General features: G+C 35.2%; 4 protein-coding genes and 1 pseudogene across 5 annotated transcripts; 3 read left to right on the top strand and 2 right to left on the bottom strand.

Annotated features, from left to right (window-relative positions):
* The first annotated feature begins 6,196 nt into the window (after positions 1-6,196).
* On the top strand, positions 6,197-9,371 carry VAR3 (zinc finger (Ran-binding) family protein). Its single transcript, XM_078325493.1, has 5 exons — positions 6,197-6,706; positions 6,820-6,934; positions 7,058-7,326; positions 7,412-7,510; positions 7,899-9,371. Exons 1-5 carry the CDS (start codon positions 6,270-6,272, stop codon positions 9,229-9,231), a joined length of 2,253 nt encoding a protein of 750 aa, XP_078181619.1. The 5' UTR covers positions 6,197-6,269; the 3' UTR covers positions 9,232-9,371.
* A 12,762-nt stretch (positions 9,372-22,133) lies between these two features.
* Positions 22,134-29,684, top strand: LOC144575320 (xylan O-acetyltransferase 1-like). Its single transcript, XM_078325416.1, has 5 exons — positions 22,134-22,933; positions 23,696-23,870; positions 24,296-24,495; positions 25,024-25,179; positions 29,092-29,684. The coding sequence occupies exons 1-5, from the start codon at positions 22,374-22,376 to the stop codon at positions 29,450-29,452; spliced, it is 1,452 nt and encodes a 483-aa protein (XP_078181542.1). The 5' UTR covers positions 22,134-22,373; the 3' UTR covers positions 29,453-29,684.
* A 1,577-nt stretch (positions 29,685-31,261) lies between these two features.
* Positions 31,262-31,979, bottom strand: GEA6 (Stress induced protein). The gene is made up of 2 exons (XM_078298528.1): positions 31,760-31,979; positions 31,262-31,616 (listed from the first exon to the last, which is right to left on the bottom strand). Exons 1-2 carry the CDS (start codon positions 31,872-31,874, stop codon positions 31,471-31,473), a joined length of 261 nt encoding a protein of 86 aa, XP_078154654.1. The 5' UTR covers positions 31,875-31,979; the 3' UTR covers positions 31,262-31,470.
* Positions 31,980-52,033: 20,054 nt separating this feature from the next.
* LOC144575369 (clathrin heavy chain 1) lies at positions 52,034-62,935 on the top strand. Of its 2 annotated transcripts, XM_078325486.1 has the most exons (28): positions 52,034-52,294; positions 52,665-52,869; positions 53,499-53,666; positions 53,774-53,901; positions 54,038-54,136; positions 54,882-54,990; positions 55,109-55,188; positions 55,291-55,518; positions 55,689-55,754; positions 56,129-56,245; positions 56,393-56,590; positions 56,711-56,827; positions 56,919-56,978; positions 57,134-57,220; positions 57,313-57,396; positions 57,483-57,617; positions 57,723-57,785; positions 57,862-57,966; positions 58,054-58,166; positions 58,247-58,499; positions 58,593-59,008; positions 59,125-60,127; positions 60,474-60,959; positions 61,054-61,224; positions 61,309-61,494; positions 61,586-61,708; positions 61,871-61,981; positions 62,308-62,935. In XM_078325486.1, exons 1-28 carry the CDS (start codon positions 52,250-52,252, stop codon positions 62,488-62,490), a joined length of 5,139 nt encoding a protein of 1,712 aa, XP_078181612.1. In that variant the 5' UTR covers positions 52,034-52,249; the 3' UTR covers positions 62,491-62,935. The 2 variants fall into 2 exon arrangements, with proteins under 2 accessions (XP_078181612.1, XP_078181604.1); XM_078325478.1 differs by having other exon boundaries at positions 52,035-52,294; positions 57,483-57,785.
* Positions 62,936-66,265: 3,330 nt separating this feature from the next.
* On the bottom strand, positions 66,266-66,763 carry LOC144548011 (RING-H2 finger protein ATL66 pseudogene; annotated as a pseudogene).
* Between the last annotated feature and the right edge of the window lie 3 nt (positions 66,764-66,766).

The raw sequence follows: 66,766 nt of genomic DNA, 5'->3' as shown, positions 1-66,766 counted from the left end.
ATATCTATTTGCAAGCGTCACCGTTGCAAATGTTTAACCATTTTTACTTTTGATGGTTTGATGTCTTGCAGTCATTTTGAAACTTATGGAGAGATCACAGATCTTTACATGCCAAAAGTAAGAAGATACCAACGGATTTGTTCTTTTATTAGGCCATATTTCTAATGTTTATCTCACTTCAAATGATAATTTTTTAATGTACTTTTTTTTCCTTGTGCAAATTACATGATCGCTTCAAAGGATCTATTTTTTTACTTCTCGATAATTGTTTATCATTATGCCTACAGAAAACTCATAACAAGACCAAGTCAATGTTGCATATGATGATTAATGCTAATTACAAGTTTTAGAATTATGCAACTAATTTGTTGACTGTAAATTATTGTAATTTTTTGTTAATGGGTGGTGGTTATATTTTTTGTACTGTTGTTGTAATGCTTTTTGGTATTTTAGTAAAATGTATGATACACTTTGTTGATTAATGCTTATTACATGTTATATCTATATTTCAATTTGTTCATGTAAATCTGGTTCAATGGAAATGTAATAAATTTTGGGTTGGTACTGTGTTGGTATCGGGTTGGTACCAGATTGGTACAACGAGAAAGGATTATAGAATTGGAGCATGCAAAAAGTATCAAAGATATCCTTGCCAATAGTCAGGTGGGACCACATTCATTACCCTTGCAAATAGTTAGGTGGGGTCCACATTTGTTTGTCTTGCAAATAGTCAGGTGGGGCCTACGTTTGTTACCCTTGCAACTAATCAAGTGGGACCCATGCAGGGCATCCTTGCAAATAATATGTGGGACCCACAAATGATATCCTTGCTTATACTCTGTGGGGGCCTACGCTACATATCCTTGCTTATACTCAGTGGGACCCACAAAACATAACCTTGCTAATACTCAGTTGGGCTCCAAAAATCAATGTATTAGCAAGCGTGTTATTTGCAAGCGCCCCGCTTGCGGATACCCTGGACAAGAATATTAGCAAGCATAGCCCTTGCAACAAATCAGAATTCGAGTATTAGCAAGGGGGCTTTAACCAACGGTAGTTATTGCAAGCGCAGCGCTTGCTAATGGCCTTTTTCGGGCTTGTAGCAAGGGCACGCCATTGCTACAATCAAAATCCTGCCGTTGCTAATATTGGAGATTCTAGTAGTGTCTAACTTATTTTGAATGTATGATTTGATCCTGTACCGCCAACTATCAACTTGTCCGTTGGTACAATGTAATCAGTACAGTATATTTTCTTACACAAAAATTGAAGATACTAGAGTTGGATTCTACGTATAGTAAATTATTTTGAAAAGAAATGTATGAAATGATCTAGAAAAAAATGTTTCTATTTAACGTAATAATGTTATTTTTACTACTATAGGACTGAGTGGCATTCCGGCAGCAGACTGAAACAAATTTATTATTTACATCCTTAAGCTTTTAATCGTTTTACAAATTAAAAATAAACAGGAGGAGCAAAGCAAAAAATACATAAACAAATTTTCTTTCCTTGATGCGATCTAGGTGTAGTTGGATACTTTTTTTTTTTTTTTTTGGTTTCTGTTGTTGGATACTAAGAATTGTCCTGACCGTCATAAATGGACCAAGGATAGCAGGGAGTGCGTATCCTCTGAGATATCTCAACTTTTGCGTGACCGACGTGTCCGGTGCCTATTCGGGGTGATGTAGGGGTCAGTATTATGTGTACTTTGAGATTCGTGTAGAACGTATTTAAACGGTTGGAATATTCCATAAAGTCACGCAAAGTTTGAGATATCTCAGAGGATACGAATTCGGATAGCAGGACCAGAGAACTATCCTTCAACTTGGAGCAAACCCGATGTATAAAAGGTACAAACCAACGGTGTGGTAACCACGTGTCGCAAAAATGCATCTGCGACTCTACGGTTCCGAGTGCATATCCTCTGAGATATCTCAACTTTTGCGTGACCTACGTGTCCGATGCCTATTCGGGAGTGATGTACGGGTCAGTATTAAATGGTTGAGATTCGTGTATATCGTATTTAAATGGTTGAGATTTTCCATAAAGTCACGCAAAGTTTGAGATATCTCGGATACGAATTCTGGTTGCCAGTTGCCACCATGTTCTAGACAAGTTTTCATCGTGGATCTAATCCGCAAATATCTGTGCATGTTTTGTGTTACAGACTATTTTTGCAGAAATACTCCTCATTTAAACCTGGTTCACTGGAAGTTACAAAGATCAAGCTATAGTTATTTTCCTTGACAAAAGTGTGATATAAGTGTCGTTGGATTAGAAAATTTAATGGATCGTGTAAAGATGTGCGGTTCATAAAAGAACGGTCCGGATTTAGTTTCAGTCGGGCCTAAAGAAAAATGGTGCCTATTGTAAGTTGTAACTGTAAATAACGGTCATAACTTAATAATTCTACCTCAGATAACACAAGGGGAATTCAGTGTTGCAAAATGCGGTTCTATGCGGTGCATATGCGTATGCGGTTGGAAACCGCATAGGAAAAAACATATGCGGTCTAATATGCGGTTCCACATATGCGGCTGTATATCCGGCCGCATATAACTTAATCGGCTGCATAAAATCCTTAATCTGCATAAAATCCGCAATCCACATATTACCCGATAAACATTTCTGTCTCTCTCCAGTCCAGTGCAATTCATTTCTGCCTCTCTCCAACGCAAAACCTAAGCTGTTCTCTCCAGCGCAAACCTAACCCAACGGCGCCTCTCCTCCACAGGCCACTGATTGCCTCTCTCCTCCGCCTCTCCTCCGCATCTCCTCTGCCGGCCACTGACCAGCGCGTCCTCCACTCCGTCGTTCGTCTCTCCTTCCGTCCTCCACCTCTTCACCCATCAACACTGCTGATCAGTGATAGGAAGCCGAAGGTAAGCCACTTCTTTCTTTTTCCATCAATTAGTTACTGCCAATCCATCTAGGTTGCTGAATTTTGTTGATAAATTGTTAGTGCATTGCTTGCTTTTTTTTTTTTTTTGATATACTAGCACATGGATGTAGCCTATTTTTCTGTTAACAGCCACTGTGTAATATAATTGGTAAGAAATAAGGAGATATGGAGGATCAATGGATCATTGATTCAAATTAGTTAATATGGATTTAGTTACTGCCTATGTTTCCATCAATTAGCTATTGCCTATGTTTGTATTTATGTTTATTTTATGTTCTTTGATATGTTTGTATTATGTTGTTTGTATGCTATGAAATTTATGTTTATATTATGCTGTGATATGTTTGCTACAAATAAGGAGTTTGCTGGATTGCTCATTGGTGGTCTAATTTGGTACTTTTGGCTTTGAGATTCTGAAGATAGTAAGTCATTTATGTTTGTATTTTTATTTCTGTTGTGAGATTATGCATATAATGATACAAATTATATATGAATTCTTATTTTAAAATCTGCATATATTAGTCTGCATAAAAATCCGCATATGTGGCCGCATACCGTATATGCGGTATGTGGTGCTCTTCCGCATACTTTCCGCATACCGCATTTTGCAACACTGCGATGCAGATTCTCGCTCCTCTTAATGTTCATCACTTTTAGGAGTTTAATTGGTAATGCTAATATATATCTTTTTAGTGAAACTGTCGAAATTTTTATTAATACTACTATAATAAATAAAAAAAGAAAAATCATAAATTATGAGAAATTCAAAAAATATCAGGGCCTCGAATTCAATCTGCGGCTCTATTATTAAGGCGCAGATTAAATTGGAGGCCTCCAAAAAATTCAAAAATACACTATAATATACTGATAATTAGGTTTTTGGAGACCTTCAATTCAATCTGCGGCCTCTCAAGAATGAGACCGAAGATTGAATTGGAGATCATGGTATTTTTTGAATTTTCCAATTTCAATGGTGTTATGGTTTATTATTTTTATTTTTTTGAAATGGTATTAATAAAACTTTCGGCTGAAACTGTATTAGCCAGACTCTGTGGGGTGACAGAGAACCGTTATCTTCTTTTATTTTGGACTATATGTTTTTCATTTTGCAATTATTAAACATAAAGAGAAAAGAAGGGAAATTACTAAACTTTGTTTGGTCGTTTTTCTTTTCTACTGGCAGCTGCTTACCTGCACATTAGAAATTTTGATATATATATTTTTAAAGATCACATGTTCGAAATACAGTGACTGTAATATTAAGGGAAAATTGGTTATTTGTCACTCTAAAACCTTTAAATTTGAAAAATGTCATCCTGAAATTTGAAATTGTAATAATACCACTCTAAACTTCATTAATTTTTAATTTTGCCACTCTAAATAATTAATGACTAAAATACCCTTCATTCTTCTTCTGCCTCCTCTTCTTCTTTATATTTTTCTCCTATAACCATGACCATATCGAAAATGGAAAAAATAAGCTCTCAAATTATAAAGCATTCTATTTGTTTCAAATTATAAAGCTTTATAAAATTGGTTTTGAAAGCTTCCTTTGAAACAAATTTGAACAATTTGACTGTCCCTTAAAATTTAATAGTTATAAATCTGAATGTATGTTGAGATAAAGATGTACAAAAAAAACAATAGAATGCGTATAAGAATTCCTCATTTTATTTTGATCTTACAAATTTACGATAGTGGTACCATAATATGGACCCCAATTTCAGTAGTGGAACAACTATATAGACTTTGTTTTTGTCATTGAGACAGAACTTCAATGGTTACAAAGCAGCCTTTTTAAATGGAGAGCTGACCTGCCACACCGATGGCTACGGACAGCAATCCATCGTGCAAGTTAACAGGTGGGCCTGAACTGCCTTGACCTCTAATGGCAGCAAGGAAATTCAAGTGCTCTAAATAAGCTTGACCCATGGTGAAGCCCATTATACCTTGTATTACATAGATGCTCAATTTGATTGTCCCTTAAAATTGGTTTTGAAAGCTTCTTTTTTCCATTTATATAGAATGCGTATAGATGCTCAATTTTCGAAAGCTTTATAAAGAAGCAAATTTGACTGGATAAATTTGAAGCAAATAGAATGCTTTATAATTTGAGAGCTTCTTTTTTCTATTTTCGACATGACCATAGTCATGGGAAAATAATATAAAGAAGAAGAAGGAAAAATAATAGGGAGAATATTTTAGTCATTAATTATTTGGAGTGACAAAATTAAAAATTAATGAAGTTTAGAATGACATTATTGTAATTTCAAATTTCGGGATGACATTTTTCAAATTTGAAGGTTTTGAAGTGGCAAATAATCAATTTTCCCTAATATTAATGAGGCAAGCTGAAACTCAAATCTTCATATCATGTTAAAAAGAAGTTTGACAAATTTTCAAAAGATAAGTCCATCGGTAATATCTTACCTTATCTCAGACAAAAAGACGCTCAAATTTTCCAAAAGCCACCAGAGCAAAGTATCCTCTTAAACTCTTCTCATATTTTGGATTGACTTCTAAATTTTGACACGACCACTAGTTCTCTTTCTAAACAGCATTTTTCCACACGCACTACGTACAATCAAATGGAAGCTTAGTCACTCGCAAAATCTAGTTATATAAACCCGGTATGTAATTCGTTTTGCTCTTGTTCAAAAGTTTTCGCAATTGAACTTTCATAAATCACTCGTTCTTTTTGTTTATGGAAAGTTATTTCTATATGCGTGCACTTGTTATCGTTTGAAATTCAACCTTTATGCATTTTTTCCAGCCTCTTTTTACCGTTAAAAGTGGCAGGGCGAGTGAGTGACGTTCTAAACACGCACTTGTGTCTTCTTGCTGCCGAAGAAAGTGCTTTCTAGCTATAATCAATTACTTCATTAGATATTTACATGCAGTGTTCTTCAATGGCGCTATGATTTACAAATCAATGGTCCAGAATGTAAATAATCCGCAAAGACTAGAATGTAAAAGAACAACATAGATAATAGGCTTATCAAGAAATTGATCTTCAATTTGTGTAAAATAATCGGTCCCGTTTGATCTACAAAGAGATAATTTAGTCATAATTGAATAAACACCATGCTCTCATAAAAGTCTATATCTGCTGCAACTGCAAGTACGCAAAATAACAGGCCGTAGCCTCAGTTATGATCGGATATAAAACCATTTAAAGTATACGGCCCAGTTATAGTACAATACAGGCCGTATTATCTGATATAATAACGGGCCCATTGTTAGCCCATCCGATTTTTCGAACTTGCACCAATAGAGATATTTTTTTCTCCCTCGGTGGTAAGCATCATGTACTGATGCTGAGCACGGTGATATTGTTTAAACCTACAGCCGAAGTCTCTCTCTCATGGGTGGCGCGGCCAAGGTGCTCTCGCTCCTCTCAGCACCATTGCCTCTCCTACCGGGCCGTGCCTCAGCCTTTTTCCGCCTCTCTACTGCTGCCGCCTTATCCTCCTACCGCTGTTTCAGCCTCCTATCCGACCCCCCTCGCCGCTCAAGCTCCACCGTCAGCTCCTTTCGCCGGCTACAAAACCAGACACTCTCCAATGAGACTCCCTTCCATGATTCGTTGAATTCACAGCCTGAAGCTGTGGCTCCTGCGTGGCCTGAGTGGGCACGGCTTGTTCAGTGGCTCACTGACGAAGGGTATGTAAATCGAGCACTCGCCGCTTCGGATGGATTTTGCGGAGATGATTTTTTTAGGAGAGGGGATTTGCCAGAGGAGTTTCTCAAAGCAGGCCAGGCCTTCATTTTGTTTGCCAGAGAAAATCCTGACTTGCTGAGGTGAGTTTTGTAGAGTACATGATTCATAGTTGACTTGTTGGTCCTATTAAGTAAATATTATTATACCATTTTGCATATTTGATATCTTAATTTTTTTTTCATTGCTCAATTAGGTCCATGTCAAAGAAGGAAATCGGGATTGTTGTGGATAGTGGATCACCTTTTTTGTTCAAAGATGGAGAAAGTTCAACGAGACGATTGACAAACTTCTTGAATAGCGACAACAATGTAAGTATTTGAAAGAATGACTGTTTTGTGATATAATAATGGTATGTTTTGAACTGTTATGCATACAAAATCTTAATTAATTACTTGTCAATTAACAACTATCATTATTTTAATCAACATCAGGTGCTCCAACAAGAAAAGGCAGAGACAATTGATCTTGTGCGTTTCTTACTGAGCTATGCATCTAAATTTGAAAATAATAGCACTAATGTAGTTAGCAATGCATCTGTAAACAATCTACTGGTTGAGTTGGTTACTCTGAGCGGCACCACTGATGTACCCAATTTTATGGATCCAAATCAAAGGCAACCTCTTTTGCAACAACAGGACCAGTTGTCTAGGCCTCGAAGTCAAATTATTTCCAGGAAACCTGGTGATTGGTTTTGTTCAAAGTAAGTGTGTTGCATTCTTACTCCCATACCCATCTTTCTATCATTTTTATTGAATATTAAGTGGTTTATTCTTTTCCATAAGCAGGTGTAATTTCATGAATTTTGCAAGAAATACTAAGTGCCTTGAATGTAGTAAGCCAAAGCCAAAAAGGATATTGACCGGAGAGGAGTGGGAATGTCCCCAGTAAGCAATTTTTTTTATTATTTTTGTAGGTTTCTTCATTCATTCCAATAGTAAGTGTGCTGACAACATTTGCAGTATGGTTGTGTCCAGATAGTTTAGGCTACCTCTACACGAGATCTTAATACCAATTAATTTGTGTTGATGGGTGTTGGTGTCAAGCCTTATTGGTATCCTGATGATATTTTACATTTTTTTTTGAAATGATGTGATCACATTGATTTCTTTAATCCATCCATGAGGAAAGTACTGTCATGAAGCTAAAGTGAATTTTGCCAAAAAAATTTCGAGCAAATGACCAGAATTTTCCAAAGTGGCTAAGACTAGAGTAGGCAAAAGAATCGTGAGCATGTAATATGAAAGGTTCAGCTCTCAAACTTGTACATTGCAGGTGCGATTTCTTCAATAATGGAAGAAACACGTCTTGCCTTAGGTGTGACTGTAAAAGGCCAGGAGAGGTTCCCCTACCTTCTACCAACCCCAGCAAAACCTCGACTCTTGAAGACATACTCAACAAAAGCACAATTGAAGTTTCATCAAATGCACCACATAACATTAATAAATCAGGTAGCAAGTACGCACCCATCAAGGATTCTGCTGTTAGCCAGACAGTAGACAGAATAGTCGGCCGTGAACCAAGCAAGACTTCTTGGGAGAACTTAGTAAACCAAAGACAGGAGTTAGGTCATGTCCCGTTTAATCCACTACCACCTGATATGTTTGCCAAAACCAAGACCAGAGAAATGGAGGTTAAGTCTAATCCCTTGGAAGACGAGGGACTTCCTCAGAAGATGCCAGTGCGAAAAGGAGAAAATCGATTTGTTGTGAGTAGAAAGAAGGACCGTTCGCTGACCTCACCACAGTACAAGAGAAGAATGTCAATGGAACAAGCAAATAATAGCAATTCTAATTTTGTACCATTTGTGCCATTACCTCCGGACTATTTTGCAAAGAAGAGAGAGAATAAAGTACCGGAAATGGGATGCGTGAGTGAAAAGACAGAAGAGATCAATACTAAAGGCATTGACATAAATTCCTCCCGTGAGGCCAATGACTCAACAAAACAAAGAAACAGGTCAGAGTATGGCACTATACAAGTAACTAATAGCAATCCCGATTTTGGACATTTTGTACCGTTCCCTCCAGAGTATTTGACTAAGAACAGAGAGAATAAACTATCAGAAATGGGACACATGAATGAAAAGACAGAAAAGATTAACACTAGGGGCATTAATGTAAATTACTCCCATGAGGCTCCTCTGTCAGCAGAACAGAAAAACAATTCAGAATATAGCAATAGTGGCCGTACTAATTTGTTTCCCATATCCCATGAAAATCCGAATAGCCAGTCAAGCAGTGGAGACTTGAATAGCAGTTACTCAGCTCAAACAAGCAACCTTTCTGGCTACAATGGGGGTTGGAATAAGAGCCTTGAAGGTTCATCCGTCAAGGAACTCAACCCAGTTGACATGTCTGAGGAGGCAAAGGCTGAGAGGTGGTTCAAGCGTGCTGCTCAGATTAAGGATATCTCTGAACTGGAGAACATACCTGACGAAGATTTCCCGGAAATAATGCCAATGAGAAAAGGAGTCAATAGGTTTGTTGTTAGCAAGAGAAAAACTCCTCTGGAGAGACGGTTGGCTTCGCCTCAGTACAGAAAAAATCTATCTACTCTAAAATCAGATCCAGAGAAGGATAAAGGTGTAAATTTGGATCGATCTTAATTTCTTTGTTGTTTTAGCATTGATCTGAAATTCTGAATGGGCTGTTAGTTTCTTCTAGTATGGGAGTATTATCTATATAACCATTATTTATAATTTGTCAAAAGAGGAAACTTGGTTATATACAAGAGAAGTGTACACAACAGTTCCAGTTTGTCTCTCATTTTTTTTTTGTACGATGCAAATACACTCGGCAAGATATACAAATGTATCTATCTGATTTTAGCTGCTTAGTAAAATTTTGACATAACAGCAGAATACTGAATTCTAATCAATAAAGCTCTGACCATTTGATCCGAATAAAAATAAATTAAACCGTTCTGTCCAGAATTCCAAATAAAAGTCAGCATTGAACAGGGCAGCCCGTGAACAAACGGGCCGAATAAATGAATTGTTATTGAACGAAACTATAAACGAGTTGGGCTAAAAGCCTCTGATCCAGATTGTATCGTTCAACTTGAATACGAGCCGAATTTCGAAAGGTCTAGCAGCTCGATTTGAAACTCTCTTTTGCAAAATCGCAATAAATTAATTAACTCATGTTTTGATCATATTTTCAATTTCAAATTAATTAATCAACCCATGTTTGGCACTTCGTTGAACATTCAGGCAATGAAAAATAAATGATGAATAAATAAGAGATTGATTAAAAAAAACCACGTAGAAGTGTATTAACCCATCTCTAATCGACCCAAATGACGGAACACGCCTTGAATACAAACGAAAATGTTAAGGCTGTCCGTCTTCCTAAGGTAATATAAGTTTTTTTTTTTTTTTTTGAAAAATAGTGATATATACCACCGATTTCATTGAAATCAGAAACTATAGCATATTCGATCTAGTATCTAAAATTGATACCGAAATCAAATATGACAAGTCTTTTTACTGATGTTCAAAACAAAAGCAACAATAAGAGGAAATACCAAAAACATCATAACATGTACAAAACAAAAGGTAGCAACATAAGAAAGTAAGTACTAAAACATCATAACATGTCCAAAACTAAGAACTACAAATCTAATAAGTCTTCATCTTCCTCCTCTCCTCCATACATTGGAGATGGGGGGTTGCCATTGCCAGAACCCTGCATATCTACCACTGGTGTGTGGCAAGGGACAACAGAAGGTCCATCGCTTGGGTCATATCGGGACTTCTTGCCTCTTCCAACAGAATGAGATCTGAAAAATCCTTAATATCAAAAGGCATTATAAGATTTAATTTGAAAAAATAGTTATCCCCTCTAGATTCACACCAAAATTGAGTCAAAGAAATAATCTTAGTACCAATAGCCTTAATGGAACATGGGAAACTAACATTAAAGCATAATATATTTCTTTCTAACCAAATAATCCATAGAACAGTCACTCTTAATAATTCAACTAATAATCTATCTTTTAAAGGAATAGAAGCATCAATCATCCATAATTCATCCAAAGTATAACAATTATAAATAAAATTATTATGATTTGCAATCCAAATCCATATTAATCTAATAAAAGAGCATTGAGTGAACAAATGATTAGTGCTCTCTGGCTGATCACAAAAAACACACGTAGTATCCCCTTGCCACCCTTTAGCTACTAAATTGAGTTTGGTAAGTATTTTGTCCCTTCTAACCAACCATAAGAAAATCTTTATTTTCAAAGGAATATGAGATTTCCAAATGGTTAAATACTCTTTATTTGGTATACCCCCATATTTCAACCACTTATAAAAAGAATGAACAGTAAAATTATCGTCCTTAGACCAACGCCATATAAGCTTATCCTCTAACTGATCAAATAAAGTAAAATATTGAAATTTAAATTGCAAAGCATTCCATTCTACTAAGTAAATGCCCGTAAGTTCTCTTGAAAGACAATTGTAAGGAGTTAGCAAAAGCATCTGCCACAGAAATAAACCTATTATAAACAATTGAAAATAAATTTGGGTAAAGATGTTGCAAGGCATGTTCAGTAAACCATCTATCTAGCCAAAAAGCAGTTGTTCCACCATTACCTATTTCTTTATTAAGGCCTAAATTAATTACAGCATGATATTTTAGAATAGATTTCCAAAAGGGAGAACATGCAGAAGGGGTAGTTCTGAAACCGTATTTACAGTGAAGAATATATTTTCATATACCAGTAACATAATTGTCATGAAATCTTATCCACCACTTGACTAGAAAAGCTTTATTCATAGTTTTCAGATCCAAGATACCGAGACCACCTTGGTCCTTACCCTTACATACTATATTCCATGCAACCAAAGAATATTTTTCCTAGTAGAATTACCTCTATGCCATAAAAAATTCCTTCTAATCTTATCTATTTTATGCCTAATTTTTGTAGGTAATCTATAAATAGACATCCAATATAGAGGAATAGCTGACAAAACTGAATTTAAAAGAGTAACTCGACCCCCTAAAGATAATAAAGACCCTTTCCAACTTTGAAGTATCTTTTTAATTTTATCAATTAAAATTTGCCAATCTATATCCGTAAGAGACTTATTATTGATTGGAACACCTAAATAAGTAAGTGGAAGATTAACTACTTTACATTCTAACACAAAAGATAATTCATCACATTCCGATACAGATAAATTGAGAGGGTACATCTCACTTTTCTCAAAATTTATCTTAAGACCTGAAACATTCTCAAAAGTCAAAATAAGCTATTTAATATAATTCAAGATGTTCTTATCGGCTTTAAGGAACAACAAAGTATCATCCGCAAAATGTAAATTCAAAATATTACCAAAATTCAAAAAAAGTTTCCTAAGCCCTCAATATATCCCCCTACTTTTGCCCTTTGTTCTACTGCCTTCTAAAGTTAATATAATCCATGTAATAAATCTATGACCAAAGCCCCTAACATGCATTACTTCAAAAAGAAAATCTCAATTAATATGATCAAAAGCCTTCTCAAAATCTAGTTTGAACAAAACTCCCTTCTGTTTTTTAATCTTTACTTGATGCAATACTTCATGTGCAACAACAACATTATCAAGAATAAACTTACCCTTAATATAAGCTGTCTGAGATGGATCAATAATAGTATCCATGACCAAAGCAATTCTATTAGCTAATAATTTGGTAATAATCTTATAACTACAATTAATTGAACTAATGGGCCGAAATTTTTTAACTGTAATGGCATCACATTTTTTAGGAATTAAACAAATTGCAGCTAAATTAAATTTAGATACATCCAACTCATGGTTGAAGAAAGCATTAAAATTCTAACTAAATCATCCTTAATAACATCCCAAAAATTTTGATAGACTAGAAAAGACATTCCATCTGGGCCAGGTGCTTTAGATGGGTTACATTCAAAAACTACCTATTTAATCTCCTCTAAAGTAAAGGAAATTTCTAAAGAACTACTTTGTGCGAAAGATAAACTTTCAGAATCTGACCATAAATTAGACTGTAAGGTAATTAATCTAGTGGAAGAGGAACTCATAAGACTTATATAATAATCAGTAATGTGTTTTAAAATAATGCACTGATAAAAAATCATCACACCATCAATTTCTAAACATCTAATAGTATTTTTCTTCTTTCCAGAAGAATTTGTGACATGAAAAAACTTAGTATTAAGATCTCCCTCTAGAAACTATTTCAATCTAGAATGTTGTTGCCAATATTTTTCCTCCTCCAAATAGATTTTATGTAATTCAAATTGACAAAATCGCCAATCCTCAATTTCAACATAAGATAGGTTATGGCCATCCAAATGTTGTTCGTAAACATCAATTTTATGAAGTAAACTAGACTTAATTCTTTTTTTTCTCCTCTAACATTTGAACTCCATCCTCTTAATTTCCTTCTCAAGAATTGCATTTTTAGTTTCCAACTTAAACCTAAATCAATAGTCAAAGGGAAAGATATCCACCAAGAAGAAAGTAATTCATGAAAACTTCATATTCTAGTCAAGATTTATCAAATCTAATTAACTTGGAATGATGAATAACAATTGCTTGTGTATAAAGGATAATAAGATTATGATCTGAATAAGTTCTAGGGAGGGAAAAGAGTCTAGATAAATTAAAATGAGCATTCCAAGTGGTAGAACAGAAAACTCTATCCAATAAAGCTTGGGAAGGGGAGTTAAAGGACCTTGCCCAAGTGAACTTATGATCAGGTAAAGACAGCTCCATTAATTGATTATTTCTAATAAAATAATTGAATCTACTACTAATTATATGACTAAAAGTTAAACCAGTCTTTTCAGACCGCATTCTAATCATATTTAAATCTCTCATAATAAGTCAGGCACTAATACCCATATTACCAATATCTTGCAATTCTAATAAAAAATCTCTTCTATCGGCAGAAGTCAAAGGGCCCTAAACAGTAGTAAAACACCATTCAAAATTATCTATTTTATTCTTAATATGCAAAGTAATGGAGTGTTGTCTAACATAGGAAGCAATTAGAAAGAATAAAGAGTCATTATATCCAACAAGCAAACCCCCTAAAGCACCATTAGAGCGTTTAAATTCCCATTGATTAATAGATGTACTTAAAGCTCTTAAAGTCCTATCATGAAAATTTTCTTTCTTAGTTTCTTGAACACACGCCATATCAATATGATTATCTCGAAACAAATCACTCAAGTGTCTACGTTTAACAGACATCCCTAACCCTCTTGCATTCTAATTCAAGAACTTAACCATGTAAACTAATATTGCCCTCATGCATTATACCATCTAAATCATTAGGCTCAAGCACTATACCACTTATGTCAGAACTAGAAATATAACCATTACCTACAGTATTATTAATCACAGACACTAGTTTAGGTTTAGAAAGAGATCTAATAGATTGCACTATCTTAATGTTGTCCTCTAAAGTATCTCCTAATTTAATCACTGACACTAGTTTTCCTGGTGAATGGCTAGTTCCCATGGATTATGAACATCCACAGCAGCATGGGGAGAAGAAGGCACAGAGGGAGCTGCCCAAGGATCATGATCAAGTGTATAACTAGAGACAGCAGCAGTTGACGAAACACCACAATCATTCAAATTTTCCAAAGGAGAGTATTTATTGCTTAACTAGCCTTGAAACAACACCATCTTAGTAGAAATTGGAGAAGGGGGCAGAGAAGGTACCGGCTTTGGAGAAGGGGGAATTTGGAGTGGTTGAGTAGGTGGAGGAGAAGATGGAAGAGGTGGTTGAGAAGTTGGTTGATTCAGCTGAAAGGAGTGAGAAGAATGATAAAGGTGTGAAGGTGGAGAAGAGGGCTGAGTCGGTAAAGATGCCGGCTGAGAAGGCAGTTGAGACGATTTTGGGCTAAGTGGTGACTGGGACAGCTGATGTAGCCTGTCAGAAGGCAATTGGGGGTGGATTGGCTGAAGAGTTGTCAAAGATGGGTAAAGGTTAAGCTGAGACAGTGGCTGACAGGGATGATGGTTTGGCTGAAGAGTTGGCTGATATTTTTTGAGGAGGTGGCTGATAAAGCTGTTGAGACGGTGGAGGTTGTGGCTGAGACAGTGGAGGAGGTGGTGGATGAAGCTGCTGAGCCAGTTGAGAAAAAGGTGGTGGATAAGGCGGTAGAGGTGGAAGATTAGGGAAAGGAATATGAAATTGAGGTTGAGGAATGAAGGATGGTAGTGGAGCAGGTAACGGAAGATGAACAAAAAGTGTCGGATGAACAGGTTTTGGCGGTTTTGGTGGCTGAGCAGAATGAAACTTAGTAGAGGAAGTCACCCCATGGTGGCACACTGGTGGAGGTCTTCCTTCTCCCTTAACTACAAATTGGATCCAATGATAATGAGAAATTCCCCCCCCCCCAGGTCTGTAAACAACATCTTACGACAAGGAGGAATGTCGGAGCGCTCAGAAACTCCAATCTTTAATCACAATTACTTCAAATTTTCTCTAGTAGAAGAAAGGGGATCTACCTGAAGAACAAGACCTCCTATTTCACTGGTTAACCGATCGATTTATGTCCCTTGCTGTAATGGATATGGCAATCCATAAATCTTAATCCAAAATGGAAAAGGTTCCCATCTCCCATCGAACTTACACGGATCAAAAGCCTTTAATGGGAAAACCACATCCCCCAGCAGAACATCCTTCTCTTGAAGTGCTATGCGGCGCCAATCTTGATAAGGAGGATGAATCAAGAAACAGTCATCCGTCAAAGGGACTACCTTCCAAATAAAATCGTTGATAGGGAAATGATTTGCCAAACAAGAAGAGATAAAGGCAGCCCCTTTGTGATAAGAATCAGTAATCACTACACCTTGATGCAAGATAGCATCAAAATCCCGAATAGCTTGCGTGCCAGCAAATCGCATGACTGGCAAAGAACACCCGGTAGCTTTCATCGCATCTGTCAACAGAGGCCTTGATTGAGAAGATTTCATAATGAGAGACGGACAGTGCTTCGAGCGATGACTGACTTTAGTACAAGCGAAGCAAACCAAAGCGTTGTAACAAGAACGAGCCAAATGACCCGAATCACCACAACGGAAGCATACCAAAGTGCCTTTCGTAGAGAGGGCCTGAATAGATTGTAATTTCAAACGGAGGCGAGATGAAGAAGAAACCGCGGGATTAAAGGAAGCTGCTGGATGCAGAAGGGGCTTGTCAAACAGTGTTGCCGCAAAAAACCTAGCCCCCGTGCGATTCGCTACTGGTCTCCATGGATCGAAAGCATCTGGTGAGGGATTTTAAGAGGTCAGATGCGGCTTAGTAGAGGATGGCCCAGCGACAGTCTTAGAAGAGAGAAGATGAGGATATTCCGAACTGGAGAGAAAAGGTGGGTTAATTTGTTGAGACGACGAAGCTATTGAGGAAATATTACATGTAGTCCTCAAGATTTTTAGCACAGGTAATAAATTGCAACATAGCGGCCTCCATGGAAGCAGGAATAGTAGAGAGAGACATTATTTAAAAAGGAAGAGCCCAGAATCAAGAGAGGTGTTTCTTGATTTCCCGACGACAGGTGCTAGCCCATGAACAGCTCAAGAGCTCTAAAATATCTAAGAAATAACTCTTGAGGCACATAATTGTTTTAGTTAGGCTTAACAGAATAACCTTTATCATAAGGCCTTCTTCTCTTATACTATTATAGAAAACATTGTCCTCTTTAGGCATTCCATAACAAATATCTCGAATCATAGCGTTTCAAATAAAAAAAGGTTGATGGTTGTGCATTGGGTACATTTTGTGGGTTGGGAGCGTATGAGACCAGAATTTTGGGAAGGTAGTTGGTGTCCGTGCAAAGTGCAAACCTGCACGTGAGATTTGGAATCCATGGAGGTTTAGATTCAACTCCATTAGCACTAAGGTCTTTGAAATGGAGTGGCCACATGTGAGAGCGGAAAGAATTCGTGTTGGGTTAGTTTTCCGGCCCAATTATGGGCCTGGCCTCAATGGGCTTTGATTCAATAAGTGCAAATTAACTTGTTGTTGTTGGTTCTATGAGAAGTTAAACAATCAACTTTTTTTTTTTGTTATTTAGATAAAAAAAAATGGAGGTCTCACCTATCAACTCTTTTTTTTAATTGTCCAAAAAAAATTCTATTTGGATTTCGAATTTATGACTTTCTATACGGATGATGCTGCTATTTTTGCCATTAAATCAAAGGCTGATTCTTAACAATCAACGTTTTAAATTACAATTTTTAATACACACGATTATCCTCTGCATAGTACATGAATTATATATGGATTCCTCTTTTTGTAGGATATATTAATGTGTATTTTTTTTAAAATCAAATTTTGTTGATCAAAACATAATCCTTTCAATAGATTTAATTAGTTAAAAATAAGAAAATACTATAAGATGTTTTTATAATCTAAATATATATATTATAACTTAAAATTTTTTTTATTAAATTACATAGTCATTGTTAATTTTATGTGCCTAATATACTGTACAAAATTATAATTTTATTATTTAATATGCTATGCATGTTTTGAATGCGATCATGTGCTACATAATTGTATGCCACTGTTTTTATACAATATCGATAACAACAAACAGTATGCAATTATGTGATCGATCATTTGTTCTTGGAAGTGTGAATAAAGAACTTATGTCATCAAAATTTGACTTTAATGATTTGGTCCCTGTAGACAGTGATACAACTTCATTTTTTTTAAATAAGTGTCTTCACGCCACCAGTTTCATTAATTGCTGAAACCAAAGATTTTATATCCTAATTATTATATACATACTATTCTTGCCCTTTGCTACTAATAATTACATTCATCAATCAATATCTATCATTGATAGTACTCAATTAATCCCAACTCCCAAGTAAAGTCTATCTCGAACCTATACATGTTATCAAAAATTGTAGAAAATAATGAAAAAAAAAAAAAAAAATTCTTTGTGTTAGCTCTTGATAGTCTGCCTCCGTTATGTTTGTCGGTTCCACATCTCAAATTCAAGTTTTAAAAATAATAATAATAATTAGGAATCAAGATACTTAGCATCTTTTACTATCCGCAAAGAATTTCACAGTTAGAATTTAAACATGTGACTCCACACATGAAGAGGGTTGCCTTTTACCACTAAACCAAATATCAGATCTCGCAGTGATGAATATAGTAAGTATAAACATTCAATTTTAAAATTCGTGTGCTTAGACATAATTTTGTTATATAAATAGAGTAAAACACTACTGTAAAACTGACTTCATACTTGAAGAAAACAAAGCCAATTAAATGGCATACTGTCCGTGCACCGACGCCAGAAGTGGCATGCTATTGCATTCCATAAAACTTCCAGCAGATAAAACAGCAAATTAACATTTGCATAAAGCCTCAGGGCACCGATGCGACCAATGACATGCAATTGCTTTCCATCAAATTCAACCATCTAAAACAGAAAACATTTAATAAAGCCTAGATATTAGCCCTTATCACACGAAATTCATTTTTGAAAACGATGAGCAGAGTTGAGGTTGTAATTAAATTGGTACGGTATAGGGACAAAAGCTGGTTGTTGGAATGCAGCTGTATTGAACTATATATATGAACTACAGGGGAAGAAACAAAGGAACTTTTAAGAGACGTAACGAATATTTTTTAGAGCAACGGAACTGTAGGGGTAAGGGTAAGGTGCTATGGGTTGCATAGAGATCTACGTGCTACGGCTCAATATTTGAGTTTTTACAATTCAAACGGTCGATCCGAATCGTTTATCTTGTTCTCCATATTAATATGTGTTTGAAGACCAAATTTTATATTTTTTGAAAATTTTTACTATTTTTTTACATAAGTAGAAAATCAATTGATCGAAAAAATTCTGCACCATTCAGATATTTGATTTTCTACCTGTCTAAAATAATAGTAAAAAATTTGGTCTCCAAACACATATTAATATGAAGAACAAGATAAACGGTTCGGATCAACCGTTTGAATTTTGAAAACTCGAATATTGAACAGTAGCACCATAGGTTTCTATACAACCCATAGCAGCTTAGCCTTACCCGCACTTTAATTTGCTCTGTACAAAGACGTAACTTTGACAAAACGTGGCATGTTACTGTTAGACATTTTAATTAAATTATAAGTTTTAAAATTTAACTTAAACATAAGAAATGCATGAACCATATATAAGTACACAGTAATAGAGAAAAACAATTATGAGGGCAACATCATTTTTTCTTCAGAAAATCTATTCAACTTGTATAAGTACACATTTTAACAAGATAATTTTTTTATTCATGAGGGCAAGACTCATTTAGGGGTGTAAACGGATTGGATATTATTCGATTTCGTTCGGATCCGAATTTAAAAAATTACTCAAATTATTCAATTTGTATCTGTATCGAAGACTATCCGTATCTGTATTCGTATTCGCATCCGTATTTAAAAATTATAACAGATAAAAATACGGTAAGACTTTTAACTATCCGTATCCGACCATTAACACTCTTAAACCACAACAAATATGCTATATGTTATTAAATTGCATATTATACCAATGATTTATTAAATTACATATAGATATATATATTTTGATGAACAATATAACACTATGACATAATTAACGACTAATATTTTAATTAATAATATAATAGATGTTTTGTAACTAACAAACTAATTATGAAAATATCCGTATCCGTCCAATATCCAATCCGTATCTGTAACGTTTAGTATTTGATCCGTATCCGAAAAATTATTACGGATAAGGATACAGTAAGACTACTATCCGATCCGTATCTGACCGTTTACATCTCTAGTGGCAAGAGTCATAAGCATGTTGTTTTTGATAGGGCACTATTTGATAAGACAATTTTTTTAATCCACACAGTACACTGTAACAAGAAAAAAAAACAATTATGTTACGACTCTTGCCTTGCATGAATAAAAATTAGTTATGTCAAAATGTGAACCCATATAAGTTGAATAGATTTTCAAAACAGTCCTGTGGAGTTTTTCGTAGATTTGACAAGAATTTGATGCAAGGACTTCATAAAAAATCAAATCCTGAAAGGGAACCACACGGAATACCGATTTCAGCTGAGATATTATTTATTCTCAATTTCTTACAAATCTAATTACCTTACATCATTTAATTTAAAAATAAAATAATTGGTAACCACTCGATAAATTTATACTCATATACTGTAAGAAAAAAAATTACAAGATTAACTAGAGCCACAAAGAACTTTCGCTACGCGTATAGAGATAAATTCTTCTTTGAATTTAATTTTAGACATGAATTCTAGTTTGAGTAATTATTAATTAATTGATTAAATTACAATTAAACTGTACTTCTATATCTATTCAGAACTTGACATAATATAAGATAAAAAAAAAATAGATAGAAAGGACTAAGAATTATTCCTTCCTATCTATTTTACATTATATAGCTTATAAGTTCTTAAATAATTAATTATCAGTTTAAATTATTATTAAAATAAAAAAAAATTTGTTTTAGGTTGCAAGGAGTCGAGTTTGTACGAGTTGGTTCTAGCTCTAATTTTATTTGATTATAAATTGAATCGATCAGAATTCCGTTAAAAAATCAGTTGAGCTGTCATGTTCATATCAATTCTAGCTCGAGCCTCGAGCTATACATTATTTATTTGGATTTTCTTACTAAATTATTTATTTTCATATTCTCTTAAAATAATTAAATAATGATTATTCTTTGCTAATTATATTATTTACTTATCGATATTGTGTATAAGAGATGAATTTGAAAAGAACTTGCATTTATATCTAAAAAGACAAACATATTATGTTATATTAATGAAGAGAGTCAACAAAATTGATTTGGATTCAAAATTGAATTCAAATTGGCCAAAAGTCTAATTCAGTGGGTCAAGTTCGAACTAAGTTCAAATCTATGCAAAATAAATCACAAACTACGAACTCTTTTTTTATAGAGTCCTATCATATTTGCACTTTTCAACCAAGTAAGAGTACGTAAGACCACACAGTTAATGTTCATAGAGGATCTCTAGAAGCTGCCTTTGAATCTTCTTTGTTTCCAAGGCAGCCATTCCTTCGTATGAGCCGTGGAGAGATCACTTTGAGATCGAAAGAGATGCCGTACCCATAAACATTTTTTTTTATTATTTAGAAATTAGTAAAAAACTAAAAAAAGAATGAGCTCCGCGCTGTACCTACATATGAATTAAATTCTTTATATGCAAATTGGTAGTTTCTTTCAAGTAGCTTGAAAGACTGGATAGCCCGATTTTTTTATAAGCTTATATATTTTGCTGTTAGATTTGGTGCATGTATGGTTAAAAATGTAGTTTCGTGCTACAATTATGTTTCATTGTCTTTATTTCTATTTTTAATATTCAAACTATTCGATATAATTTCTATACTAAAATGTGTTTTAAAATTTTTTAGAATTTGCTAACTTTAAAAAAAAAAAAAATACAAAATCACCATTTGGAATGGTCCAGATATTATCTGAAATTGTTTGAAAATAGTAATTTTATACATATCTAAAAAAATAGTATAAAAAATTCAAAAAATATATAATTTGGTCTCCAAATATATTGTAGCATGATTGTATTGGTCTTCAAAAAATTAATTGTTTGAGTTTTAAAAACGGGAAAAAAAAATATAGAGCATGATTATAGCACAGTACCAATAATACATTTTACCCTACTTTTAGGTGTGATCCAAAACTCAAAATGGAGAAGTAATTATCAAATTTGAACTTGGTCGATTATGACATTGAAGATGTAGAATCTATTAACAAAGGATCATAATTAATTATGTTCAATTATTTAGTAAAACGATAACAATTAAAGGTGGATCGAATAAACAATACAGCATTTTGTTGGAACGTTCTCTCTCTAACCACCTGATTAGTAATTAATAATATTAATTTTATAAATCAAGATGAATAAAATAAGTAGTTTAAGTGCCATGTCGATCCAACTTCCCGTACCGATATTGTTTTTATGTTGCTTACTAATTATGTTTTGCTGGTACACTTCCAACGATAATATTTTTCTCCTCCATTTCTCGTCCAACAACTATGCATTTTTCATTGGCCAAAAAAAAACTAACATTTTTTTCGATCTGGATTTGCTGATCTAGCACAGAGAGAACACACCGTATGGTATATTACTGGTAGGATAGTTGTACCCAATCAAAAAACAAAAATCAGGTATACCCCAAAAGTGGGTCCCAGATAGCAATCCCTTCCCTTGGCACACGGGTAAAGATTTTAACAGAGCAGTTTTGGCTTCATGCAGCGCACAGACTATAGAATCAAAACTGTTCGGCATATGGTTCATAAGCTGCATGAGACCAAAACTAATTTGATCTTTACCTTTGCCAGTTGCCACACTGGATAGCAATCAAAACCCGACCCGATAGTACCACGTACCGGTTACGGTTGCCCGTTTGTTTATCCAAACTCTTTTAGCGTGTGCAAGGAAGCCGGAGTAGCCCAATTCAAAGCTGAAGTCAGTTTGACGAAGAAAGCAGGAAATAATTAAGGAAATAAATCATCCATCCCATTCAACGCCTCCATAGAAGAACCCTTCAAACATGGACAGATAGTCCCCTCCTACTCCCTCCCTCTACATATCAGACAATTCAATACTCCTACCTCTACATATTTTCTCTTTCCAAATTCTCTCACTACTCCAACCCCCCCTCCCCCAATCCTCTGTACCGGACACCAGAGCAAACACCGGTGACAACCCCAAAAATGCATATACCGCGGCGAAAATCACCGCTGGGACCAGCCAACCAATTGTCTTTGAAAAATGTGCTGTCATACCTTGAAAAGAGCGGCCGGCTCCCTGTTTTCATCACGGCAGTCTTTTGTGTTATTTGTGTCATGGCCATGTATAGTGAGGACATAAAGGCTCTTACTAGTTCCTCGCAATTAGAGAATTCGGTAAACACCGATCCCTTCCTTTTGCAAGACGTCCCAATCACCATTAATAAGCCCACACCGGAAATTAAATTACGAACTCCAATAGAAAACAGCAACAAGGAGCCACTTTTGAAGAAACCGGAGAATAACAATAGAACCAATAGGAGTACGGTTAAGAAGAAGAATCCGGTGGCCTTGCCGGTTTTGAATATACCGGAGACCTGCGATTTGTCGAAAGGGGAGTGGGTGCTTGACAACACAAGCTATCCGATATACAAGGAGAACCAATGCGAGTTCCTTACGGAACAAGTTACGTGCATGCGCAACGGCCGGCAAGATGATATGTATCAGAAATGGAGATGGCAACCTAAGGATTGTTCTCTTCCCAGGTATGCAGGAGTGCAAATGTGTTAACTGTTAAAGAATGTAGATACATTCTAAACATCTATTCTCTTACTGAATTTTCAATTTTTAATCTTTGGAGGATATAACTGCAAAAATATCTTAGAAAATATTTTTTTTAATATTTTTATTTTTTATTTTGACAAAGTCTCAATTGCCAGTTCAGGTTGTTTTGTCCTTCTTCCAGTGAAAGAAACTGTACGTGCGAAATGGGTTTTATTTGTTTTTATTTAGTCTTGAAAATCTTTTTCCTATGCACTTAATTCAACTAAGAAAAAGAAATGTCTATGAACTAGGCACTTGTAACTTGACATATTCTCTCTATTATACACTCATTCAAAACATAATGACAAAGACAACTAGAGATCAATTTGCCAGATGATCCTTCAAACACTAGGAGTAGCTTCTTTATCCTTCCAGAAAAAAAATATTGTTTTTTTGACTGGGTAGAAGCATCCTATTCAGATGTAATTAATTCAAGTCAAACCCTCTTATCAGTTATATATTATCCTTCTAAAAAAATATATTAAAGGGCACCAATTTCAACCTATATATGATGGTGAAGAAGTGATCTAGGTACGTAATTATTATTATTTTATAATTTCAATGCGTATGATCAACTCGGCTCGAATATTCACATGAATTAATTATTGTAATAGTTAATTATGCCGCCTTAATTAATATGACATTATATCATATTGTACATACATAAGTTGAATTTGTTAATTATTATATATTATGTCAACCAGGTTCAATGCCGAGTTGTTTCTGGAGAGGCTGCGAGGGAAGCGATTGATGTTTGTTGGAGATTCTCTGAACCGGAACACATGGGAGTCTATGGTGTGTCTGGTGCAAATGGCACTTAGCCCTGGCAAGAAGCATTGGCCCCACTGGGAGGGCCCACGTCAGGTCTTCAATGCAGAGGTACATGCAATTCTTCTCACCATATTATAACCATGTTACAAATATATTGTTTTGGGAAATTCACTAATTTTTTATATATTAAATGCATATTAATTAATATATAGTAATCTAATAAGGCTGTTAAATAATTTTTAATTTTAACTCAGTTTGGTTACAATGACTGAAGTTAAAAGATATGATGGTCTCAATTTATTATTGCTTATTTTAGAGGTATGTTTTGTTTTAAAGTAACCAATTGAGTATTAGCTCAGCTAGGAAGAGAGTGAGACTAAAGTTTTTTCTTTTTCCTTTTTTAAAAATGTTGTGAGGTAAAATGTACCCCAACTAGTATGTACTTTTTTATATCTTTTTTCTCAAGAAATAAATGACTTGTGTTAGAGTCTTTTGCTTGATTGGCACCTAATTCAATTTGTAACCAATTGCAGGAATATAATGCAACAATAGAGTTTTACTGGGCACCTTTTCTTGTAGAGTCAAACTCAGATAATCCAAAAATACACAGCATACCTACTAGGATCATAAAGCCTGAATCCATCAAGGCTCATGCTGTCCATTGGAAAGATGCAGATTATCTCATCTTTAACTCTTACATTTGGTGGATGAACACCATGAACATGAAAGTCAGGTAAACAACCCAAACTATATATATATATATACACACACACACAAAAAATCGAGTGAGTCTGCCTATGGTAATGTGCACAGCACATACCGATCCTTATTATGAATTATATATTTTTATTGTTCATATTTAAACAGTAATTTGAGTCATTCAACATGATATTCATATGAAAATATATTGGAAGGCCAAATTTTGCATTTCTTTTAAAAAAAATACTATTTTATTAGATAGAAAGAAAAACACTCGATATAAAAATTCGTAATTATTTATAAGTAGTGATTTTCTATCTATTTAAAAAAATAAAAAATTGTGCTTCAAATATATTTTATATGAAAATTACGTTGAGTGACTTAGATAGACCGTTTTAACTTTAAAGATATAAATATAAATTCATACATAATAACAGACCTTCACTATACATAGTATCGTAACTCTATACGGAATCTATTAATTTGTTCATCACAATTTTGTTAATTTGGTTATTAATCTAGATTTTTTTTGTCTTCTTTCTTTTCAATGAAAACCAATTAGGAGGCCAAAGGCAAAGAGTTGGGAAGAAAATGACGAAGTGGAGAGAAGAGTGGCGTACAGAAGAGTAATGCGAACGTGGGCTAATTGGGTGCACCGCAATGTAAACCCAAAGCGTACCCAAGTCTTCTTTATGAGCATGTCTCCTCTCCATATAAGGTTTGCATTTTAGCTTCTTCTTTTTTTATTCTTTTCACAAATAATCTCATTAATTAGTTTTTAAATAGTTCATGTCAGCATCTAAGTTATTTAATTGTTGTGTACTTCCTCAACCATATTAGCATAAAGTACAAATGAAAATTGACAATAAAAATCATAAACCTAGCTAGCACGAAAGATGATAAATTTCACTTTTCTATGAAAAGACGTATGTTTAAATCATGCAAGAAACATTTAAAAATGAATTGTGTATAACTAATAGAATATTTAAAGTATATGTTATAAAAATGCGAAATTATTATGATAATTATTTAGGAATATTTAAATTTTAAATTTTAAATTTCACTGTTTTGTTCGAACATTAAATATGACATAATCATGTATTTTTGGAATATCAGAAACTAAATTTATAACCCATAAAAACATACTAAATTGTTTGAAAAGCACAGAAAAAAGTAGTAGTAGCAAAAATGAAAATAGCCCGGTTAGGTTGATAGTTGGTGAATTAGCAAGTAAGAAAGCGAACTAAATGTATGGGATATCTCATAAGATTAGCAATACTTCAAAAAGGTAGAAAAAAGTTTTAGAATTCAGAACTCAAATTTATGCAAAAATCTCTTAAGAAAAGAAATCTTTAAAAAAGAAAAGTACTAATAATTGTCCGACATATTTTGTTTTGAAATTGTCCACCACCAACTAAAGTGTACCGTATCAGTCCATATCTTTATCCATAATTATTAATTGTATATAAGTTTTAATTTGTACATAATTAATACTTAATAAAAATTTATAGCATAACTGAATTTTACAAATAGTAATAAAATTAACACTTAACTTTCCGTACTTTGAGAAAACAAATCTTCTGTTCACATGTTGACAGGAAAATTCTGTCCACATAGTCTATCTGTTTATCCATTCATGCTTGCTCCGATCAGAACGGTTCTAATTAAAGTATGTGTTGTGTTTTTTTAAAATTCAAATATTCTTCATACTTTAACTATGATCACTCAGATCGAAGAAAATATGAAATGAATAGACGGATAGATTCTATGAGCAGAATTTTTTTGCCAACATATAAACGAGAGATTTAATTCGACACTTTGATGCCGTTGTTAATGAAACTTGAAAGCTAGAACCTCGTTTTTCTATTAAAGCAAATGATATTATTCCAGGAACAAAATTATTATTCCTCTAAAAAAATAATTAGTTTAAGTCACGTTGTTAATGAAACTTAAATCATTGCGTACTTAAATGAGATTATTGCGTTGTTACAGCTGTGGTCCCATTTTGTACTTGCGTCGACAACTTTAGATCCTTCAATTCATATGGGTCATGGCCTCATGGGTGTCCCCAAAATTCATGAACTATTAATTATTTATTAACAGCTCAAACCTTGTGCAGTTGTGAGTTGTGACCCTTTTAGGATGCTTTACAAAATATACAATGATTAAGTTTCCTCTTTACTAACTTCCACGTGGGTACAATATCTTACTCAATTTTGTAAGCTTCTATGACCTAATCAATGAGAAGAGTTGCAAAATATTATCATTTTTTTAAGCTCTTTTTAGCTAGTTTTCCTTTAATTTTCTTTGAAGTCATTGATCTGACATCGAAACTAGAACAACACAGAATAGTTTTTTAAGTCTGGGAATTCTTTGGCAGTTAATTAGTTTCACAATTTTGACAATATTTTTTTTCTAAATTATATAAAATATAAATATAAACATAATATTGTTTTCCTTATATATAAATTGTGTATACAATTTAAATATCATTAGTATTTCATCATTATTTTGTTAATTATAATCCTTGAAATTTTATATCAATATTGTTGAAACTTGCATAAAATTTCATCGTTTTTTATATATTTAAATAATTTTTGCAGTTATTATGGTTGACAAAACTAATTAATTGTCAATAGATCCCCACCATACTTTTAATCTACTTCTTCTTATATCTTCTTAGTCAACATATTTTATTTTTCATAAACATTCAAGGTACAAGACAATAATTACAAGTCTACAAGCCGAAAATATTCAAAAGAAATTTAAAACCAATTAATAACTAAATGATATTTTACTATATGAAACTCCAAAATATAAAATTAATACAATTCCAGTAGATACAACACGATGAAATGTTGAAAACTTGTAGCTAGCGGTCAAATAAAGCACGAGTTATTGAGCTTGCCTATCTTTATTTAGGATTAAAAAGGGTGATCGTTCCAATCATAGGTCCCAATAATTGATACTTTGATCCCCTTGTCTTTATACTATTTATTTTTTATTACATCACCAAAAGGCTTTAGTGGTCCATAGGAATTTGGGGAGGAGAGAAGACCCGTAAGCAGCCCCACTGTCTTTTATTTATTTTGTTTTATTTTCTGATAGCTCCATCTTTTCCCCAACACGTACTTCCCGATTTCTTCTCGATGTACCACATTTGTGGTATTTCTATCTTTTTCCCTTGTTATTCCACACGCTTGAGTGATGGTTGAGATTCAGTTCTTAGATAATCGATGACCCGCTCCATGATTTACTACAATCAACGCGCATCAGAAAATCAGAATTTCTTTTGCTTAGGCCCACAGGAAGCATCTATCGGAGTACAATTTAGTAGTTATGGATTTGAGGAACCGAACAAACTAGGAGTTGGCAACCTAATAATACCACTTGAGGTCACAGTCTTGTCTTGGTTTCTCTTTTTTCATCTTATTTTACAGTTCAAATAAATGATAGGACAACCTTTAAAATTATTCTTTCTTTCAGTCAAGGATTTATAACCGTCAATTTTATGATCAAAAGTGTGTGATCATAAAATTATTTTAAAATTGAATTGTTCAATAGGTACAAATACAATGATTCCAGCTACCTTTAGAATCTTTAGGATTGGATGGATCATGGCAACATAACAAAAGTTAATGAAACAAAACAATAGATATTTTTGGTGAAACAGCAAATCGATCCAGTAAGTTCCAAAATTTTATGATATATTATGGAGATAACATGGTAGGTCTCAGCAGTTGAGCCCACGAGTTTGCATGACCTTGCCTATTTGCATACGCAACAAAAATATAATAAAATTATAAACTTAATTTCAATGATTCGGATAGAATAATAGAGCGATTAATCTAATTATCTATGCTCCCTGTTAATTCACCGAGGCATTGACCGTAGACTTTCTACGTTCTCTACGCAGATGCTCTCGCCTCTCTGCCTTTAAAAAGAAGTTAGTCGGTTGTACATTTAAAAATATATTTCTCTTCCTAAGGGCCCATAGATTGGTATAATTCATCTAATGGGAAGATGAAAGAAAGAAAGAAAGAAAATATATATTTGCTTTATCGGAAAAAAGGACAAACTTTTTTCATTTGAACTTTCGCCTTCTTTCTGAAAATCTCTTTGTTGTTTAAAAGCCGTCTTAAATTATCAGACTATATATGTAAAAGTAATACTTAATAGGTGCAAAATTTTCTATTTTGGCAGCTAGCGTTAGCGTCAAATCAAGATGATGACTAATGATATAGATTTTTGTATGATTGTTACTAGTCTAACTTTAGCAACGAAGTTTGTCTGCCCATATTTAAATCATGAATATGACACAAGATTAGTATCTTGCATAATCCTATAGGTGGATTGATAAGCATATATTAATGTAACAATATGTACATCTTTTATCATAATTGATTAATTGATATAATATGATATATGTGGCTACTATTGAATCCCAAAATAGTACTTCAATTAATTAATTCCATCCCCCATTGGTCCCGTTAGTCTTTTTCCTGATGCATCATTTAATGTCACATTTGCTGCAACGAGCAACTACATTTCTTTGAAATTTGACAAATAAGTTATATATTTTGTAATTAATTAATTAGTTTTTTTCCTTGCTTTTTTTTTGTATAAACAGCCCTCAAGTATGGGGAAATCCAGACGGAATCAAGTGTGCTAAAGAGACGACTCCTGTGACGAACTTCCAAGGCCCGCTATACCTTGGAACTGACTGGGAAATGTTTGATCTGGTGTCAAACGTTTCACGATCAGTTAAACGAGTGCCGATCACTTTTGTTGACGTAACGACAATGTCAGAATATCGTAAAGATGGACACACTTCAGTATACACAATTAGACAAGGCAAATTGTTGACACCAGAACAGAAGGCTGATCCTCTTAATTATGCTGATTGCATTCACTGGTGCTTGCCTGGTGTGCCTGATATTTGGAACCTCATCTTATATACAAGAATCATGTCAAGACCTGCTATGCAGTGAAACACTTTGTTTCATTTTTTCTTTTTCTTTTTGTTCACTATATTGGCTATTGCTTTATTAATTTTTTTTTTCAGTGACCTTAATGTAAGGTTATAGAGGGAGAAAATAGTTACTACACTTGTTCACTATATTAAGCCTCAAATGAATTGTACATCTCTATATCTGGGGTACTTGTTTTTCGTTCATTGCAAGTAAGAAAATAATTCAACATTAGATAAAAATTGATCTGGAAGTATGAGCATTTTTTTGTCAAAACAGAACCGAAAACGGTTAAAACTTTTTTGGTACAGTAAAGGTAAAAGCATGAATACCATATCACAAATGAGATGTCCAGGATGTCACTTTCTTAATTTGCTCCTGGACCACACTGTTTGCTGTTTTTCATTAGGAACATACCATGGAATATAGAAAGAGAACTTTTCCTTGGCATGATTTATGTGCCTTTCCATAATTTAATAGCGTGATACAAGTGGCCCAACTAACCCAACACCTTGTTAGGAAAAATAAAAAAATAATAAAAGAGAGAACATTCAACAGAACAGAATTAAAACATTGGAGAACCAATTGCCAGAACAGAAGTAACACCCCCAATCCCGGAAATATTTCCTTATTGGGCCGCCATTGATTTAGCCCGCACGAGTTTTGACGATTAGGTCAATGTCAGCCCGTTAGGTGCTAGCTAACTTTACATACTAAAAGAAGCCTATGGACCTGAGTCACCTGTACGTGCCATGTCTCAACTCTCAATCTCTCAAATAACATTATACAAGCTTGATCTCAGGTTAACTTCGTTTAATATGGATATTGAATGTTTGAATTTCGAACTACTAAGGTTGAATTTTAGTTTCTGGCGAGTTTTGAGTTCAGAAATTAATTGAACGTATATAGGTTTTCCTAGTTTGACCCTATATACTGGCATAATTCAATACTAAGGAACGAAGTAAATAATTGAATATCTACGATTAAAGCTAAGTGATACGCGTGGATGGGCCACCTTGAGGAAAGGAAATTCCAGCATTGTCCCTGCATTTGTTGGAAATAAATCTGCTGTGATTCGAAGGGTCTCGCAGGACCCTGTTATTCCATATCCATCTATTTATCTGTTTAAAAATTTGTGCATAAAAAATTATTATTATTGAGATTTGTGCATGTTTTATTATTATTGAGATTTGTGCATTTCAAAAAGTGAGTGAAAGATTAGATTTGAAATCGCAGGTACTGCGATCTCTTTAGAATCACAGCAGATTTATTTCCGCATTTGTTTGACAGATTTATTATTGATTGTTTCCAACGTTGGTTTGAATTTCTACTAAAAACAATTAATTAAAAAAGTGCTCGCATAATACTATTTATTTTCACCAGTTCACTGCACGGATTTTATCAGAGATGCACAGTACATTCCTATTACCACTATGGCACTATATCATACATTCATATATACTGCACGTGTGACGCAGATCAATATGTGATCTCAGGATTTTACTCCTCTAGAGCAGAGGGTTTTAGGTGTAAATTTACCCGTGTTGCTTTTACCAAACATACATCAACCCATCATTTTGTTTCGAGGATATCATGGCATTTGTTTTCGCTGTTAAATTCCTGATGTGTCAGGATGAAAACATAGTTTGTTAATACTAAATGTTCGGTTCACAGTTCATTTATTCCATGTCAGACGCATACTTGTTTGGAAAGGGACTCGATTGATTAAATCACGGAAGAGATCGAGGGGCAAAGATAACAAAAGAATATTATCAAGGTGAAGCAAACTACTGAGCAAGTAAAACTTAGAAAAGTTCAACAAACTCCGCAAACACATATGAAACATTGAAACTACAACTGAAACAGAGAAGTACAAAAGCACTAGCTAGGATAACACTACGTACCAAAGCAAAGGTGCACGCACTACATGTACACGACACTAAAAAAAAACAGACCGATGCAACAGCCTTAGATAAAGAGACTACAACCTAACTAGCCGTCACTTATTATTCCACAGCCTCAAACATAACTACCACACTCTACTTGTTCTCATCTACGTCAATGGCTTCACGGCCGGCATCATCGTCCCCTCCAGACCCGGTGCTACGGCCACCCTTGCGGCCCATCTCCTGGTACCCTTCTGTCCCCAGCTGGTCCTTCCTCGTCTGACCTCCACGGCTCCTTCCTACAAATTAATTTATTAAGCTCATCAATCCTTACTGTAGGATCTAATTCATGGCAGATATGTAAAACCAAATGCACAACGCCTAATTATTTGTGTGTTTTTAAATACAATTATGGCACAGATTATAAACTGGGTATATATACCTTCCGCCAGGTGCTCCTGGGCCTCGAGGCTTTTGCCACCGGTACCGCCCGGTACAACCGTCTCTCCCTGCTTAGCCCGGGCGTCAAGCTCCTTCCTTTCTTGCTGCGATGCCATTTTTCTCGCTTGATGTTTCTGCAACTATCCCTTACTATTTGAGGTGTATATATCTGTTATTCTGTTACTGCGCGGCGAGGTGATATACACGGGTGCGTTTTTTAAGGAGAGCAAATGGCGAGAGGAGGACGGAGATGGTGACACGTATGGGGGAAGCGCAGAGTTAGCAGAGAGACGGGGAACCTGAGAGACGCTGAACTTGTAACACGTGTGGTCAATTCCTTTCTTCGGTAAGAGAGTGACACGTACGAGTTCATACATGCAAAAGCAAGTTATTTGGAGATTATACTAGCTCGACAATCTATGAGAAATAGACCATTAAGCCGACGGCCCAATATTTTGCTCTCTAGTCTCTATAAAATTGTACTCCGGTAAACCGATAGGCGAAGCCGAATAATTCAATTTTTTTGGTTGATTTAAAGCAATTAAAAAATAAAAATAAAACAAGTATAAAAGATATAGGACTGGAAACAAAATATAACACTCATGTACTGGGTGAAAGCGTTATCGGCCCAGAAAAGCCCAATATGCTTAAAAAGTTCAAAACGCAGAAATAGAAAAATTGCATACTGCTCGTAGCCTCGTACTGTGATAGATTGACTATATTCTATAGACGACTATACGAGTGATATATTCCGGAGGAATGTAAGAAAATACTCTTAATTTGAATATTAAATTGACTACTTAAAATCATTTTTTTCCCTTAAGTTGGTTCTCATATCTTTTATTATTGTTAGATTACGCTAAATTACGTTAAAATTGGTTCTCATGAAAAATTACGCTAAAGTTGGTTCTCATGTTAAATTACGCTAATATGAAAAATTGACTACTTAAATTTACTGTAATTTAACATGATTATCTATAATTAATGTTTTACTTCTCTATTTACTTTAGATAATCTCTCATATTAGCAAATAGTAATTAACTAATTATATAATATTGAAAAGCTGCTCACAATTATATAGAAATGTACATTTTATTAAAATAACTTATATTATAGAAATTTATGCCACTAGTGAAAAAACTAGAATTAGGATCGGAAAACCGACTCTGATCCAGGCGTACAAATACGAAATTAATCTGGATCGGTTAAACAGCTGATACTAAAAGTTTGAATTAGGATCGGTTATTTCAAATAACTGATCTTAATAGTACAAATAACCGATCCTAATGGTTTGTATCTGGATCGGTTTTTCCAAAATAACCGATCCTGATGTTATATTGAATCTAATTTTTTTTTATTTGGCTAGCTTCCATATATATTTGCTGGCCAGCATCCTAAAATATTATTTTTTACACAATAAGAAGCAGTCGTCAAATATCATACACGTCCTAAATTATTACCAAAATATCATGTTCATGCAAAGTTTACACCACATTCTAGAATTAAACTCCTAAATTATTACAAATTATCACATCCTAAATTGTTTTACTTTTTTGAATCAATACTTCCTTTATTTTGTCTCTCTCTGAGACAAAAAAAATAAAAATAAATATGCAATTAAAGAGTGTATGGCTGATACAAGACTGTACAAGTCGGGTCAGAATGGCTGGTACTGTCATTTTTGTTGTTTTTTCCTATTTCAAAGACTGAACTTGAAAAATTAATTAAAAATAACAGAAAAAACCAAAATTGATCAAAATTTGAGCCTAAACTGCATGAAATTAAATCCTCTATCTATCTGTCATATCTATTTTACCAAAATCAGAGTTTATGTTATCTGATTTGCCAGTTTTCAACAAAAAGGCATTTTTGACCCTTTTTTATGACAACCTAGACTTTAATAGGCTTCATCACTTATTTCATGTGCTCAGTGTATGTTGTGATGTCTGTACAACACATGGGACATCTCCCGTATTGTTGGTGATTTTGATTATCCAAAAGTTGGAAGGAAATGATATTGGGAAATGCATTCACATCTTTTGTAGGGATATACAAGATAATTCTAGTTTTACTGTGGTACAATTCATATTTTATCAATTTTCATGTGTGTATGAAGTTTCTATTATTGTCACAGCTGTTAGTTTATTAGTTGTATTTATGCATCACTGAAGACTAATCTATGTGAAAAAAATTTAATACAAAATCATTTCTTACATGGCATGTTTCAAAATATTGAATGTTAGAGGCATAAAAGTTACCCCAAATCACTTCTATAAGGCAACAGCACAAAAGTTTGGCACACCACTTCTCCTAACCTAATAATTCAGAAAAAAAAAAATTCAATAAGTGCAAGCCTACACATGTAACAATTTACTACTTAGTATGACTGAAGCAGTAACAAAAAAAAAAATCCAAGCTAAGTGTTTTGTATAATTAAGTAAAAAAAAACTTACATCATATGTGTCAACAAGTGCAAGAAAATTATGTGGAAAAGCCAATGCATATGACGTGAACGCTGCCAACTCACTCTTCTTTGTTTCTCCATATAAACCAATTGACGATTTTAACCCCTGAAATGCATTAGTGCTTTATAATTACTGAACTGATGAACCTAGATCAAATTATGTACTAATAACATTGAAATAACTGAGGATACAATTTCTAAAGTAAAAAAAATGAGACTACTTCTGTTATGCTTTTCGCAAAGTTAAAAAAAAATGTAAAACAGATAAATAAGTGCAGACCTTGTAGCATCAAATCCTCCCATGTAGCAATATCTTGAGGCACTTATTCCTCCATCAGGTCCCCAATTTCAAAGTTGGATAAAGAAATAGTAACATTAAAATAGTAAGTATTTCACAGAAGAGTGAGGCTATAGTACTATGCATAGCGCATAATGCTCCATACTACATATTAATATTTTTGTTTTCAAAATTCAAATAGTCGATATGAACCATTCAATGTGATCTCCGTATGAAAATGTAGTTGCAACTAAATTTTACATTTTTTAGTATTTTTTTACTATTTTTCAATACGTAAAGGTCATATATTTTTCAATACATTTTTTAGTATTCATTTGGATTTATTATGGAACATGCAGAGGACAATTTACCTTCTCAACTGCTTGCCCTTTTTCCCCATTTAATTCAGAATTTCATAAAACCAATAATAGATCAGTTACATTAAAGACAAGATGTAACTTGGGAACATACGAAATCACAGATCCGAAGGGAGAGTCGAATATTTTATGTAGGATAAGTACTATCAGTAATCCATTACACTTTCACGCTCTCTGAAAAAATATCAAAATTGATGAATTTTTGTATGATTTTTTTGTCACACTGTCAAAACTACGCAAAATAGACTTGACTCAGCCAAATTGAAGCTGATTCAATACAATATGTATTTGATATATCTCATTCAAGCTTTGAGCACTCAATTGGTCTTTGCAATTTCTCTAATTTTCATTAATCAAAGATAAAACTAGGGGTGTACAACGGGCAGGTCAATGATATTTTATTAAAATTTGAATCCAACCCGATTACACCGAGTAAAAAAAATTCTTTACTTGATCCACCCATAACCCAACCCAACTCATCTATTTTTCTATATACGGGTTATTACGGGTTATACGGGTTAGATGGGTTAAACGGGTTATAATTTTTATCGAAAATCTATTATATATCTTTTTACTGTTTTTATTAAAACTAGGTACAAATAAAAGTGACAAACAAAATTTTCACATGCCTAGAGAAAAGCCCATACAGAGAAGAGGTAAAAAAATTTTGTGCATAAATCCCTCTGACAAGGAGTATTTACTACAGTTTGTAAATTTACAAATGTCAACCTTCTAAATTTTGAAATATAACAATTCAACCCCTATAATTGTATTAGAATATATAAAAACCCAAAATACACTTGTATCGACTTACCAGTGCTAGAATTGATTTAGAAACTTAAACTGATGTGATATAATGCTGGTACAAGAATTTACAAATTGGTACAAAGCAAAGAGGGGTGTAAGAAAGGTTTAAAGGAAGTACAAGCATGTACCAGTCAAAATTACTCATAGCAACTAGCAACACCTTAGATATAAATTATGAAATCGGTACAAGCTTTTGAAGTAAGAAATTCAAGTGTACAACAGCTCACCTCCATCAAAATAGCAATGTCAAATGAATTACTATGATACTGATATCAGCATGTATTAACAAGTATTGCAACCTAGATCTTATAGAATAGGATAATTGGGTCAAGAATCACAACATTATTCACTTTTAATTCAATCCAGTAATAGCAATCATCAGAGAAATAATTAATTTACAATTCAGAGAAGAAAATAAGAAAACCAGAACTACACAGGATAGGATAATTGATCAAGCAACAACAATATAAGCTAAAGAGAACCACAACACGGTATCAAAAAAAAGAAAATCAATTGCATAATTACAACAGGTAAGTCACCAGGATGAATAAATCAAGTTATACATATGCTGTCATCGGAAATAGATAATGTAGAAACGTAGATTTGAGGCTGGGTATGGGTATAAACGGGTTATTAAGAGAAAACCCATGACCCGATCCAGAGTAACAGATTTGTCAAAATCTAACCCGTACCCGACCCAGTAACATCTCAACCCGGTAAAACACGGGTCAGCTCGGACGGGTTAGACGGGTCGGGTGGGTCGATAATATTTGTGTACACCCCTAGATAAAACTATCTAAACTAACCTTAGTAGCGTGAGTGAGACGATCGCCGCTCTCACTGACGAAGACTGGTGGTAGTGGTGGATAATGAGAGGGAGAGACCGGTGGCAGTGGCGGAGAGGGTGACGAGACTGGCGGAGAATGAGAGGGAGAGATGGAGACAAAGAGAGAGACAGAGGAGTTGAGAGAGAGATTGGGAGAGGCAAAAAATGAGAGGAGAGACGAAGAGAGAGAGAGAGAGAGATATATTGGGAGAGGCGGATCAGTATTTTCGAAGTTGAAAATGAGAGAGATTGGGAGAGGCGCGAAAAGAAAAATAAAGAACCCTAGCTAAGCAGCGCCAAATGAATTAGTTTTAGGAATGGTTAATTATTAGCAACCGATCCTAATTCATTTGAAAAATTAATTTTTTTATAATACATTAGAAGACTTTAAAACTTAATAGAGCACCATTAGGATCAGTTAATTCCAAAAAATCGATCCTAAAAATAATTAGAATCGGTTATTTATTTAATTTATCCTGAATGACATTGTTACGATCGATTATATATATAACTGATCCTAAAAACAATCAAGATCCCCTGTTCTAAAAAATCGATACTAATAACGAACAATCAGGATCGGTTTATTGTAAATAACTGATTCTGATTCTTTAGTATTGGTTTTTTTTTTATTGTTAATCGATCCTAATAGTGTCCATTAGAATTGGTTTTTTATGAAGCCCGATTCAAATGGACCAATCCAGATTAGTGTTTCTCCACTAGGTTGCATTATGAGAAAATATATATTATAGAAAAAGATGTGCATCGTGAGTTATTCAAATATTAATCTGAAGTAGCTAGATCTTGAAGATCTACTGCATTTCTATTAAAAAAAATTGTGCATCCGTCTCATTTGCGATTTCGCGAACTGACTGAATTATATATCTCGTGTCCATATAGCCACGAATTATATTATGAGATATCATGCATGTAAAATCTTATAACATATGATCCTTAACAAACTAACTGAACATATCCCAACTCCCAAGGACTTGGCGGGTCTTTTGGTCGTAGAATTTTCGTTCTTAGTTTTTGAAGGAAACAAAATGACATTTGCAACGACTTATTCAGAAAGCCCGACGTCCCTTTCACGAGTCACAATTAGGGATTTGATACATGTTCGTTGTTAATTATGATTGAAATTAAGACGAATGAAAGCAAAACAAAAGAGCATGATTGACTAGTAGACTGACAATTGGTACAGCTAGGGGTGCACAAAAAATTCGAGATTCGTGATTCGATTCGAGTTCGATTCGAAAAAGTTTGAAAAAAATTCGATTCGAAAGTAATTCGGTTCGAAATTAATTCAAACCAGTTCGATTCGAAATTAATTCAATTTCAAATTCGAACCAGGCCCAATTCGATTCGTGTGGTTCGCGAATCTGGCCCAGTTCGAAATTAATTTCTTTTTTATGGCTATTATATGGAACCAGGCCCAATTTTAAATCCCAACGGGCTTTGAGGCTCTCATTAAAGCACTTCAGTGGTTTTTTTGAAGTGTTACCAGTGGGCCTCCAGAGGCGCTAATTAAACCCCTCTCTCTCTCTGCCTCTCCTCTCCAGTGGAGATATCGCGAGGATGAGCTCTCTCGCTACGCCTCCTCCGCCAAAACCCTAACCGCCTCGAAGACCAGCTCCATACGATTAGACCAGCTCCACCCGCCTCCTCCCGCCTCGAAGACCAGCTCCACCAGATCCGCCTCGACCAGCTCAATTTCGAATTAATTTCGAATTTGAATCGAACCAGTTCGAATTATACCAAATCGAATTCGAACTGACATTTTAGGTTTGAAATCATTTCAATTTCGAACTGGGTTCGATTCGAATTAATTTCGAATTCAAATTCGAACCTGGGCAGGTTCGATTCGGTTCGGTTCGGTTCGTTTGCAGGCCTAGGTACAACTTACAAGCTAGTATATTATTATTAGAGGCGGAATCAGATTTTCAAAATATGAGTACCAAATGTGAATGAGATAAATCATATTAAATTTGTATGTTGTGGATGAGTGATCAATTTTACAGTATCTATAATATTGTATTCTAAATTATATAGAAAATTACATATAACGATATAATTAAAAAATAGAGGTCAATTAACTCTAGGGCTGGCAAAAAAATTCGATGTTCGTGATTCGATTCGGGTTTGATTTGAGTTTAATTTGATTCAAAATGGGTTTGAATTGAAACGAACCAAACCAGGTTTGGTTTGGAATTAATTCAAATCAAACCAAACTCAAACCTAGCCTGGTTCGATCGAAATAGGTTCGTGATTTTTTTGTGGTTCGAATCTCATAAAATCACTGGCCTGTTGTTCGTACAATAATCATTTTCGTCTATTTGACTAATTTGTAAAAACATAAAATTATTGAATTTTACGATTTCTTCCATTTTAAGATTATGTAGGTCCAAGAAGAGTTGGAATTACAGAATGATACGCTTGGACTGAAGAAATCATGAAGACTTTTATCAAGAATACAAATTGTAAAATCAAAGGTGGTAAAATAAGTTTGAGGCTGTTTTTGCAGAAGTAAAACGTTGGTAACGTTTATAAAACGTTGTAACGTTTTAATTCTGCCAAAAACACTAAAGTAAAAGATTGATTAAAAACTCAGAAATAACTTAAAACGTTATAACGTTTTTACAAAACGTTGTAACGTTTTAGGATTACTAAAAACGGCAGAAGCACTGGTGTACAGAACAAATAAAACGTTGTAACGTTTTTTTGTAAAACGTTATAACGTTTTAGGATTGTCAGTATTTCAAATGGAAAACGTTGTAACGTTTTCATAAAACGTTGTAACGTTTTAATTAAATCTAAGCTTCAAACAATTCCTGTTTTTGATCAAGATTTTACAGCACAAAACGTTATGTAACGTTTATAAAACATTGTAACGTTTTTGAACCCTTTTTGCTGAGCTGTCAGAAATCTAAACCCTAAATCGCAATTTGAACTAAAACGTTGTAACGTTTTGGTTCAAACAGCTCATTTTTGAGCTGACACTATAAATAGATGAGTGAGGTTTTCTTCTCACCTATCTGAGCCGAACCTAATTAATTCAAAAGTGATTTTCTGAGAGCTTAGCATACTCCATTGTTGTGAGAGCCTAAAACTTCAAAATCCCTCAAGCAACCTCAAACCTACTTCACTAATCTTGATATAGATTAGGTTAGAGTGATCTATTGAGTGTTTCTCTTGTGTTCCTAGACAATCGAGACCTTGTTCTCATCTCTTGAGTTGGCCGTTTGATTTCCCGCTTGGTGTGTAAGGGCTCAACGGTTCACAAGTTGTAATCCTTTCGTATTGGGTAATAGGAAGGCGCACCTCACAAGGTTGCGAAGCCCCGGAGACGTAGGCCTTTGTTTTGCCGAACTCCGTTATCACCCCGCGTGTCAAATTTCTCTAAACTCATCTCTTTACTTTCAACTGCAATTTAATTTCAGTTTTTGAGCAATTAAAGGTGCCCCTAAGTGCAACAAAGTGGTATCAGAGCAACTTACTCGAATTAAGACACACTTAATTGGAGATTAGATCAACTTGACAAATGGCACCTTATAGATCCGTGAAAGAACCCCTAATTTTTGGTACTACTACCAAAAATTTCATGCATTGGAAGAAAACCATGATTAATTACTTGAATATCCTTGAGGTATGGTATGTGGTTGAAAAAGGGTATACACCAACATACTCAAGTGTAGCTACCGATAGTTCAACCGATGCCAAAATTGAGACCGTCGATTCAAAACAAACCAAAAAAGACAATGACCTAGCAACCAATGTCATATTCAATTTGGTTAGTGAATCGGTAGCCTCACTCTTTGGTAGTGCATCAAGTGCGAAAGAAATGTGGGATGCTCTTGTAAACCGGTATGAAGGCAATACCCAAATCAAACGAACCAAAATAACCGGTTTAGAAGCAAAATTTGAAACCTTTAAGGTTGAAGATGGTGAAAGCATTGAGGATATGTATAATAGACTTATGCATATCCAAAATGAGTTTACCGAATTGGGAGAACCACTTTCTAACAATAAACTTGTAGGAAAGCTATTGAGGGTGATGCTCATGAGGGATAAATGGTCCGGGTTGGTGAGTGCTCTAGAGGCAATCCAAGGCACGCACGACACATTCACACCGGATGACCTCTATGCTCATTTTAGGAGTTTTGAAGAAAAACTTCGACAATCCGGTGATTTGAAGCAAAGCTCAAAGTCCAAAACCGTAGCTTTTCCGGCACAAAACCGAAACTTTCCAAGCTCCTCAAACACCCGTCTTTCAAATGATCAATTTATCAACAAAATTGATCATGAAACATCCAAGGATGCCCTTCTCTTATCCAAAATGTTTCAAGGAATGCTTGACTTTGAAAGAAAATACAACAAAGAACGAGAAGAGAAGAACAAAAGGCTAATGTGTTTCGCTTGCCATAGAGAGGGGCATTCCATTCAAACATGCTTCAAGCTATTTCCACAATTGAAGAACACGGATGGGGAAGCACAACAAGATCGAAAACCAAGACAAAAGTATGATGGGTACAAGAAGAAGAAAGCCAAAGCTATGCAAGCTTTGTTCTCGGATAGTGAGACGGAACAATCCGATACGGAATCGGAGAATGAAGAGGAGATCAACCTTGCATTGATGGCAAGTGTAGATGAAGGTCCCTCGAAAATTGACATAGACTCAATTATAGCTAGCAAAAACATCACCGATGAAACAACCATCAACTTTCTCATGGAGCTTGTTAAATCAAGGAATGCCAAGGAGGGAGATGATGGAGTCAACACCTCAACAAACTTCCCTAGTGAGGTACACTCAACACTTAGTCTTGATGGTTATGAGACCGAACTTGAATGTATAAATGAAGGTGATAAAGAATATAGTGATGAAATTGATATTGAAAATTGTATAATCACAAATGAGACCAACAATGACTTGTGTACAAATAGGTTAGACACCAATGATGCAAGCACTTTCAAAAATGAAATTCTAATGGACAATGATCATGAATCTAGGTTGAAATCACTCCTTGATGAGTCCAATAGAACCTTGGTTGAGAAGGAATGTATTATTCAAAAATTAATTGCTAAAAATGACATGTTAGAACTTGAAAATAATAAATTAAAAGCATCACACTTAGGTGAAATAGGCATTTTAAAGGTTAAAGTTCAAACCTTAGAAACCGAAATTCGGGCATTGAGATCTCCTAGTGAATTATCAAAAGTCACTAGTCTAGATCCCTATTATGTGAGCAAGTTGATACATGATCAATCCTATTATAAAAATGATAGAGTTGGTCTTGGATTTGAGAAGGGTAAATCCTCACTTAAATCTAATCACATGCTAAGCCCTAAAGGAAAAGGGGAACATTCTCAAACTTCAAGTATTCCAAATGCCAAATTAAAGTTTAATTGTGAACAATATTCAACTTATCAATTTTTTACTAAAAAGGGTTTAACTCCTTTGAGCAAGGAATCATCAAAATTGAAGTCCTCTCATGTCTCAAATGCTAAACAAGATCAAAAGTCAACAAATTATGCATTTAGGTACAAATACAATAAAAGAATTTCTAAGAACAAAAATGCTTATAAAGATAGTGATAGGAACACTCTTAATCCAAAAGGGTCAAACAAAACCTATTTTAAAGGACCCGATGGATGGTTTTATGAATTCAAAAATAAAATTGCTTTACAAAACCAAACTCAAAGAAATGGTTTAGCTAGAGATGTTCCCCAACATCACAATAAATTTGATTCTAACAAAACTAAGAGCATTGCATCTAAAGTTGCAAATAGGTCACATGGTAGTCATAAGAGTAGTTTGCATGAAGTGAAGTACCAACCCATTCTCAAACAAGGCTCTACTACTCAAAAGAAATCAACTACAATATGCAACTATTGTTGCAAACTTGGCCACACTTCCTTAGAATGTAGCTTTAGGAATGTAAACAACAAACATAATGTTGTTTGGGTTCCTAAAGCTATACTAGCTTAGGTTCACACTTAATCTCCCCTAAAGTATTATAATTGCCAAACATAAAGGGGGAGATTAAAGACAATGTATATGTTAGTTACTAACTCAATAATAACTAATATATATTTTGTAGGTGTGTTTGATTTCATCTCAAAAGGAAAGTGTTTGGATCATTGATAGTGGATGCTCACACCATATGACCGGTGACAAATCTAATTTTAAATTCTTAGAACCATATGATGGAGGTACGGTTACCTTTGGTAATAATCAAAGAAAGAGCTCTATTATTGGTATAGGCTCAATTGGTAACCAACACTTGACCATATCTAATGTATATCTTGTTGATGGATTAGATTACAACTTACTTAGTATAAGTAAGCTATGTGATTCGGGATATTATACCAAATTTGATGCTAATGCTTGTCACATAGTTAGGTCCTCGGACGATGCTCTAATTTATTCGGGTAAACGAAAAAAAAATGTTTATTACTTGTATTTTACTCACTTTGATTCCGGTGAAACATGTCTAAGCGCCACATCCAATGGATCATGGTTATGGCATCGTAGATTATGTCATGTTTCAATTGATACCATTAGAAAATTAGTGAAATTAGATCTTGTGCGTGGTTTACCAACACATAAACTAGAACTTGAAGGATTATGTGAGGCATGTGTTCAAGGTAAACAAACCAAAAGTAGCTTTAAATCCAAGGATATGGTTTCAACTGATCAACCTTTGCAATTATTACATATGGACTTATTTGGACCAATAAGTGTACCAAGTTTAGCAAAGAAGAAATATGCATATGTAATTGTAGATGATTATAGTCGCTTTACTTGGGTTTTGTTCCTACAACACAAGGATGAATCAATTAGCAACTTCATTGAATTTTGCAAACGTGTTGAAAATGAAAAGGGGTCAAAAATCATTAGGATTAGAAGCGACCATGGGGGGGAATTTGAAAATGCAAAATTTGATCAACTTTGCTCTAAAAGGGGATATAAACATGAGTATTCGGCTCCTCGCACACCTCAACAAAATGGGGTAGTTGAGAGGAAGAACCGAACCTTAGTTGAACTTGCCCGAACCATGCTAAATGAATACTCCTTACCCAAGCACTTGTGGGCCGAGGCGGTAAATACGGCATGCTACGTGGTAAATCGCGTAAGCATAAGGACCATGTTGAATAAAACACCATATGAGCTATGGAAAGGGTACAAGCCTAAGATATCTCATTTTAGAGTATTTGGTTCAAAATGCTTTGTTCTTGATGAATCTCCCAAAGTAACCAAATTTGATTCTAAATCAATTGAGGGAATGTCTGTAGGATACTCAAATTCAAGTAAAGCCTATAGAATTTACATTCCATCTCAAAGAATCGTAATTGAATCCGTGCATGTTAAATTTGATGAAAATGCTAATCAAAAGGTCGAGAAAGGTATTGAGATTGTAGGTGTTGAAGTGTCAATTCTTGATCAAGATGAAGTTGAGACAAGAACCGACATAATTGAGAATCAACCCGAACAAACTCAACCCGAAATAGATACAACCAACAATATTGAGACGGATCAAATAATTGAAGATGCACCCAATAATGAGATGGATCCAATAGTTGAAGGAATGCAAACCGAAGAAATACAACCTCCACGAATTGAGTACCAAATCCCCTAAGACCTAAGGGAAGTACCATCTCATCCTCTTTCTAATGTAATTGGTGATCCTAGGAAAAGAGTTAAAACAAGATCCAAATTAAATCAAATGATTGGTCATTGTGCATTTGTATCTCATATTGAACCTAAAAATTTCAAAGATGCAAATGTAGACCCTAATTGGATTTGTGCCATGCAAGATGAACTTGCTCAATTTGAAAGGAACAAAGTTTGGGAACTTGTACCTAAGCCAAATGATAGAATGATTATTGGAACCAAATGGGTCTTTAGAAATAAAAAGGATGAAGATGGAAATGTAATTCGCAACAAAGCTAGGTTGGTAGCTCAAGGGTACAAACAACAAGAGGGTATTGACTTTGAAGAAACCTTTGCACCCGTAGCTCGTCTTGAATCCATTAGAATGCTTTTAGCATACGCCTCAAACAAAAATTTCAAATTATTTCAAATGGATGTTAAAAGTGCATTTTTGAATGGATTCATAGATGAGGAGGTGTATGTTAATCAACCTCAAGGCTTTGTTGATTCAACATTTCCTAATCATGTGTATAGACTCACCAAAGCACTCTATGGACTCAAACAAGCCCCTAGGGCATGGTATGGTAGATTAAGTTCCTTTCTAATTGACAATGAATTCATTAGAGGCAGAAATGATACAACTCTTTTCACCAAGAAAATGAATGGAGCACTATTGGTGGTGCAAATTTATGTAGATGACATAATTTTTGGTTCACCTAATGCGGCACTTGCCGAGGAATTTTCTTCTCTTATGAGTAGTGAATTCGAGATGAGTATGATGGGTGAATTTAATTTCTTCTTGGGACTCCAAATCAAGCAACTCATGGATGGCACCTTTGTGAGTCAAACCAAGTATGCGAAGGAGTTGATCAAGAAGTTTGGGATAACCGAAAGCAATACGAGCAAGACTCCAATGGCTACGAATGCAAATCTTGACTCGGATCCAAATGGCACATCGGTGGACATCACTCAATACCGAGCTATGATAGGTAGCCTACTCTATTTAACCGCTAGTAGACCCGATATAATGTTTGCGGTATGTCTATGTGCTAGGTATCAAGCAAATCCCAAAGAATTGCACTTGAAAGCCGTTAAAAGAATTCTCAAATATATCAAGGGTAGTTTAAATTTGGGATTATGGTATGGCAAACAATCGGATTTAGACTTGATAGGATATGCCGATGCCGATTTTGCCGGGGATCGTATGGATAGAAAAAGCACAAGTGGCACATGCCAATTTCTTGGTGGTTCACTTGTATGTTGGTCGAGTCGCAAACAAACCTCGGTTGCCCTTTCCACAACGGAAGCCGAGTATGTAGCGGCCGGTAGTTGTTGCATACAAATTCTTTGGATGATCCAATCCCTAAATGATTATGAAATTCGCTTCTGCAACGTACCAATTATGTGTGACAATACTAGTGCCATTATGATATCCAAAAATCCGGTCCTTCCTTCTAGAACCAAGCACATAGAGATAAGGCATCATTTTATTAGGGATCACATTGAAAAAGGTGAAATAGAACTTATACATATTGACACCAAAGAATAAATTGCCGATATATTCACAAAACCCTTGAATACTCAACAACACAATGAATTAAGGTTTAAATTAGGCATGCTTGAACTGAGAGATTAAGGCATATCAAAACTTTGTTTTAAAATAATTCATATGAGTCAAAACAGTTCAATTTGTGTTAAACTTGACAGTACAAAACGTTATGTAACGTTTTATAAACGTTGTAACGTTTCTCATCTGCTACTTAGCCAATTTTCAGGGAAATTTCCCTACCTAAAACGTTATAACGTTTTTAGAAAACGTTGTGCCGTTTTACTTCCGATACTTAACCAATTTTCAGGGCAATTCACTACCTAAAACGTTATAACGTTTTTAGAAACCGTTGCAACGATTTATTTCTGATACTTAGCCATTTGAAGAGCAGTTTTCCTGTTTAAAACGTTACAACATTTTCACAAAACGTTGTAACGATTTAAATAAAAGTTTCAAATTCAAAAGTTGCAAAATTGGTCATTCTCAGATAGCAGAAAACGTTACATAACGTTTTTCAATCGTTGTAACGTTTTAGACAATAACGCAGTATATTCACAAAACGTTGTAACGTTTTAGAAAACCGTTGTAACGATTTAGGCCGAAAAGGCGTTTTAAGTGCAGATCCGACCCGTTTTCTTTCATCTCCTTCTTCTCCAAGCCGCCTCCTCTCCTTCTCTTCCTCTCTCCGCCGTTTTCTCTCTCTCCACCTATTCTTGCCAACAAAATCTACGAAATCAAGAAATTCTTCTCGATTTCTCCTCTCCTCTCTTCTCTCTACCCAATTCTTCAATCATAATCTCCATTCTCTCTCTCTCTCACCCTGTCTCCAAAACCCTAGACGAAACCCTACTTTCAAATCTGGCGATCCGACCGTTGGATTGACGATCCGAGTTCATCTCTGCACTTCTCTTACTTCACTCTTCTCAATTTGCTACTTGCTTCTTCAATCGGTAATATCTCAAACCTTTCTAAAATTAATGGGTCCAAGAAAGCAAACGGGTGAAAGGGGCAAGAAGAGAGCCTGTATTGGGGATGGTTCTGGAGGAAGTAACACAAAACCAAATTTTGAAATAGACCAAGAGAACCGGTATCTCTTTCGGGATATAGAGGCATATGACAACTATATCGGTCATTTTCAAACCCGAAAACTGTGCAAATCCTACTATTTTGACAAAGCAACTGTTACTTTTAGCCTACCAGAGGATAACAAAATACTTGAATATCTGAACCATTGGAGTTGGGAACCCCTAGTGAAACTTGATGAACCATTTGCGGAACTCACTACCCGTACCTTTTATTCAAATTTGACTTATACCGAAAGCCCATTTGTAATGACCTCATGGGTAGGCGGAAGAGAAATCCACATGGACCTTACCAATGTTGCCCAATGGTTGGATCTCCAAAATGAAGGAGAAGAGAGCTATCTGTTGAGAAATTGGCCAAGGGGTGCCACTGAAACCGCTGACTCTTACAAGAAATGGTTCGACAGGAACAATGTGGCCGGTGCATCCATTTATGCAACCCCTCTTCCATCCTTACACCGATTGTTATTTCTCTTTGTCAACAATATCCTAACCCCTAAGTCTCAAATCAAAACCAACATTGAATACGGTGTCATGTATTATCTTCGCCATCTCATTCAATTGGATGAAGTGTCAATCAACATTCCTTACATCATTCTCTGTCATATGCAAAGTGCACATAGAAGCACCGTGGCAAATTTGCCATATGCCCATGTCATCCACAAAATTATCAGGTTGAGTGGCATCATTCTACCAACCGACCTACCTTATCGTTCCCCTAAGAACCTGACAACTCTTCTGACAAAAATTGGGTGAATGAAGATGTACTCTCCCGATACGCGGGATGTCAACTCATGGATATTCTATCAAAATGCCCTGCCAAACTAGTATTGGGATCCGGATGAGATGGTTCAAGAACCACCGGTTGAAAACCCTCAGGAAAACCAACCCCAATTTGGCCCTCAACAAATGCCTCAAATGGATCAACCGTTACCATTTCCTCAAATTCCTCGAAACCCAAATGATCAAATGATGTGGTTATGCCAAAGAATGCAAGAACAACACATGTCCTTGGTGACAATGCAAGCAGGGATGGTTAGAATGGAAGGGACATTGAAGAATCATACCAAAGCCCTTAAGAATCTTGATGAACGCCAACAAAACCTCTCAAAGAAATTCATCAATCAATTTGGCGTGTCGTGTGGCTCAGTTGCATCTTGTGGAGAAGAACCTGAAGAAGAACCAAACCTTGATGGTATTGATGAAGAAGATGAGGAAGTGGATGAAGAAGCGGATGAATTCACTCAAGACCCACCCGCACAGTAGATCTACCTTTAAAATTATCTTAATTGCATTTTTAAAATTGACAATTTGATCTCTTTGCATGAACTATTAGTGTTATTGTTGCATGTTTTAATTATGAACTATAATGAGGTTTAATTCGTGTTTTAAATTTGTTGAACTGCTACAATTATTAGCTAGCTATGATTTAAATTGCTCAAATCTAGGGTTCAAATTGCAAAAATTGTGACTTTTAGGCTTTTCTTCAAATCTCATGTTATACTATGCTTGCAATGTTTAATTTTGTTGAATTGCATGAATTGATTGAATTGACATATTGGATATTTGCTATTTGGTGTTGATATGTATGAGATGTAGATATTTTAAATGTGGTATGTGAATTGATAACTTGTTAGGGGCTATATTGCACAAAGTGCAAAATTGGATATCTTGAAACCTTGATAGATTGTATTGAATTATTTTGGATTGCATGAATTGAAGTGGTTTATATACATGGTTTATGCATAATTGATATGCATAATTTGATGTGATAAATTGAAATTGAAATTTCTTGCATGATTAGAGTTATACCCTCAATCATAGTTTATTTGTGAATTATCGTTGTTACATTGCTAAATTGAGGGGGAGTGCATATTTTGAGGGGGAGCACTTAAAATTAGTGCTAATTTCTATTCCCTTTCGTCGATTTCCAAAAGGGGGAGAAATTGGTACCAATTGCTAGATACACAAAATCAAAATTGAGTGAACCAAACTGGACAATTTTCGATTTATGCACTTACTCGCATTGTATGTTTTTGCAAATCGTCAAAAGGGAGAGATTGTTGTTCGTATAATAATCATTTTCGTCTATTTGACTAATTTGTAAAAACATACAATTATTGAATTTTACGATTTCTTCCATTTTAAGATTATGTAGGTCCAAGAAGAGTTGGAATTACAGAATGATACGCTTGGACTGAAGAAATCATGAAGACTTTTATCAAGAATACAAATTGTAAAATCAAAGGTGGTAAAATAAGTTTGAGGCTGTTTTTGCAGAAGTAAAACGTTGGTAACGTTTATAAAACGTTGGTAACGTTTATAAAACGTTGTAACGTTTTAATTCTGCCAAAAACACTAAAGTAAAAGATTGATTAAAAACTCAGAAATAACTTAAAATGTTATAACGTTTTTACAAAACGTTGTAACGTTTTAGGATTACTAAAAACGGCAGAAGCACTGGTGTACAGAACAAATAAAACGTTGTAACGTTTTTTTGTAAAACGTTATAACGTTTTAGGATTGTCAGTATTTCAAATGGAAAACATTGTAACGTTTTCATAAAACGTTGTAACGTTTTAATTAAATCTAAGCTTCAAACAATTCCTGTTTTTGATCAAGATTTTACAGCACAAAACGTTATGTAACGTTTATAAAACATTGTAACGTTTTTGAACCCTTTTTGCTGAGCTGTCAGAAATCTAAACCCTAAATCGCAATTTGAACTAAAACGTTGTAACGTTTTATAAAACGTTATAACGTTTTGGTTCAAACAGCTCATTTTTGAGCTGACACTATAAATAGATGAGTGAGGTTTTCTTCTCACCTATCTGAGCTGACCCTAATTAATTCAAAAGTGATTTTCTGAGAGCTTAGCATACTCCATTGTTGTGAGAGCCTAAAACTTCAAAATCCCTCAAGCAACCTCAAACCTACTTCACTAATCTTGATATAGATTAGGTTAGAGTGATCTATTGAGTGTTTTTCTTGTGTTCCTAGACAATCGAGACCTTGTTCTCATCTCTTGAGTTGGCCGTTTGATTTTCCGCTTGGTGTGTAAGGGCTCAACGGTTCACAAGTTGTAATCCTTTCGTATTGGGTAATAGGAAGGCGCACCTCACAAGGTTGCGAAGCCCCGGAGACGTAGGCCTTTGTTTTGCCGAACTCCGTTATCACCCCGCGTGTCAAATTTCTCTAAACTCATCTCTTTACTTTCAACTGCAATTTAATTTCAGTTTTTGAGCAATTAAAGGTGCCCCTAAGTGCAACATGGCCATCCATTTACCTGATGAAATTAAAATCCAAGATAGAGAATCATAATTTAACTTAGCCGACACTCCCTCGCTCTCAAATCTCAATAACTTAGTTCTCTCTCCACCTCTCCCTAACTCACTCTCTCTCTAGCTCTAAAATCTAGCCGACGCTCTCGGTGACTGGCTGTCTCTCTGGCCTAGATGACTATCTCTCCTCTCTCTTCGGTCGTCTCTCATAGTTCATACCAGAAAAACCGTCTTTGATGTATTTTTTCATGAACAATTTTTCAACTTAAAAACACTTATTTCATAGTTCATACCGGTAAAAGGAAACAATGTGAATTTTGTCCCGCGAGAAAAAATTAATGTATAAACTACCGGTATAACTAGGGCTGCTAAAAAATAATTTAGTTCGTGATTCGATTCGGGTTCGATTCGAAAAATGTGTAGTTCGTAATTAATTCGATTTGAAATGGGTTCGGTTCGAAACGAATCAAACCAGGTTCGGTTTGAAATTAATTCAAACCAAACTCAAACTTAAGGTAAGTTCGGTTCGGTTCGTTGCCACCCCTAGTTAACTCCCAAACCATATTAGCAGTTATGTGCTCATTATTATCCTTTCTATTCTTTTGTGTCTATTTGACTATAAACCTAGTAGTAAAATAATAGAGAAAAAAGTGAAATTTGAAATAGAATTCTATTTGGTACTTTTTTTTTTATCATGTTCACTTAAAGGTGAAAAAGTGGAAAAGTGAAAGAGTGAGAAAATATTGATATTTTATTTTTGAAAAAAGGCTTATTTAAAAAAAATATTGAGGAATAGACTAATTCCATATTAAGTATTAATTCTTATTTTATTCTCTCTCCCGAAATAGGGAATTGATTCGTGAGTTAATTAATGAGGAATCGAGTTGTAAAAAACAGAGATTTAATTACAAAAGTTAAACTGAATTTCATTTTTTTTCAACTTCACAATTCAAGTCAATTTCATCCATATTCGGATGGAATAAAAGCTCTATTTTGATCAATTATATATCATTTTTCTCTCTAGCCAAACAGACCCAAAATGCCAGCACGGTGAAATAAAAATATGATTATTTTAGCAAACAAAAAAAAATTATAACATTGCATTACCTATATATAGTTAAGTTTATTTCGTCTTATCTTTTTGCAAATAGGAAAAAAAAAATACGCTGCCGATGCAAACATGTTTTGTTTTATGGGAAGACTTAACGAAGAATTTAACTCGGTGAATAATTACGGAAAATTAGTTTAAGCAACCTGCCAATTAAATCCTAAAATATATATACTTTTATTAAACAATACAAAGATTTAAAAAAATAAAAAATAACTACCAGTGAATAGCATCTCGAATTTTCCATCTCACATGAACGTGCCTTGCACCTTTCAACCGAGCAATAATCACCAAATTTAAATAATTAGAATAATTATCATGCAACTCTCGATCTTTTGTCACAATACTGACTATGTTATAGTACCCCGAGTTACTGATGTGCGGGTCCACAACCTTCATTTGTACTTGAGACATTTTATTTGAGTGGGTTATAGATTTATTACTTGGAAGGTACTCCTCGGTTAGACCTCATACGTTATGACGCACCTCTTGGTCGAATCCATATCCTCTGAGGTAACAGAATGTTTTTGTTGATTTCCGGATGTCCGATCAGAATCCGACCTGAGTTGGAACTTGGAATGCACATGGATACTTTAATATTCGTGCAGATTCTGATCAAACAGTGAAGATCTAAACTGAAATATTATGTTACCTTAGGTGATATGAATTCCCTCTTGATCCCAGGGAATTAAAATTCTTACTGCTTAATTAATCTTGTTACTCGACCAATTCATGAACAAGGACCGATCTGACAGTCGCGATCAGGCGGAAACTTCTGTTTGACAGATCTAACGGTAGAGATTGGCAATTCGCCAAATCCAGCGCACTGAAACTTGTCGCTTCCATCATATAATATTGACTTCATTTCACTTCTTCTTCTCCCCTTCTGTCCTTCAGATCCGCATCGTCTCTCTCTCTCTCTTCCCTTTTCTTTTTCTTCTCTTCGCTCTGTTTCTCTCTCTAAAACAACAATACCCAGGGTTCCGGATCTGAAGGGAGAGATCAACAGATCTCGCAAGTGGGAGTACAATATCTAGCCTTGGAGGCCACCAGCAAGCTCTATAAGGTCGAGATGGCGGCTGCCAATGCTCCGATCGCCATGAAGGAGGCCCTCACGGTTAGTCTTTATGCATCAGATCGTACTTTCCTTGATCGATTCAAATTCATGTCGATCTATTATCTGACACGGGGATAGTTTCAAGGAGGGATCTCCATATTTGATTAGTTTCTCTTGAATTCGCTCGGTATAATGTTTGCAGAACTCGTTATAAGCACGAAATAGCTTCTTTAATGGCTGCAATGCTAGGTTTAATTGAAATTAAGTTGGAACTTATTTGTGAGTTTTGATCTTCAATCTTATTCTGATCCATTGCCCCTGGTTTAGATGCATCTATGAAGCTTTGCTTATCAACATTAAGTTTTCTAACTGTGGTAGATAAGTAATTCTTTTATAGAAATGAGCTGATATTTTCTTCTTCTTTTCACAGCTGACAAGTCTCGGGATAAATCAGCAGTTCATCACCTTCACGCATGTAACAATGGAATCGGACAAGTATATTTGTGTCAGGGAGACCTCGCCTCAGAACAGTGTGGTTATAATTGATATGAGCATGCCAAATCAGCCATTGCGAAGGCCTATTACAGCTGATTCTGCTCTGATGAATCCTAATACCAGGATTCTTGCTCTCAAAGGTTGTACCATCTGGTCACTTATGTTTCATTTCCTGGATCTGAACTTTTTGGTGAAGACCACAAATAGATAATCAGAATTGCAAGATCTCCTTATTCAAATTCAATCAGACTGAGCCAGATTCTGGATATTTTGGTTAGCTATCTTAAATTAGCATAGTTTATCCACTTCGAATTGGAGTCAATATGATTCGAAATGATCAATAAAGATAATGGTTTAGAACAACTACGCTCTCTTCTGTACAGATCAAAGGTCCATGTTACAATTTATGTCTTCTGTAACATCAAAGTTCTATATATGCTTCTACACAAATACTTGCATCCCATATTTGGTCACTGAAGTAAGATATAACTTGATTGAGATCTACATTAACATCAAAGGCTTACAGCATGCTTATACTTCTTTTGATTAAAAAGGCTACTAGGCCCATTCCATTAATAGAAACATGGTTAAATTACAAATTAAATTTTTCACTCAAGCCAATGTATGTTGCTTTGAATAGAATCGTTCTCCCATCACAATTTATCTGACGTTGATGCATGCGTTGTTCCACCAGAAAGTTAGCAGGTATTAGGTCACTATCGATGGGACCTATAACTGACTGCATTTGTAATTTGTGTCAAATATGCAGCTCAAATACCAGGAAGCACTCAAGACCACCTTCAGATTTTTAACATCGAGGCCAAAACAAAGATTAAATCCCACCAGATGCCTGAGCAGGTGGTGTTTTGGAAATGGATAACGCCTAAGATGCTGGGGCTTGTTACTCAAACCTCGGTTTATCACTGGTCTATTGAAGGTAAGTAATGGTTTACCTAACAATGCATGTGTTGTGTTTGACTTGAGACTATGTTTTCTAAATTGGTGTCCATAGTAAGAGTTTGTGTTGTTCTTTTCTTATCTCAGGCACATCAGAACCAGTTAAGGTGTTTGATAGGACTGCTAATCTGGCTAACAACCAGATTATAAACTACAGATGTGACCCGTCAGAGAAATGGTTGGTCCTCATTGGAATTGCTCCTGGTGCTGCTGAGGTATGAAATGTTAATACTAACTTTTGTTTATTAAAATTTCAGTCAAGCAAAAGTATTACAATGTTATTTGTGAACCATATATTGGATTTTGTAGTACAAAGAAATAACAGAAATTATGTGTCATGATTTGTTGCAGAGGCCGCAACTTGTGAAGGGAAACATGCAGCTATTTTCAGTGGAGCAACAACGTAGCCAGGCTCTTGAAGCACATGCTGCATCCTTTGCTTCATTTAAGGTGAGCAACCCTGTATAATGCTATCATTCTCTGTTAGCTTCATGGCTCTGAAAATCAGAATCGTATTCTGAAGCAAAATTGGTAAGTTGGCCAAGGAATCGGAATCGGAAATGCAGATTCTTTAAAAAAAGCTTAATTTATATTAAAATTATAAGAAAACAATTGTAAAAAGTTATTTTGTAAAAAGAATTTTTCTGGTACCATTTTATGTAATTTAATCCTTTTTATTCCTTGCTATTAGAAAAATCTGAGAATAAATTAAGAGGGTTGAACTATGCCTCAAACTCTTCTGTCCCAAATGCTATGGTCCAATTGAAGCTTTCTGTCCTTGAACTAATGATTTAAAATGAAAACTTAATAAATATTAAATAAGAACAGGCCCAATAAATTTGTCCCATATACTGATATACTTGATTCTTCTGTTTGTGATCCCACCTGTCAGGATTTTCATCCTGAATTCGCTCCTTTTAGTTTTCAAGCTAGGCCTAAATAAAAAGTAGAATCGGGGATCTAGGAGAGAATCGGTCCGATTCAGACAAAAACTTGGTTGAATTGGTCCGATTCAACCGATTTTCATCGCAAAGCTCTGCCATTGCGTAATTCGGGCATAACTCGGATCGCCTCCGGATGATTCCGGTCCGATTTAGCTGAGTCAACTCGGAATGGCTGATTTTCAGAGCCATGGTTAGCTTCTTATTTTCTATTTTTATAGTCTCAGGTACTGATCCTTGTCCTTTTGATTTAGGTTCCTGGCAATGAGAACCCTTCAACTCTTATATGTTTTGCTTCTAAGACCTTCAATGCTGGACAAGCAACTTCCAAGATGCATGTAATTGAACTTGGTGCGCAGCCAGGTATGGCTGACCGTCAACTTGCTAATTACATGCAACATTTGTCATTCTCTCTGTTTCTCATTACACATCATTAGTTTTTAGCATTTCTATATTACTAATGAAGGTAGTTCCTTAACAGGGAAACCTGGATTCTCAAAGAAACAAGCTGATCTATTCTTTCCACCTGACTTTGCGGATGACTTTCCAGTTGCAATGCAAGTAAGCATCTAGATATATTCACATTTAAATTAACAGCTTGATTTTTGATTGGTTGCTACATGCTACAAGTTTAATCATTTGCATCACATCTTTCCTTTGCAGATTTCACAGAAGTATGGCTTGATATATGTGATCACAAAGCTGGGCTTGTTATTTGTGTATGATTTGGAGACAGCAACTGCTGTCTACAGAAATCGCATCAGCCCTGACCCGATATTTTTGACAGCTGAAGCATCTAATATTGGCGGGTTTTATGCTGTTAACAGGCGTGGCCAAGTTTTGCTTGCCACTGTCAATGAAGCCACTATTGTTCCCTTTGTTAGTGGCCAGGTGTGCTTGCCTGCCTCTTTTTTCTCTTTTAAAATTATTATTTTTACTATTACTATTACTATTAGTATTATTATTATTATTGTTGTTGTTGTTATTATTATTATTATTGTCAAATGTTGTTTTTGGTGGAGCAATTCTTTTACAATTAATGAGGCTGTAACATTTTCCAGCTGAACAATCTGGAGCTAGCTGTGAATCTTGCTAAGAGAGGAAATCTCCCCGGAGCAGAGAACCTGGTGAGCTAAAGTTGAAACTTTTATTATGCCTTTTCTCATATATAAGAGAATGTTTGTAACTGACATTTTGGTACAGCCAGTTAATTCTTTTTATCCTTTGTATAAAAAAAAGTCTATTTGGCCCTAGTACTTGTTCAATTTTGGCATTGTTTTCTAATCTTGAGTATGAACTAATCAACTTCAGTATTTGGGGAAGAGCATCTCGCATTTAGATGGAAAATACTGATAACAATGCATGGCATTGGCATTCTATGATGTTTTAATACTTTTTTTTCTCTTCCTTCTGCTTGTGGCATGCTGCCTTATCACCTTTGTCTGTATTGTCTTTCTCTGGCTTTCTGGAGGATTTTAATGTCCCCATTTTTTGTGAGCAGGTTGTGCAAAGATTCCAGGAATTGTTTGCACAGACAAAGTACAAGGAAGCTGCTGAACTTGCTGCTGATTCTCCTCAAGCTATTCTGAGAACTCCTGATACTGTCGCAAAATTTCAGGTACATCTTGGTTCCTTTAGCTTCTATAAAAAGAAATAAGGAAATTTAGTTTGTGTTAATGTGATGTTGATTAAAATCTCTTACTTATGGTTCTGACTGGGGCTTACTTCATATTTACATTTTTGTTACTGATCCTTGTCAATGTAGAGTGTGCCTGTGCAATCTGGACAGACGCCACCTCTGTTGCAATACTTTGGCACACTTCTAACAAAAGGGAAGCTTAATGCCTTTGAATCTTTGGAACTATCTCGTCTTGTTGTCAATCAAAACAAGAAAAACCTCTTGGAGAACTGGCTGGCTGAGGACAAGCTTGAGTGCAGTGAGGAGCTTGGAGATCTCGTCAAGGTAATGACTGTATATTTAATATTTTTTCATTTATTTTATTTTAACTTTGCTGTCCTACCCAACAATATGGTTTATAAGAATATGGCTTGTTGCTAAGAAACCCATCTTTTTTTTTTGTAGACTGTGGATAATGATATGGCACTAAAAATTTACATAAAAGCAAGGGCTACTCCAAAAGTTGTTGCTGCTTTTGCTGAGAGGAGAGAATTTGACAAGATTCTCATTTACTCCAAGCAGGTATTATTACCTGGTACTCTAGGGAATGCAAATGGATCTGAAAAAAAATATATTCTGTAGTCTCATGAAGATTTTGTTTTACTAATCACAGGTGGGGTACACACCAGATTACTTATTCCTCTTGCAGACTATCCTAAGAGCTGATCCTCAGGTACCAATTAGTTTTTTGGGTGTTTAAATTTTATATCCTTCGTCCTTTTTCTTTGCAGTTCTAGCATCTATTGGTTTGCTATCTGAATTTTTCCAAAGCCTTACATACAGTTTCATGTTTATATCTGTGACTGACCAGAATTTTTGTTATTGCAGGGAGCGGTCAATTTTTCCCTCATGATGTCACAAATGGAGGGAGGTTGTCCAGTAGATTACAATACAATAACCGACTTGTTCCTCCAGGTTCATTGGCGGCGCCTTTTATGTTTTGATTTATATTATATAGTGTATGACACTGACTTGGATACTCACTTGTGTTGTGTTCATTGATATAGAGGAACTTGATCCGAGAAGCAACAGCCTTCTTGTTGGATGTTTTGAAGCCAAATTTACCTGAGCATGCTTTTCTTCAGACCAAGGTTTTCTTTTAGTTGTCTTGCACTTATTGTTGTCAGAGGCATGAAATTAGTTTGTCAGGCAACTCATTTTGTCACATTCTTTGTAGGTTTTGGAGATCAATCTGGTCACTTATCCTAATGTTGCAGATGCTATTTTGGCCAATGGGATGTTTAGCCACTATGACCGCCCAAGGATAGCTCAGCTATGCGAAAAAGCGGGATTATTTTTGCGGGCTCTTCAGGTCCTTGTTCTCTCCTTCTCTGTTTATGAAAGTGAAAGCTTTATTTATTTTTTATTTTTCCTTGGAATTAGCTTGATAATATTTGAGTTTTCTTTGGCCTTGCAGCATTATGCAGAGTTACCTGATATAAAGCGTGTTATTGTTAATACACATGCAATTGAGCCACAGGTGTGCTTTGTTTGAACTCTTACTATCTTAGTTGCAAATAATATCAACATTCATACTTACCTGCTTATATTTCCAGTCTTTGGTCGAGTTCTTTGGTACCCTCTCGAAAGAGTGGGCACTAGATTGCATGAAGGATCTTTTGCTTGTCAACCCCAGAGGCAACCTTCAGATTGTTGTTCAGGTAAGCTAAACCCTTTTATTTGTACTTTAGTTGTTCTACTTTGTATGTCAGAGGCTTGAATGTCTTTGTACTTCTTTTATTTTCCAGACGGCTAAAGAATATGCTGAACAACTTGGTGTGGATTCCTGTATCAAGCTTTTTGAACAGTTCAAGACTTATGAGGGTCTCTACTTTTTCTTGGGCTCGTACTTGAGTTCAAGGTACATGTTTATTGTAGAAAAACCACTTTATTCGCAGTTGCAGTTTATTTATTTACCTTCTCCTCATATTGATGGTGCAGTGAGGATCCTGAAATACACTTCAAGTATATTGAGGCTGCAGCCAAAACTGGGCAAATCAAAGAAGTGGAACGTGTAACGAGGGAATCAAATTTCTATGACCCGGAGAAAACTAAGAACTTTCTGATGGAAGCTAAACTGCCTGATGCACGTCCGCTTATCAATGTCTGTGATCGTTTTGGCTTCGTCCCAGATTTGACTCACTATCTGTACACCAGTAACATGCTTCGTTATATTGAAGGATATGTCCAGAAGGTAAGTTATCATCTTTTATGATTAAAACTATTATAGTGTTATTTTTCTTTTCAATTTGGAAAGAAGTTCTAAGTTCTAACTTCCTCTGTATAGGTGAACCCAGCTAATACTCCCATGGTGGTTGGTCAACTGCTGGATGATGAGTGCCCTGAAGATTTTATCAAGGGCCTTATCCTTTCTGTACGTTCCCTACTCCCGGTTGAGCCACTTGTTGAGGAATGTGAGAAAAGGAATCGGTTAAGGCTACTTACCCAATTCCTTGAACACCTTGTTAGCGAAGGGAGTCAAGATGTGCATGTGCATAATGCTTTGGGAAAGATTATCATAGAGAGCAACAACAACCCGGAACACTTTCTTACCACGAATCCGTATTATGATTCACGTGTTGTGGGTAAATACTGTGAGAAGCGTGATCCTACACTGGCTGTCATCGCCTATAGACGTGGGCAATGTGATGAGGAGCTTATCAATGTCACAAATAGAAACTCATTGTTCAAGTTGCAAGCTAGGTATGCATGACATTTCCTGGTTTTAACTTCATTTTGAATTACCTACCCTATAAGAAGTTAAAGAGTTTATTCTTATTCTTCTTCTTGTGTTTTAACTGTAACTATTTTTGTTACAGGTATGTTGTTGAGAGGATGGATTCTGATCTTTGGGACAAGGTCCTTCAGCCTGAAAATGAATATAGAAGGCAGCTCATAGATCAAGTTGTTTCGACTGCTCTACCAGAGAGCAAGAGCCCTGAGCAAGTCTCAGCAGCTGTCAAGGCCTTCATGACGGCTGATCTGCCTCATGAACTAATTGAACTACTTGAAAAGATTGTGCTACAGAACTCTGCATTTAGTGGGAACTTCAACTTACAAAACCTTCTAATCCTAACTGCCATCAAGGCTGATCCATCCAGGGTTATGGACTACATCAATAGGCTAGACAATTTCGATGGACCTGCAGTTGGTGAGGTTGCAGTTGAGGCACAGCTGTATGAGGAGGCCTTTGCCATATTCAAGAAGTTCAACCTAAATGTACAGGCAGTTAATGTACTATTGGATAACATTCGGAGCATAGAGAGGGCTGTTGAGTTTGCCTTTCGGGTAGAAGAGGAGTCTGTCTGGAGCCAGGTTGCAAAGGCTCAGCTACGTGAAGGTTTGGTTAGTGATGCTATTGAGTCATTCATTCGTGCTGATGATTCTACGGAGTTCCTGGCTGTGATAAAGGCAGCTGAGGATGCGAATGTTTATGATGACTTGGTTAAATATTTGCTCATGGTGAGACAAAAGACCAAGGAATCCAAGGTGGATAGTGAGCTTATTTATGCATATGCTAAGATTGATCGTCTGGGCGAGATTGAGGAATTTATTCTCATGCCTAATGTTGCTAATCTCCAAATGGTGGGTGACCGGCTGTTCGATGATGAACTCTATGAAGCTGCCAAGATTATTTTCCAGTTCATTTCCAACTGGGCCAAACTTGCTGTCACACTAGTTAGGCTGAAGCAGTTCCAGGGTGCAGTGGATGCAGCCCGCAAGGCCAACAGTGCCAAGACATGGAAGGAGGTCTGCTTTGCTTGTGTTGATGCTGAGGAGTTCCGTCTTGCGCAGATATGCGGTCTCAATGTTATTATTCAGGTATTAAAATTTTCCCTTATGTTATCTTTAAACGATATAATAAAGATGTTTTGTCTAGGTTTTATTTAACTAAAATATGTAGGATAAGTATTAAAAAAAGAGTTCCCTTATTGAGCAAGTGTTATTTCTACACCAGTATGCTTTTTCTGGTATATAGTTATATGAACTGATTTTTTTGAAGAGGGCCTTTTATGTTAGCACCACTGTTTGATACGTTGTATAGTTGTTCCAGCATAGGCCTGTGTCTTAAACCTTACCTAATTATCATGCTGCAAGGAAATTTTTTATTTGGTAAAAATTCTTCCTTTACCAAAGTTTATTCTGATTTGTTTGTTGTATTTGTCAGGTTGATGATCTGGAAGAGGTGAGCAACTACTACCAGAACAGAGGATGCTTCAATGAGTTAATCTCTCTCATGGAAAGTGGCCTCGGTCTGGAACGGGCTCATATGGGAATCTTTACTGAACTTGGTGTCCTGTATGCCAAGTACCGTGAGGAGAAGCTTATGGAACATATCAAGCTCTTTGCCACCCGTCTTAACATCCCCAAGCTCATTAGGGCTTGTAATGAACAACAGCACTGGAAGGAGCTCACATATCTCTACATTCAGTATGATGAGTTTGATAATGCAGCGAGTACCATCATGAATCACTCGCCTGATGCTTGGGACCACATGCAGTTTAAGGATGTTGCGGTAAAGGTTGCAAATGTCGAACTGTACTACAAGGCAGTTCATTTCTACCTCCAGGAGCACCCTGACCTCATAAATGACATGCTTAATGTGCTTGCACTCCGTCTGGATCATACCCGTGTTGTTGATATCATGCGTAAGGTTTGTGTGCTACCTCTTCCTGTTTTTGTGTAAAATGATGGATCTTGCATTCTGACTTCATTGGTTAATGTGTAAATTTTACTCCATTTATTAGGCTGGGTATATACACCTGATCAAGCCATACATGGTTGCGGTTCAAAGCAACAATGTCTCAGCTGTTAATGAAGCATTGAATGAGATTTATGTGGAAGAAGAGGACTACGATAGGCTACGTGAATCAGTTGATATGCATGATAACTTTGATCAGATTGGTCTTGCACAGAAGGTACTTGGTTTCCTTCTTTTGTAGCCTGTTTTTTTTTTGTGATAGCTTACATCTGGTTGATGTGTAATGAATTATTCTTTCCAGCTGGAGAAACATGAGCTCCTTGAAATGAGGCGAATTGCCGCATACATTTACAAGAAAGCTGGGAGATGGAAGCAATCCATTGCTCTGTCTAAAAAAGATAATATGTACAAGGATTGCATGGAGACTTGCTCTCAGTCTGGTATTGCGGATCTATGTGAAGACCTCCTTGTTTATTTCATTGAACAGGTATCCCATTACCTGCACTTCTTATCAATAACAGCTAATGTCAGAATGACATGAATTGTTTATATGAGAATTTTTGTATGTTCCTTTGCAGGGGAAGAAAGAATGCTTTGCTTCTTGTCTCTTTATTTGTTACGACCTCATCCGACCAGATGTTGCCCTTGAGCTTGCTTGGTTCAATGGAATGATCGACTTTGCATTCCCATACCTCTTACAGGTACAAGTCAATTTTTCATGGTTTGATCTCTACTCGTCTGGCTATCGGCCTGTTAGGCTTATGTACAATTAATTTTATTTTTTCATGTTCAAGTAGATCAGCCCTTTGAAATCAATGGAAGAACTTACGGAAATATTCTCTTTCTGAATTTTTTTTTTTTAGTTCATTCGTGAGTATTCTGGTAAGGTGGATGATCTCATAAAGGAAAAGATTGAGGCACAAAAAGAGGTCAAGGCCAAGGAGCAGGAAGAGAAGGACATGGTTGCACAGCAGGTGAGATTTTTGTTTTTTCTATTCCTCTAGGTTGTAAGCAATCTATAGTGATTGGTCTAGTCTGCTTTCCAGCTGTTGCTCGCTGTAGCTGTTAGTTCCTAGAGTAACTGACACCTAAAGTGCACCTCTTAATATGGAACCAATAACAAATAGATGTCCTTTTTATTGGGTTTTAACTGTACTTCGGTGAAGATTTTGATGTTTGAAGTTTACTTTTGATTGGGTTTCTGATCGGTTGCCTCCTTTACACTTAAAAATAATTTGTATTTTAAATTTTCCTTGAAATGTGCACTAACAAATGTTCATCTTAATTTTTTTTTTTGCAGAATATGTATGCACAATTGCTACCTCTGGCTTTACCAGCCCCACCAGTTCCTGGCATGGCTGGCCCATCTGGCATGCCGGGAATGGGAATGCCACCACCCATGCCGGGAATGGGAATGCCGCCACACATGTCGGGAATGGGAATGCCACCTCCATATGGGATGCCTCCAATGGGAAACTACTGAGACTATTTTGCAGTCATCCTTAGCTTTGTGCGAGGTCTCAGCAGTGTAGATTTCTCTTCTAGAATTTCTTAGATGTAGCCTTGCGTGTTTTTCCATTTTCAATATATTCTTTTCAGTAGCAGGTCAATTTTCGGCTCCCATTGTGGATTTCTGCATTTTTATATATATGATGACAGAGCATTGTGATTAGATTTGGTTTGTGTGGACTCGCATAACACAACTGGCCTGGTACTGCCTGTAATTTGTGTATAGGATTACTCTTTTGGTGGTTATAAACGTTGAGTAGCAAGTATGCTCTACAAGTCGGGTAGTTTTTCAGTTGTATAATTTGAAAATATTCAACATATGTATTGGTGCATGAGATTAGTACTTGTTTTACTTTAGTTGCGGATGATACCTGTTTGGAAGATGTAATCTTATTGTTATGTTGGTTGGGATTTTGCTTGTTTAATTTGCTCCGTTTTAGTTCTAACGTGCTTTAATCCTTTGATCGTTTAGTATCCGCATTCTGCGTCCACATCATATTGTGTGGATACATATTCAAATAACTTGTTTATCCGTACGGAAAATATATATAGATAATTTGAAAATATGGACATGAACGGAATGGATAAATTTATTCGTTCTGTTTATACCATAAAATTTATACCAAGTAAATCAATTCTACACAAATTTTGTAGTTTGTACAAATTAACGTATTATGAAAATTTTGTGAGAGAAATGACACGCTCATATTTACGAGTGCTGAGAGTGAATAACCTCTAGCGTGACCATTGGAACCATTGCAAGTTTTAAACTAAAATAAAACATCAGTCTATTCAGCTTACAGGTGAAGACATACACCTATTGATCTCGACTATCCTTATCAGATCCAATGGTCTGAACTGTAGCTGATTAATATTCTATAGAATCAATAACTTGTTACAAGTAGGGCTGTCAACGAAAATCTACAATGCAATGAATTCGCATACAAATCTTAAAAATACATCTGATGGTTATTGGATCCAACATACGGATCTTGAAAATGAATCAACCTTATTTATTTGTTATTTGAATCTATAATCCATTACGAATTTGATAAGTAATGGACTTTTTTTTTTTTTGAGATAAATATGGAGGTCTAAATTTTAACATTCAGAAAATCCTTTCCATCTGAATTTCAATCGTGCGACCTCATACACGAATGAGTATTTGTCTTTTACCACTAGATCAAATGTTGGTTCTCAAAAAGTAATGTTATTCTAATGTACTAGATATGATTTGTGTTGTTTCAAAACAATATCTATCATGTACTTTCAAAGAAATTAAATCATAATTAGTCATACAAATTAGTTAATAAAGTAATTATTCAAGATATGCATATTTTAGATGTAACATAGGCACATAATTATGTTCACTATTATTTTATTATTGCGGACATTTAGCTAAAGAAGAAGAATCGTTTGACAACTCTTTATTTTAATAATTAAAAACATCAAAGCTTGAATTTGATATTTATAATTATGTGCATGATTTATATTAGAGGAGGGATTAAGTTACAACAATTTTTGAGTTACAACAAGTTACCACAATAATTTTCTACATTTTCAAAGTCCAAATAGTTGATCCAAACCATTAGATGTGATCCCTACAATAAAATGTGCTTGGAGACCAAATTTTACATTTTTTGGAATTGTTTTACTATTTATTAAGGTACAAAAACTAGTCAAATTCAGACCATTGAATTTTGTACCCATCTTAATAAATAGTAAAAAAATTCCAAAAAATGTAAAATTTGATATGGAAGCACATTTTATTGTGGAGATCATGTTGAACAGTTTGGATCGACGATTTGGACTTTGAAAATGTAGAAAATGATTGTAATAACTTGTTGTAACTCAAAAATTATTGTAACTTGATCCTTCCTCTATATATTATCCATATATCATGTCTATAAAAAGTAATGAAATTTGATATATGTTTTACGATATTGATGCATCATCAAACCATACTTATCTATATTTTTAATAACATGCATATAGATTTTTCTTATTAATTTTGTTTGAGTTTTAAAAAATATTTTTAAAATTATCAAAATAAGCATTGTCAGGCGATTTCTTCAAACTAAAACATTTTAATATGATTTGAATTCGATATTAAATTCGCTATGATAATAATTAATAAATATGAATCCGCATCATATTCTTAAATTATTATTGAACATAAATTAATACATAAATCTTAAATATTTTTAATAAAATTATACTAAAATCCATTCTGAATTCGATCTATTTTTAGTCCTACTTACAATTCTCTGCTTGATCCCAGTCGTTCGATTTGAAAAGTAATAATCCCTACAATTGGATCGAAGCCCAACCCGATCCGATGATATTATAAATGAAATCGATGAAGCGGTAACCCTAGCATTTTCTTTTGTGTGCGGCGCGTCGGTGTCTCTTTCTCTTTCCTTAGCTATCTTCTCACAATCTCTTATTCTCTTTTTATTTTTATGTGTTTTTGGCTTGCTAATTGAAGTACAGGAGACTGTTTTCTTTTTATTTCAACTTCAATTTCGTGTAGAAATACGGAAGGTACAAAGGAAATCGTGTGGAATTGATTAGAAAACCAATGGCGCTTTATCAAGAGGCGCTATTTTCATAATATAGCGTCTCTTTTCGCGGTTGCCTATATGATATTGGCTAGAACAGTACAACTACAGATTGAATGGGCACTAATTCCATTTCGATCTACATCTTTTTCAGCTAACATTTTTACGAAATTGCTACTTTTTTTTTCCTCTCTTCCATATGCGGGTTTCTACTATTTTTTTTTTTTCATTTTTATCAGCAATCACAATTGGGTTGCTTTTAAGAACTAATAAGGGATTTTAATCTCAATTGCCATGTTAATTTATAAATTTCCTCCAACATTAATTTAATCAAGCTAATAATTATGAAACTAAAATTGTAAAAGAGCTAAAGGAGAAAACCACTTTATTTAAATTTTAACCCAATTTAGAAATTTAACCAAGGGCCCAACTATGACACCTCCCAATTCCCAAATTCAGGGGAAACAAACAGAACCATACCTGACTGGTTTGCAAAAAAAAAGAAATACTGGCATAGAGCTCAGAACTGAGCTTCCTATTGGGTTTACATACCAGTGTGTCCATATAACTTGTAAACTTGGGGCTGAATTTTAGGTATATAAAAAAAAGAGGAATTCATATCATTTAAGGTACCTCAAATGGGGAGTTTAAATCCGATTTTAAAGGGGTTTTTTTGCATCACAGGTTTGGATCAGATTTTAAAGGGACTTTGTGCATTATAGGTTTGGATCAAATTAGTCTGAATTCTAATTGAACGGTCCACCATGTGAGGTGCTCATACAATCTCATAATTTCAATGCGACTAACAAAAGTATCACCAATCAAACTTCAATAAATCAGAAATGAACTATAATTAACCAAAAGATAATTCAATCAATTGATTAAATAGCACTGCTTTAGCCTAAAGTAAACACAGAAATTTTAAATAGCACTGATTCACCAACTTCCAAATGACTACCCTAAAGTAAACACAGAAATAAATAAGAGAAATATCCCCACAAAGGAATCTGTACAAGAAACTAAAACACCTAGAGACAACTTTAGCTATCTGAAAGCTTCCTCTAACCAACCACCATCCATATCACAAAATTATTTAGTGTTCCTTTGGCGTTACGTGTATAGATTTCTTACCAGATTGTTACACCGTTTTTGATATTTCAACCATCATTGTTAAATAAAAAGTAATTCCTATACCATATCCTTCATGTCAGCAACTGTTTTCTTGGCAGCAAAAGCGCGACACAGAGGACAGTTCGGCTGAGTCCTAAGCCAGGCATCGATACATTCCGGATGGAATCCATGACTACAACTCGGTAAAACCTTCACCTTTTCTCCTACGGTAAACACACCGAGACATATAGCACACTCTCCATTATTCTTCCCTTCACTGTGCAATTCCACTGGTATACTATTTATAATTCCTGCATCAAGGCCTGGCGATGCATGGTTAGCTCTATCTGGTGTGCTAGCAACAGTGGTTGTTGCCGTGGCAGCGGCAGCAGCAGCGGAAAGGGAATTACTATAACATGTCCAGCGTAAATAGAGGTAGAGAAGAGTGACGAGGAGAAGGATGCATAAGACTGTTAGGAGAATAACAGTGCCATGGCCATGCAAAGCAAAATCTTTGTCGTCTGATGAACTGCTATAGTGCCAAAGGAACGGCTCCGAGGCCTCCGGTGATGCCATTAA

The sequence above is a fragment of the Carex rostrata genome, chromosome 2 (assembly GCF_964058835.1).
Source record: "Carex rostrata chromosome 2, lpCarRost1.2, whole genome shotgun sequence".
Taxonomy (NCBI): domain Eukaryota; kingdom Viridiplantae; phylum Streptophyta; class Magnoliopsida; order Poales; family Cyperaceae; genus Carex; species Carex rostrata.
Note: the sequence above shows the minus strand (reverse complement) of the source record. Positions and strands in the feature narration are given on the sequence as shown.

What these genes read in the sequence shown, in the direction of transcription:
- GEA6 (XM_078298528.1), bottom strand. Translation starts at nt 31,874, where the DNA reads ATGGCATCGCAGCAAGAAAGGAAGGAGCTTGACGCCCGGGCTAAGCAG. An exon ending in CCAGGAGCACCTGGCGGAAG is followed by an intron (nt 31,617 to 31,759) that starts GTATATATACCC and finishes ATTAATTTGTAG; the next exon opens with GAAGGAGCCGTGGAGGTCAG.
- LOC144575320 (XM_078325416.1), top strand. Translation starts at nt 22,374, where the DNA reads ATGCATATACCGCGGCGAAAATCACCGCTGGGACCAGCCAACCAATTG. An exon ending in AAGGATTGTTCTCTTCCCAG is followed by an intron (nt 22,934 to 23,695) that starts GTATGCAGGAGT and finishes TATGTCAACCAG; the next exon opens with GTTCAATGCCGAGTTGTTTC. An exon ending in ATGTCTCCTCTCCATATAAG is followed by an intron (nt 25,180 to 29,091) that starts GTTTGCATTTTA and finishes TTGTATAAACAG; the next exon opens with CCCTCAAGTATGGGGAAATC.
- LOC144575369 (XM_078325478.1), top strand. Translation starts at nt 52,250, where the DNA reads ATGGCGGCTGCCAATGCTCCGATCGCCATGAAGGAGGCCCTCACG. An exon ending in ACTTTCCAGTTGCAATGCAA is followed by an intron (nt 55,189 to 55,290) that starts GTAAGCATCTAG and finishes TTTCCTTTGCAG; the next exon opens with ATTTCACAGAAGTATGGCTT. An exon ending in TCCTAAGAGCTGATCCTCAG is followed by an intron (nt 56,979 to 57,133) that starts GTACCAATTAGT and finishes TTGTTATTGCAG; the next exon opens with GGAGCGGTCAATTTTTCCCT.
- VAR3 (XM_078325493.1), top strand. Translation starts at nt 6,270, where the DNA reads ATGGGTGGCGCGGCCAAGGTGCTCTCGCTCCTCTCAGCACCATTGCCT. An exon ending in GAAAATCCTGACTTGCTGAG is followed by an intron (nt 6,707 to 6,819) that starts GTGAGTTTTGTA and finishes TTGCTCAATTAG; the next exon opens with GTCCATGTCAAAGAAGGAAA. An exon ending in GGTGATTGGTTTTGTTCAAA is followed by an intron (nt 7,327 to 7,411) that starts GTAAGTGTGTTG and finishes TTCCATAAGCAG; the next exon opens with GTGTAATTTCATGAATTTTG.